General features: G+C 26.5%; 4 protein-coding genes, 3 non-coding genes and 2 pseudogenes across 7 annotated transcripts; 6 read left to right on the forward strand and 3 right to left on the reverse strand.

The window, feature by feature from the left end:
* Positions 1-11,003: 11,003 nt before the first annotated feature.
* On the forward strand, positions 11,004-11,378 carry LOC145843331 (histone H2A-like). The gene has a single exon (XM_082950793.1). It carries the CDS (start codon positions 11,004-11,006, stop codon positions 11,376-11,378), a length of 375 nt encoding a protein of 124 aa, XP_082806919.1.
* Positions 11,379-12,069: 691 nt separating this feature from the next.
* Positions 12,070-12,426, forward strand: LOC145842793 (histone H2B 7-like). The gene has a single exon (XM_082950275.1). It carries the CDS (start codon positions 12,070-12,072, stop codon positions 12,424-12,426), a length of 357 nt encoding a protein of 118 aa, XP_082806401.1.
* Positions 12,427-23,228: 10,802 nt separating this feature from the next.
* Positions 23,229-24,545, forward strand: LOC145842865 (kelch-like protein 26). Its single transcript, XM_082950343.1, has one exon. It carries the CDS (start codon positions 23,229-23,231, stop codon positions 24,543-24,545), a length of 1,317 nt encoding a protein of 438 aa, XP_082806469.1.
* A 3,408-nt stretch (positions 24,546-27,953) lies between these two features.
* Positions 27,954-28,237, reverse strand: LOC145842108 (histone H4-like; annotated as a pseudogene).
* A 5,639-nt stretch (positions 28,238-33,876) lies between these two features.
* Positions 33,877-34,287, reverse strand: LOC145842588 (histone H3-like). Its single transcript, XM_082950057.1, has one exon. It carries the CDS (start codon positions 34,285-34,287, stop codon positions 33,877-33,879), a length of 411 nt encoding a protein of 136 aa, XP_082806183.1.
* Positions 34,288-35,280: 993 nt separating this feature from the next.
* LOC145842867 (histone H2B 7-like) lies at positions 35,281-35,637 on the reverse strand (annotated as a pseudogene).
* Positions 35,638-47,174: 11,537 nt separating this feature from the next.
* On the forward strand, positions 47,175-47,338 carry LOC145843459 (U1 spliceosomal RNA). The gene has a single exon (XR_014370245.1). It is a non-coding gene; the product is annotated as a U1 spliceosomal RNA (small nuclear RNA).
* Positions 47,339-63,628: 16,290 nt separating this feature from the next.
* Positions 63,629-63,792, forward strand: LOC145843461 (U1 spliceosomal RNA). Its single transcript, XR_014370247.1, has one exon. It is a non-coding gene; the product is annotated as a U1 spliceosomal RNA (small nuclear RNA).
* Positions 63,793-64,756: 964 nt separating this feature from the next.
* LOC145843457 (U1 spliceosomal RNA) lies at positions 64,757-64,920 on the forward strand. The gene has a single exon (XR_014370243.1). It is a non-coding gene; the product is annotated as a U1 spliceosomal RNA (small nuclear RNA).
* The last annotated feature ends 7,169 nt before the right edge of the window (positions 64,921-72,089 follow it).

A 72,089-nucleotide genomic window follows, 5' to 3' on the forward strand; every position in this document is an offset into this window, starting at 1 on the left:
TTCTTCAGTAATATAACTTTTAATTGTAAAATTTTGATAGTAATTAATTAAACAAAAGATTTATTATACTTTTTCCAAACTATAGTAGCTTGATACATTTGAAACTATATATGTTACATTGCTTTAAAATTTAAGTCATAGTATAAAAACATAAATTTCTTAAGTTTGTTTTTTACGTTTCACGACTTTTCATATTTATGTAATGAATAAAATTTAGTATTTTTTTTGTCAAGTTTAATTAATTATTATCAGGAATTGTTTAAAAAAATAACTAAGATTTAAATTAATACAGAGTTATTTCGTAGTAAGAATAAGTCATGCGTGTTTTAACTGTAGTTTTTAAAAATACAGAGTTAAGCTGCTTTTGTAGTAACTAGCCATTTATATTAAATATGTATATATATTTATATTTAACAAAAGTTAATAAGTTAGGATGTTTATTTAAAATTCTTATTGAAAATATATAATAAACTTGTCTGAAAGCAAATAATTAAAATAAACGGACCTGGAGCCTAAATTTATGAAAAAGTTAAAAATAGTATTATGAACAGTTGAGAGAAAATTAAGAGTCTGATGCAACCATTCAAGCGCGTTTATATACTTATCACTTTTAAAAAAAAATCACTAGAAGAGGTTATACATACAACATTGCTGCTGCAGCCTTCTAATTAAAGCTGCAGCCATTCTATTAAAGTTAATACTTTAAGTCTTTTCTATTTTTACAAAACTTTTTAGTCTAAAATATAAAAAAATAAACTTAGAGTATGACAGATATTATAGTATTTTATTGCATATAAGGATTTAATTGCATTTATATTTAATACAAAATCAGTAAATAAAATTCATAATGATACAGTAAAAGCAGATTTTAATTTGCGTGTAAAACATTTCTTCTACTTTATATTCTTGAGTTTTATTACAAAGTTTTAAAAAACTCGGTTTTGTCTTAACTCTGTTATGAAAATAATATTTAATTTTCTATCTTTAATCTTGCAACCTATTAAGTCGCCAAAATAGCGCAAGTATTAATTTTTTTAAGCATGAAAACGTAAAATAAGAACCGCATTAGAATTTAGAATTACAACAGCAGAAAAGTTGCTTTCGATAACGTCTGAGTTTTAGTTTATAAAACAAATTTTTCTCTGTATTTACATCTACTAGTTTATTGTTTTGATGTACTGAATGATTGATCTAAAATGAAGATTGTATTTTTTAAATCAGAATGTTGCTGAAGTTTAAATAATATGTTTATATGAGTTTTTATCTTTTTAGTCGTAAATTGGCAAGTCATTTTCTAATTTTTATTACTCGTTTCAAGTTCTAGTACTAACTGTGTTTAAGATTTTGCATTCGAAATTAATCAAAAATAAATTTTCGTTAATTTTGGCAGTCGTATTTTGTTAAACAAATTGCTGCTTTTGCATCTTTGTGAACGTTGTTTGGTATAAACAACTAGTTGTTGTTTATTAAGCACAGCTTTTAAGCACACCTAACACCTTGCTATTGCTTAAAAACGAACATGTTTTTTATAAGTACGACGATGAGAATAGAAGGTTTAAACATTACGTGTTTCACTTTATTTTATGAAGTCACGATCAAAAATTCCTGCGGTCTTTGTTTTTAAAGTTAATCAATGTGATTGTTGCTGATTCTACAAAACCGGTTAGAAGACAGGAAACCGAAAAGTTTCCTAGAAAAATAAGATCGTTGTCCATACCAATGAAGATTGAAGTTTCACAACAAATCGTTCCCTCCCTTATTAACCACCGTGTCATTTTGTCGCTGTGCTAACGTTACCCTCCGTGTCATTTTGTCACTGCTCCAAAGTGACGCACCATGCCATTTTGTCGCTGTGCCAAAGTGACGCACCGTGTCGTTTTGTCGCTGTGCCAAAGTGACGCACCGTGTCATTTTGTCGCCGTGCCAAAGTGACCCTCTGTGCCAAAGTGACGCACAGTGTCATTTTGTCGCCGTGCCAAAGTGACCCTCTGTGCCAAAGTGACGCACCGTGCCGCCAAGGTGACGCACCGTGTCATTTTGTCGCTGTGCCAAAGTGACGCACCGTGTCATCTTGTCGCCGTGCCAAAGTGACCCTCTGTGCTAAAGTGACGCACCGTGTCATTTTGTCGCCGTGCCAAAGTAACCCTCCGTGCCAAACTGACGCACTGTGCCAAAGTGAAGCACCGTGTCATTTTGTCGCTGTGTCATTCTGACCCGCTCCCCTGCCATCAAGCACATAAGATCTGTTCAAGGGAATTATTGATGACGAAATAAAACAGATAAAATTGCTATTAAATAAGAATAGCTTTTCACAAAAAACTTGTTAATAAAATTAATAAAAACAAGTTATACAGTAACCTTTCTTTATTCTACCAACATATGTTTCTGTGTGTCAACGAATCAACACACTTCAACTGGGTTCTGTAAAAAAATAATTACTGTAATGAGAGAATGGAAGCATAGAATAAAGTAGGTGTATACATGTTTTCATTAAAATAAGATATTTTCTACAGATAATGTTTACTAATAGGTAAAATACTTAAAAATTAAATCCGACTGTTATAAAACTATTTAATATTTGTGATTATTAAGTCTAAAATAAGTAAAGTAAGATAAATTACACAACAAAACAACAAATTATAATATAAACAAACAACTCACGTTAATTTTTTTGTGTAATTTAGCTTACTTTACTTATTTTAGACTTAATAATCACAAATATTATATAGTTTTATAACAGTCGGATTTAATATCTATTATCTGTAGAAAATATCTTATTTCAATGAAAACATGTATACACCTACTTTATTCTATGCTTCTATTCTCTCATTACAGTAATTATTTTTATATAGAACACAGTTGAAATGTGTTGATTCGTTGAAACACAGAAACATATGTTGGTAGAATAAAGGAAAATTACTGTATAATTTGTTTTAATTTATATTCCAGTGAACTAACTTCACTAGGATCTTTTGTTAGCAAACAATCAAAACTATATTTTGAACAGTTAATAAAATTATAAATTTACATCTTAATAGTTTGAACAAAATAAAGCCAGCAGGGCCGGAGAAATGCTTGATTTCTTTTAGTATTGCCTTATGTCAATAAAAACTCAGGAGTTTTAGAAAGAGAGATTTGTCAATAAGTAAGTAGGACTTATCATTCGGCAAAGCCGATTGTTATTTTCGTATCCAAACCAATGTTCAGATCTGGAGGAAAAGATCCGATACATAGTATGGTAGTTTACTAGTTTAACTGCTTCTGTGAAGCTAGTTATATCGGGATGACCTCAAGACAATTTGGCAAAAGAATAAAGGAACATATTCTAAAAAGTATCGATGAACTTTGTAAGAGTAATAAGAAAACTAAATCTATTAGAGTAATAAATGCTCCAAAAAGATCTGCTATTGCTAAACACTTAGTAAATAACCTTGATTGTGCTAGTAATTATAATCTAAAAAGATTTAGAACTGTTGAAAATTGTTTTCACATTTCGGATTTAATTAAACTTGAGGCTATTTGTATTTTGTTAAGAAAACCTTAGTTATGTAAACATAAAGATTTTGATTATACTGTTTCGTTGTTTTCTTAAATTGTTTTATGAGTTGTTGCTCTGTTTTATTATTTTTTCAGTTGCATTGTAATTAGAAGTACATATGTATTGTTAATTACTCTTTGCTTTATCATTATTAATTACGTTGATTGCATTTTCACTATATAAGTTAGATTTGAAATTTTATTTTCTTTGCTTAGTAAACAACTGATGAAAGAAGCATGAAGTATATTTTGTTCTGAATAATAAATTATAAAATGCAATTGTTAACTTATTTTAAATAATTAAACAAAACTTTTGCATTTACTTCTACGTTAAAATATACAAGTAAAAATGTTTAAAATAAGTTTAGTTAGAAAAGTACAATATAACTATACTACTTAATTTATGTTCTTTCTATAAAAATATAGCATAAAAAGTTTGGGTTTTTAAAATTTAAGTTACTATTACACAAATGTCTTTTTATTTAGCGTAAATAATATTTATAAATATATTTTTGGGTTGTCTCAACAAAGGGGTGCCATGGGAAATAGGTAAAATAAGGTAGTAGGGTATAGAAACATTAAGAATAATCAAAAAGCAAATTATGACTTATACAGTATTTAAAAACTGAAAAACAGAAGGATAAATGCACACAGCAACACTATACCAAAACTAATAACAATATAAATGAACACAATAATACAAAAACGATTCAAATATGCACGAAGACACTTTTGCACGAAGGGTCAACTATGCACGTAGACAATTTTGCACGAAAGGTCAAATATGCATGAAGATACACTTTTGCACAAAGACTTTTTTGCACGAAGAAAATTTTACACGAAGACACTTTTGCACAGAGAGTCAATTTTCCTAGTTTATAAAGTTTATATGCTAGTATGTAACTAAAAAAACTTTAAACTCAAAAATTTGATGATAAATGTTTTTTACCTAATATTTCATAGTTATAATTAAAAATATCGCTTATTTTTTTACCTGCTTGAACTATAAATCATTTCAACTGAAAAATATCTGAGTTTTTATCATAAAAATTATTTGAATGTTAATTTCTAAAAATATTTTATTTTATTCTGTAATTTTAAGAAGCTTAAAACCTAAGATGACTTGCTATTATACGATTTCCACTAGATAATTTTTCTTTTAAAACACTTGATTATAGGTGCTTTAAAAAAAATTTCACACTAAAAATTTTATAATGACCATTATTTATATATTTTAAAATTTTTGCATATAAAGTTTTCAATAGTTTTTCTAAGTTTTAAAAAGCACAATTTACTGTTTTTTTTTATACAAAGTTTAACTGAATAAATAAAAATTATATTAAAAGTTCTTTAACTAAAACAGTTTAACTTATTAGATATTAATAAAAACAAACTAACTTAAGTTTATGTTTTGTTAAACGTGTTTAAACAGTTTTTTATTTCATTACGTTATTTTATTAGTGTTTAAGTTTTAGGTGGCTCTTAAAAGAGCCGAGATGTTTGATTCAAATAGCCTCCGATTCCGTGCAAAGTACGTCCTTGACGCTTCAATGCGTATACAACATCCAAAGCGGTGGCAGTTTTACGCATGCTCGGTGTAAGTGACTGCTTCACGAACAACGTTTTTCAGAGTACTACGAGTTTATTCACCACGAGTTTATTCGTAGATCAAGACTGAAAGACGCTTGAAACCACCTGAACGAGCTAATCTGCGAATAGAAGGCTTAGTGATACCTTGGATGTTATCACGAAAGACTTTGCGATGACGTTTGGCGCCTCCTTTTTCCAAACCTTTTCTTCCTTTACCACGACTAGACATGGTAGATGAATGAAATACTCCGACAGCTGTGACGACATGCACAAGCAGACGTTACGAACCGAACATAATCAACCTAGTGTTTAGTTTACTTACATGTATGAGATAATCTGGAAATTCTGTTTAATCATTTCTTCTCAAGACGACCGTTAAACACCTAACAAGATGAGAGAAAATTTATAAATATAATATGAGTATGTGTTACGTTAAAAGTTTCGAAGTATAAATTTAGCGAAAGTGTTCTGTAATTTTCTCAAACTTTCAATAGCTTTTACAGTTATTAACTAGTTGAAACAATACCAACAGCTTTAAATTACTAACTTTAATCAATTTAAGTATTTTTTAGCTCATAATACTTGTTGCAAACTTAAATAGTTTATAGGTTGTTTTTGTAATTTGTCTGTTCCTGCTCTTAAAATGTTAGGCATTGAAACTTTTTGCTGTGACAAAAACGTAGTTGTAAATGCTGTATACATATGCTTAATTATTTAGCTAAAAAAAATTAAGTTTATAACGAAATATTTTCAACAAAAAATAACAAAAAAAGTTATTTTTCTGAAATTAAATTTTACCTATTTTGTATAGCTATAGAAATAAAATGATAAAACTCAGTTCAAGCCTGCACCAAAATCTCTTATCTGTATTTTTTTTCTAATATATTTTTTAGACTTATAAGTTTATAAGATATATACAGTAGTTTCATGAAACAAATTGTTCAAAAAAGTTATCATAGTAAATATTATTACACTAAAAGATAAACTATTCCATAACTTCGCAAATAAAATATATTCCGACTTAGCATTGTCTTTGTAAACTATCTAAACGACTTCAAAAATAGTCTGACTAATATTGAAGTATTACTAGTTTTTTGACAAATAGTTTTTTTAAGTTTTAATAGAAAAAGTTTATTAAACTTGATTACTAGTTTTATAATTGGAATTTTTTAACGAAACTAACCGTAATTTAAAAATCAAAAAATTAAAAACTTATACTTAATCGTTTAATATAATTTCAAAAACTTTTCTACTAATTTCTCAAAAACATCTTAATGGTAAAAATACTGCAAACTAATTTGGTAGAAACAAACTTTAGAAAACATTGTTTTTTTTTAACATTATTTTTTTTTCTAAAATAATATCTAAAAAAAATAATTTAAACTCAAAAAGTAATTAGTTATATGGGAATATTTTATAAAAAAAAATCATGTCGATTATATGTTGTATTGGACTAATTAATATTAAAAGTGTTTTAATTTAAGTTTAATTAGAAATATTTTTTAGTTGTATAACTAGTTATATAGCATTAATTTTATTTCATGAACTGTACATTTCACCCTCGTTTAATTGAATAAAGTTTTAGTATATAAAAAATTAAATCGAACAATGTACAAATGATTGTTTTCATAATTACAAAATTATAATTAAAAATTAAAAATAGCAACAGTCAACACTACTTATACTCAAAAAAGTAAGATTTTCAGTCTTTCTTTAGATGTAATTACGACCGTCGTTTTAAGCGAAAACTGGTAACACAACTTAAAACAACTGTACACAGTTAACGCTTGTGCATAAAACAAAGTGAGATACAATAAGAATTACAAATTGGTTAGACCAGTCAAGCTTTATCTTAATAGTTTTAAGTTATAAAACAAGTTACCTAAAACTTCATAAATTATTTTACTGTTACGTTCTACAAAAAATGCAGAAGTAAGTTTTTATACATGAAACTATAGGATTTTGAAACAAATTAAATATTGAAAAATAATTTTCAAAACTATACAGTTATTTTTTTTAAAGACTTTGTAATTTAACTGCATCCAATATTTTAAAATTTTTAGAATACTAGCCTGACGCTTTATTTTAAGCATTTTTGTAAAAAAATATTTAGTTTATTTTAACTTAATTAATTTTTCAAACCCTTCGATTAATTAAATTTGGTCAGCTTTATCTTAAAAGTGTATAAAAACAACTTTGAGCTGTTTTTTATTATTCATATTTTTAAATACATATTTGTTATTAAATTTTTTTAAACAAACTATTTTATAATAAACAAAAAAGAAAGACATTAAACCACAAACTTAAAAGCACTATAACGTTATTAAACTAATCAGTTCTAAAGTAAACTTAAATATAAGTTTTTAATTATTCTAGTAACAGTTAGATGAATCTTTAAAACAATCGAAAACATTTTGTTTATTTGATGTTAAACTTTATTTAAATTTGACAATTCATTTTTTCCTATAAAGAGTACAGAAGGACTTTCAGGTAATTTTTTGTCGATGCTTAAATTTCCTTGTTGCTATTAAACTCTATATTTATATGTTTTAAATTTTCACTATTATTCGAAAAAGTATATTGTTTAAAACAATTCTGAATTTAAATTCAATTCTTAAGCGTTTACTTAAAAGCTGATTTGTTTAATACCGAAATAGTGCTTACATATTTCTAGTTATACATCTGTACGCCTCGTTTTCATGACTAACGAAACCGTCTTTTTATTTTCAGAAAAGTTTTATCTAAAATATTAACTGGTACCGTTAACTTTTTCTAATTTCAAAACTTAATGATAACAAGTACTAGGTTATTTATTGAACGACAAAAAAGCGCTTAATTATTTTGGTCTTCAGACCTGGTACACGTAAAAAACTTTTCAGTTATCGAGCCATCACTATTGATATAATTTGATGAATTGTCCAGGACGATTTATATATATATATATATATATATATATAGAAGTTGTAAGTTAAGAACGGTAGAACTTTTTAGAATGTGAAGTTGAAAACAATTCATTTTTATAAAACAAGTAATACGTTTAAAGGTGAACAGAGCATATAAAAAGTTATGCTCAAAACCATTAAGCGTTTTTTGGAGCGTTTAATTTCAAATAAACATAATTTTGTGAAAAAAATTAAAGGGATACAAAAAGTATAAATCCTTTGACAACAAAATCATTGAAACGCAATATGGTTTATTTTTCAATAAAAACGCCGTTCACAAGAAAATTTTAATTGAACTTTTGAATAAAATGTAGCTAAAAACACTGTTAAATATTTTCATTTAGGAATACTTAAGAAATTTATAAAATCATCAAGCGTTAGATGGTGTTGTAAGCTTTAAAGATAAAGAGCGCTTTTATTTCTCTTAATGATGAATAATAAGATATCTGACAAATGCTTTTGGGAAAGCAAATTATAGAAACAAGATAAAAATTCGTTTGTTTGTAATTTTGCCGCCTTTTTTATTTCAATCTGCTTTGAATTCTATATATCTAGGAAAATGACTTTTGAAGTAAAAGTTATTTATGTTTTTATTAATTTAATAAAAACTGAATATAAGTTGTATTGTTTTTACTGTTTGATAATAATTTTTATTGGATGCTCCTAATATATAATATATATAGTTTGAGTAAAAAATTTTTACTTACAAATAATAATGAACAAACAAAAATATTAAATTTTAAACATTTTTTAAACTTCTGTAAGAGTACTAAAACTATTTAAAACTGTTTAACTAATTATAGGTTATGAAAAACCTTTATTTATTACATACATCTTTTTCACGTTTTAAACAACTAAACAGCAATCATTAATAACTTTTATATCTGTTATTAATTTTTTGCTGTTTTAATATTAACAAACTAACAAAAATAAAAAAATAAATAAGCTTTATTATATTTTTTAAAATGTTTTATACTTTACTTTTACAATTAGATATACCATATATCTATACTTAGATATAAATATACCAGATCAATCTTCAACCGCTGCAATATTTCTTATACGTCTTACCTTAATAGACTAAAAAAATTCCATATTAAATCCTTAGAATACAGGAGACTTGAGTTTGACCTCATTACTTTTTTCAAACTAGTTAACGGTGAAAATACAATTAATATACAATCAATTTTAAATTAATTACTTACTGAAAGGAAATAGCAAAATAATAACATGCAAACATCATTTCGATAATGAGGATTGGCATAACTGTTATTTTATCGGTCAGTTGAAATGTAGAACAAACTTCCAAATGAATTCGTTTCTTGCAAGAACTTTTAAAAATTTCATTTAAAGTTAAAAAAATCGATGTTACTATTTATGTTTACAAATTGTGTTAAAAAAAATAACTTAAATAGATTTAATAAAAACAATTTTACTAAACTAATTATTTTTATTTAAATTTAAAAATATCCATATTTTTCATTTTTTTAGTTATATGATTTTATTTTTACATCATTAGTTTTTAGATTGAAATACTTTTTGGCGTGTATAAATAACTCCTTAAAAAATAAGTGAGTATAATGAAAGGTTATAGTTGTATTATATACTGAAAAGTTGTTACAAAAAAAAAATAATACTTTAATAAAGTCTTCTAAAGTTATAAAACTAAGTTTTTCTCTACTAAAAGTGTTATATTCAACTAACGTTTTAAACAGTTTATCATTTTCTAGTAACAAATATAAGTGACCAATATCTTTAACTTTTTCAAACACTTATGTATACTATGTATAAATTACAGTGATAAGTGTAAAAATAACTTTTGGCTAGTTTTTTAAATGAGAAACTTTTGTTCTTGAAAATATGTAAGTTACCATTAATAATTTTTTTAAATTAGAAAGAGCGCTATCAATTTCATCTACACAGAGCGATTCAACAGCTTATAAATAAGCTGTAGAAAAACAAGTTATTGAATAAACATTCGTAATTTTTTTTTTCGGAAAATGGTACCTTTTTAAATACAAACTATTAAATTTCTAAAAGACTTGCTAAAACCCTATCTAGAACTTATATTTTAAACTGAATTTGAAAACAAGCTTTGTTGTACATTGAAGTAGATGATAGATACATAAAAGCTTTATAAAGACCGTACAAAAGTATATTTTACTGACAGCTATTTAAAAATTTTAAAAATTTGTAAACCAACTTTTATACATAGAGTTTCATTATTAAGGTAAAAAAAAGTTGTTCTTAATAATAAAAATTTTCTAAAACAAATGTTCTTGTAAATGTAACGTATGATTTTGGCTTTTAGCCGAACTTAAATATTATAAAAGCAAACTTAAGTAACAACAGATAAATTTATATTTTTTTATAATAACATATATTTACAAGTTGTGTTAAAACTGTAAAAAAATTAACATCTTTAACTTAAACATGTTCAATATGCTTTTTATCAGAACTAATTTGAGTAGTTTTTTAATATTTTTAGAGATTGACGATCATAACTTTTTCACTTTTATATCATAAATTTATAAAATATTTTTTTTACGTTATTTCTCTCTTTGAAACCTTAATTTACAACTAAGTTTAAAGTAAAGTAATTATCATAAACTACTCCATAACTTTTAGCTTTTAAAGTGTTAAGTCTTGCTTAATTAAGAATGTAGAAAATTGTTTTTATACTTAATATAAAAATTTTTTAAAACTTTTTATTGTGATGTATTGTGATAGCAAAAAAACACTGTTTAACTTTTTGCCTGTCGAGAATATCGTTTGTCACTTTTTTTCTTTTTCAAAATAAGAAAGAGAATAGAAAATTTAAAAAAGTTTTGATAAAGTTCACTAGTGGGCGATCTTATACTTTATTAGCCGAGGTTCGTAACAACTATTATATTTAATGGAACTTGAAGAAATTCTATCATTCATCAAAGCATCATGTCAGGACGTGGAAAAGGAGCAAAATCTAAATCCAAGCCAAAGAGCCGTTCATCACGCGCTGGACTTCAGTTTCCAGTCGGTCGTATTCACCGTCTGCTGAGAAACGGTAACTACAGCGAACGTGTTGGTGCCGGAGCACCAGTCTACTTGGCTGCAGTGTTGGAATACTTGAGCGCTGAAGTACTCGAGTTAGCTGGAAATGCTGCTCGTGACAACAAGAAGTCTCGTATCATTCCCCGTCACCTTCAACTTGCCATCCGCAACGACGAAGAGTTGAACAAGCTGTTGGGAGGGGTTACCATCGCTCAAGGAGGTGTATTGCCAAATATCCAGTCTGTTCTCTTGCCAAAGAAGACCGCAAAGAAAGCATAAATTATCAATGACAATAGGTCCTTATAAGGGCCACCTTTATAATTACGTAGTGTAAAAATTAATGTTTTATATTCCTATATAATAATACTATTTACATATTATGTCACGCGAGCAGTACAGGATTTTAAATTAAGTTAAAGTTTGTTAACTATTTTGTTTGATATTTTTCTTAAATGTTTATAAATGTATTGTACAATTATAACTGTTTGTAAATTACGTATAAACAGTTTTAACAGTTATAATTAAATATTTATTGTCACAGCCTAACACGCATACATATTTATTTAAACGTCGAAATGAAACAATAGCAAACATAGATTTTATAAATTAATAAACATAACAGAACGATTAATTGGAATAAGTCTGCTCAGAAGATAAAAGTTTGTAAGTATATAGTTTCTTAAGTTTCACGTTAATTTTAAAAGTCTAACAAACTACAACAATTCTTCTAAAAATTATATACTATGAATTTTTTTTTCTGTTCTGCAAATTTATTAATTCATAACAATAATTTAAAATGGTTTTATTTCCATTCAACGCTTTGTTAAAATTTAATTTGGAAAAATTGTGTTGCAGTGAAAGCTCTCTCGGATTTTTTTTCTTTTGTGCTTTTTAGCGCCACCTATTGTTCGAAAATACTATCGACTTTTGCATAAATACTGCTGCTCTGTGCTTACTTTACTCATTCACAATGGCAGCATCAAAAGGTAGCAAGAAAGCAGTAAAGAACGTCCCAGCTGACGGCAAGAAGAAGCGCAGGGCTCGTCGCAAGGAAAGCTTCAGCATCTACGTGTACAAAGTGCTCAAGCAAGTACACCCCGATACTGGAATTTCCAGCAAGGCCATGAGCATCATGAACTCTTTCGTCAATGACATCTTCGAGCGCATTGCCGCTGAAGCTTCACGTTTGGCTCACTACAACAAGCGTTCAACCATCAGCAGTCGCGAAATTCAAACTGCTGTTCGTCTGTTGTTGCCCGGTGAGTTGGCTAAACACGCCGTCTCTGAAGGTACCAAAGCAGTCACCAAGTACACCAGCTCCAAATAAATGGTTTATCGCAACCAGGCTCTTTTAAGAGCCACCAATTTTTTTAGCTTAATTTATTTTAATATATTTGTTTCGTTTTAGACATTTATTGATATAGATAGACATATTTTCATTATTATTTTTACTTATTTAAATTAGATAGAACAGTGTTGATAATTATTAACTAAAACGTGAGAAAAAAATTGTTAAGTTCAAGTTGGAGCGGCGAAACTTGACTTGCTCTATGCAATTCTAATTTTTAAACGTTGTAAGTTTTGGCTTAAAAACATAAATTCTTAACTGATTATCTCTTTAAATGGTTTTTGAAACAATTTTTAAACTTATATCAGTTTATAGTTTTAAAAGAATCTAAATTCATAAAACTATATATTAAAATACTATTAATGTTATCATTGAATAAAACATAGAAAACTTATAATTATTTTTATTTTGACGCATACAAAAGTTTAACTTGACTACTTTCTTAGAAACTTATTTATTTTCAAATTTGTTTCTCAGACAATATTTTTCTATTTTAGAAAAATAATATTTAATCACAATCTACTAATTAAACTTCTTAAGTCTGAGATTTTGTTTAGTACTTTAAACCTTTTCATAAGTTAGCCAGAAATATTTAAAATTATGATTTTTTTTTGTATTTCGTCGACATAGTTTAATTTAATTGCTCAGACTTTTATTTTGTTTTTTTGCTCTGTTTTCATTTTTAAAACTTTGCACTGTTTGTTTAATTACAAAGTGGTTTTTATGATTTATTCAATCAATCTTAAAGTTTTGTAGTAAATTTAATATCTAAATTAAATTAAAAACCACAAATTTGCAAACAAAACTAATTTAATTTTTTGAAAGGTCAAAGTAAGTTTTTACAAATTTTTCTATTTAAGAAATTTTTGATACAACAAACAAACAAAAAAACATGCAGTGAACTTCAATTTCTAATTTTTGTTTTCTTTTAAGGTTTTTTGAATAGAAGCGTTGGACGAGCGACACAGTTTAACGCCAAATGTTACAACGTTAGAATTTTTTTATGAGAAAAATTAAGAATAAAGTTTGATCTTTTAGGTTAATTTTTTCCGCAAAAACTTACAGAATTAGACTGTTTTGTTAATTATTAAATTCTTGTGTTTAGCAGTTGTAATTATTTTAAATCAGGTTATAAAAACTACATTATAAAGAGCTTTTGTTCTTGCTGAAAAAAATATGTTAAACTTGAAATTTTATTATACTTTATTTATATACCTTGCGATTTTTTTTTTATTATCATAAAAACATTAATCAACAACAAAAAAATACAGTTATTATTACAAAGTTCATTTAGTTTTATAATTTACTCAGTTTAAAATATTTTGTATTAAGTTTCTTATAATTCAGATATGCAATATTCAAAATATTTTTAGTTAAAAGTAGTTAATTTTGGTAATGGTAAAAAAATACATACTTAGTAAATTAGTGATCTACCGGATTCAAGATCCGGATCCGGCCGGATCCTAATTAGTGGTAGATGACTAGTCATGATTTAATTTGTATTAACTTTCTAAATGTTTTTCTGTGTGTTCCGTCTTTTCGAAAAATCAATCATTGTTTGACCAATGTATAGTACTGTGCACTTTTTGCTTATATTCTTTATTCTGATATACTATATATTGATCAGCCTTAAATTACAGTCCATTATTAAACCCTTTTACATTTGAAAAGTATTTTTTATTAGTTTTGAATTTAATTTCTTATCAAACCTATTTAAAATAACATTTTACTATAATTCTCTATGAGTAAGTATTTTTTCAGCAGATTTGTAAATTTAAAATAAACGAACGATCTCTTGCTAAGTCTTTTTGTTTGAATGATACAGACAGTTTTTAATTGATTTTAAAGAATTTTAATGTTATTTGATGATTTTAATGAATAAATTCCGACAATTGTATTTACTACAAACTTTTTTACAGCCATTTGTTTTTTATTGACCTTTATATAGTTTTAAAACATGCATGTAAATATTTTAATGTCATTTCCTTTTATTAACTTCAGTTTCGATTTACTTACTTACGCTTAAAAAATTCTTGTTTATTTAATTTGGGGGTAACTGCGGCCACTGAACAGTAAATCAGCGGCCCGCGAGCATTTTTTATTTTTAATGCTATATAATTTTTTGGTTTTAATTTTAGTCAGTTTATTATTTTAAGTGACTTTTAGCTACACATAAAACGCTTATTTAAATTATACATATTTACCGAAATAAAATTGACATTGGCGAATATACTTAATTCTTAACAAACTACGTACTGTCTTAAAGACTAAATAAGTTTAAGTTAATTTTTTTTTATTTTACCTATAATCTATTTCTCTATGAAAAATAGGTCATATTTTGGAAGTTGTCTGCATGCTTTTTGTTTTAATATTTTCAACATATTTTAAACTTTGAATTATTAAGTTTACGTTGTTATGGTTCACTAAATACTAACCATAACAGTTTAATTTTAGTGACTATAGTGACTTAACAACATCTTGTTTTAACTAACTGAAAACTAATTTTGGTTTATTTTTAAAGGTACTCTAATAACACCAATTCTAAATTCATTAAACTTCATCATAGTTACAAATAAATTTTTAAGTTATAATAATAAAATTAACACAAAATTTTAAACTTAAATAACTTTATTAACTAGTAAAATTTTTGCCTAGAAGAAATCAAAATTTCTAGTTAGTAAAACTGTTTGAATAGTGACTAAACTAGTGTCAATTATTTTTTTCAAATGTTTTAATGATTTCATTAGTTTTTAGTAAACTTAAATTAAGTTAACTAAATATGTTATAAAAATATATTTAACTTAGTTATAGTTTATAAAGTGAAGTTTCAAAACTAAAATAACGATGAATAATATTCTTAGATTACTTTTTTCAATACAGTTAGCACTTACTTAATTTTATGAAGTATTAAATTAGAAACTAGAAATACTCTTTTTACAAAACAACTGAAGACTGAGCTACCATGTTTAAGAATCCCACAGCCGTAACTGTATTAAATATACCTATTTAAAGATAGATAACTTAAAATGATTGAGTTATATTAAAACAAAATAGTTTATGCATACAATATAGTATACTTTTGGACTGCTAACAAACATAAAAACTTAATAAGTTCCAAGTCCTGTCAAACCGTTTATAAAACCAAATGTCTTCTAGAAATTAATAGAATCAATGTTGTTCTTAGTTACCAAAAGTTAGAATATTTAATTACTTGTTTTACTGTGATCAATATTTGATGTTAGCTAAGCTTACACAGCAACTTTTGCACTTCAAAAAAAATATAGATAACTAATAAAAAATTACAGTTATTTAAACTATAATTAAAATACTTTTTAATCTTGTATACTAAACAAATCTAAGTATTATTGTTGTAATCCAACGAACTTGGTTCGTTAAGATCTCGATTAAAAAGCATTATACAAAACTGACAGTATTTATCAAAAATGTTTATCGAAACAAAAAAAAAGCACTCAAAAGGATGGTCTAAGGACCTGGTTACGAAATAGTCTGTCGGTTATCGAGTATACACCACAGATACAGTTTAATGTCTTGACCAGGACTAGCTTCCAGCACAGTTTACTTTATTTAAGTATCTTTTAAGTAAATCTAACACTTTGTTTCAAAAAAAGTTTTAAAACAAAAAACCTATATATTTTTTTAGCTGAAACGAGTTTTGAGTCAAAAGTATTTGAGCTTCCTTAAAAAACTTATTGTAAATTACGGGCATGTCAACACTTTTCTCATACTTAGCACAATTTTTTGTTAATGTAACCTGCCATCTAGGTACGCATTTATTAGGCTCGCCCTACGAACTGCCAGTTAACACACTTTTAAGCCGAAAAAGGCTGTGTTCAATTAAAAGCATATTCATAGATGTTAGTAATATAAAAGTACTAATAATTTTAGAATAGTTTGTAATGCAGTAAATTTAAAATAAAAAACCATAAAAAAGTTATGAAGCTACCGATTGTATATAAAATCTATTAAATCAAAATAATGTTATATGTCTTAGAATATTACTAAGATTTAGAATAAGATAAAATAAGATTTATCTAAGCACTGACGAGTTTGACCAAAATTTAGTTTGTAAAACAAATTCTTGAAAAAATAAATTCATTAAATTAAAATAACTAAAACTGTAATAAAATTTTACAGAAATTAAATCATTAATTTAAAAGTTTTAAATGTACTTGGATGATTTTCGTTTAAATTTTTTTCTTATTTTGACTTAAATAACTTTTGTAATAAAATTAATTGTGTTTTGTAATTTAATTTTTAAAATTTGAAATGCTACTGGAAAAAAATATTAGATAAACTTATACTATATCATAAAAGTATATTTAAATGATATTAAATGCGTAGCATGATTGTTTAAGAGTCCTAATGATAATTTTAAAAACTTTCTTCTTTAAATGTTTTGAAATCTAAACCTTGTGGTTAAACGTGTATAAAAAAAGACTTAAGTATTAATTTTTAAATACCATCAAATGATAATTATATGCGTTGCTTGATGGGGATGATACAGGGGCCTAAGGTTGAATATTGCAAAATTCAAACCCAGTAGTTGAAACATATACACATGAAAAGACTCTAAGTTAAATAAAGTTTTAAATAAAACATTGGAATTTCAATTTATTAATGCCGTGGTCAAGTTGTTAAAATGAAATAATCAGTTTTTAGTGAGCATATTATAATTTTACTTCAGTTGGTTTCAAGAGATGCCAAGCTAAGCAGGAAATTTTCTAGTTGCAATTTTTCTATGTAATTAATTCAACGTTCTTTTTTTTTAATTTAGCAAATGAGCAAAACCATATAAATAAATCGTTCTATTAAATAATCTAAGCCTCTTTTCTTTCTTTTTTCTTCTTTTATTTTCAGGTGGTGCTCAGGAAACCAGTCAAAACACGCCCCTATTAAGAACAATGCTAAACATAAATTTAAAACTGTTTCTTAAACTTCACCTCATACAGAATCTAGTTGTTTTTTTAACTAAAAAACATAACTTAGCTGTTTGCAACAACTAAAACTACATGAAAATTTTTAATACTATCAATATCCAAATATTATACTCTCATCTGTTTTAGAATAAGAACTTTCAATTTCTTTTGTCAAATAAATGTTGATAAAAAATATATATATATATCTGAAAAAAAAAAATAATTGTAATAAAAAACGTTGAAAAATTTACATAGGAATAAGAAAGTCATAGATTTATTAGCACTTGTTCAAAAAGTCAAATTTTATATTTAGAATTAATATGCGATTTAAGAATAAAACATTTTTGTTTTGAAAACGATCTATCAGTTTTTATAAAAAAGTTTTAATTTTATTAACTAAAATTTAAAAGTTATACAATAACGATAAAAAAACATTTTGGTCATTAAAAGATAATTATTGAATGCGTGTACTTTTTTTTTCTGAAAATTATGAGTTTTTTTTAAAGATGTTTAAGTATGTTTAGTAGTACTTTAATATTATTTTTTATGCTTAAACTTTATTTGGGCTTGCTATTTTTTGTGATATTTTTTTTTTTGTAACAACTCACTTCTTGTTAATAATCTAGCGACTAAATTGGACTTTTATCAAAATGGCTTTTGTAAAAAACTTTTTAATATTATAAACTGAGTCAAGTAAAACTGTAATAATTTATTAATTTTTCAAAAGTTTCAATTACAGTTTTTTTCAATAACAGTTTAGTTGTTATATATTTAAGACTGTGTTGTAATCTTAATTTATTTTATAGCTAGTATTACAGATCTAACCAGTTTTATTGAAAAGGTTTATTTTTGCAACATATATATTTTTAATGATCAAATAATGTAAAAACGATAACTTAATACCAATAGTTACATTACTTATACCTTCACTTTAATAACTTAAAAAATCATACACCTTTAATTTTTTGTTAAAGTTTTTAAAATTCTCTAAACTTAAGTTAAGACAATATAGTGTATAATTTTAGTTGTATGATCTAAGATATCTTTAAAAACATTTCAATAAAAAGTTATGTAAACTTAAAGAATTTATAATTTTATCTAACAATCTTACTATAATTTAGAATTAAATATTATTATTTTTTGATTTGTTGTAAAATTGACAACAAATAAGATATTTCATGTATCTAAACATTGTTTTAAATTCAATTTTTTAATTTGTTTAAAGGTAATAAGCTTTACTTGGCCATATTTTTATTTTTAGTTATGGTATTCTATTAAATATATATAATAGATATTCACTTTAGTTTTTGGTAATTTTTTTTTACTATGTACGATTACCATGTATAAAGGGTAACTATCTTCAGTATAATTTGTAGGCTTAAAGACTTAAGGGATTACAGGGTTGCCAAAAGTCAGGCTACGTGATTTAAAAAAAAAATGGAAAAAGTCAGGCTAAGTGTTTTTTTTTTTTGGGTTTAAACTGGCCAAAAGTCAATTTTTGTTAGGTCAAAATTACAAAAAAAACAGTTTTTAGGTCGGATGGAAAAAAAATCGAAATTTGTCTGTTCTATTTTAGAAAATTCCAAAGTTTTCAAAGCCTTGAAATGGTAAAACATGAAAAAAACTTCTATAAATTCTGACTAAAATTTCAAAGTTTTCATAGAAATTTACTTAACAGTCTTTTAACAAAAAACTGGTTTTAAAACTATATATATTTTTTACACAAGTTTACTAGCTTTACTAGAATGTTATCAATATATAACAAATGACTGAAAATCAAGTTTACGTGGTCAAAAACAGACAACCTAATTTATAGAGCTGCTTTACATAGTAAGCAAAGTACTTTTGTTAATACTATAAGAAAAATATGTTGTTAAAATTATTCTCGAAAGTTTTTTCACTACAATAGAAAAGTCATTTATTGACAAAACAAGACTACCGCTTATTAAATAGCACACTATACGGAAGTTGTATTGTTAAATGTCTTATTTGCACTGTGCACCAGAATTAAAGTTTCCAGAAAAAAATCTGAATACTTAACACTTAATATTAATTTATTTGTTTCGACTTAGAATGTTTTATCGCAATTTCTAAGTTTATTTTCAAAGAGCCTTTTTAAATAAAACTATCTTAAATCTAGTAGCTTACTTGTTTTTTTAACTTTTGTGCTTAATTATTTGTTAATTTACGCATGGATTAATAGAGTAAAAAAAACAACAATCACGAGATTACGGTTTCCTAAATTGGGCCAAGTGACCACTAAGTGACCATTAAAGAAACTTGGTGGCTATAAGCAGCAAAAGGGCCAAAGGGAGCCATTAGGTCATGATATGAAACTTACACTAGATATTCTAGAGTTGATGAGGAAGAGCCATTGAAAATATTAGGCGTTTTAAATGGTAGTTTTTGGAGAAATCTTGCTGGAGAAGGTTATTGCATTTTTCATTTATTTAAAGAAGCCCTTTTGTACTAAAGTTTGGAAAACCCTGCACTAGATTAACAAAGTTAAAACTACGACATTCCTGCTATGCAGTATGCAGCATATTGGCTTTTATAATATTATTTTCGATTTGTAGTTAAGTTACTTTTTAGAAATTAGGCGAGTATAAGGGGGTTTTAGTAAATTTAGTAGCTTTTACAACTCTATTTTTTCCTCTTTCTATGTCATAACAACTAAAAGGGAAAAAGGATTGCATTAAGAAAAGCGTGTTGATTCTGAAAGCTAAAACTTCTCCGGGGTACAGTTTTTTTTTTTTAATTCTAACCGTAGCATTTGTCTGAGAGATAAAACAGTAGATAAATATTGTTTCAAATAACAATTTTTACAAATATGTCGCTTCTCAATTTTAAAAACTGTTCACTTTTTCAATTGAAAGAGCTTAAAAACATCATAAGCATTTAAGTGTGCTAAATTTTATAACAGCAAAAAATATTTGAGCATAGATTTCATTTACGTTTTATTTGAAAACTGTTCTATCATAAGCATAGCTTTACTTTGACAAGTTATTTTCAGTAACGTGTAAAATCAAAACTGTTTTTATACATTAATTGAAAACTTTAATTTATTAAAAGTGATCAGTTTTCTTTTTATTTTTTTTAAGTTGTAACAAAAATAAGCTTTTAAACATAGTTTATGAAATTCTTTAGTCAGTAAGCCAGATTTAGAAATCTTTTGTATTTATAAAGTCGAATATAATGACATTGTTTTACGGTGACAAATCATTTTTGTAATTTTTTACCTAAAAGAGTGTTTGCTATAAAATCGAATTAAAACAAAGTTTTTTTTTTAACAATTTATTTTATGTAGTAGTTTTTTTTTCTAGTAAAGTATGTTTCAACTTAATTGTTTGTTAAACTTTTTTAAACTAAAAAGTATGTCGAGACTCAGGTAAATTTCTTTTGACGAGCCGAGTGTTGTCTACCCAAGAATGAACTATTTATTGCATGGATATTTATTTTCTTAGGTCGTCTGAACAAACTAAAAGCTGTTCTTAATATGGGTACAAGTGCCGTATAGGCACGCAACCAGAAATGCGAACCAAAAAAAAAAATTGGCTTATAAATAGCATGTTTGTTTAATTGCAATAACATATTTACGATTTTTTGAAATAAGAATCGCACTTTTCCAATCAATCCCGCGAAGTTGTTGTTGATCATCTGGGTCGTCTGACTAAAAAAATGCATTACCACTACTTTTCTAAAGTGTATCAATTAAAAAACTTTTTTAAACTTTAAAAGATAAGTGACTTAAACTTAAAAGATAAGTAAAATTGATTGAAAAATAAAAATCCTTTTTACTGCTAGGAAAAGATATAAAGAAAATAAAATTCATGTGTTTAAAACCAATTTCAGACTAACTCATACATAAAAAAAATAAAAGGTTATAAATACATAAAAACAATCAACTCAGTATAAACTGAAACGTAGTAATTAAAAAAAAAAGAGAAAAACTACAATTGTAATTTAAAACTGTAGTGTAGAAAGTTTACAGTAAATGGATATTGTTGCAATTTAAAGTTTGATTAAGGTCAGTTTTAGGTTAAACTTAATTAATTTACAAATTGAATAATATTTAAAGCAAACCTTTAAACTGTTTACCTTTTAAAAGATTAACATTAACAAAAACTTTTTGTTTTGAGCGATGATAACAAAAGTAAACTTACTTATGACGTTTGATATAACTATCATTTAAATACAAAAATGATCAAGTAGATATATAATTTTTAAAGTTTATAGTTTTCAAACTTATGAAGAAACTTCTCAAGTCTGTTAAGATGACTCAAGAAATAAAATATTGTTTAGTATTTAAACATGTATTAGTAATTTAAAAGCGTATTTTTAAGTACTTGGTAAATTTTTTTAGAAAAAATGTCAAAGCCAGTTGTCACTTTTTGTTTACATCGTGATACTTTTAAACGCAGCTCTATTTTACTGCTTAGTTTCATACTTTTTGTCACTTTACTTGTCACCCCTTAAACTTTATCATTTGATAACCACCATGTAAATGTAATATTGACATAATCTGAATTGTTGTTTGTCATTATATTGATACTTTTTTAATTCTGACTGGTTTTTATGAATATTATTGATAGTATATATCTTAAATGCTAATTTTTTTATTAGCTATAAACAGTTTTTTTTTTAATTGTAAATGTATATATTTTTAGAACAACAATTTCAAGACAATTTTTATGTAAATTAACAGCATTTTTTATAATGTTTACTTAAGGTGTGAAGGTCTTAGAGCAGCTAAAAATTATAAACTTTTCTAAAGCAATTGCTGAATTGAACCTAATTAAAATTTTTAGTTATTATTAGTTGATTTTCTGCTTCTTTTTAATCGACAAATGTATATTTTTTTTGTTCTCTAAGTCTAATGTTAAAAAAAATAAATTCAGTTTAGGCATAATTTTTAAATACTATTCGAATTTTTACAAATTTTCCAAGTATTTACTATTTTTTATCCTACTTAAACTAAATTTATTTTGTTTTCAAGTTTTAAAATGTTCTTAAATAAACTAAAACGTAAAAACAAGCATGCTAAAAATTCGATTAGTTTAAAATGTGCAAAGACCCAAAGAAGTTCCTACATAGCTAAAAAATTTCAGAAGAAACTTAATAAACTTTCAGCTGGGAAAGACAAGAAAGTATTAAAAGCATTTAATGATTATGCCACTAGAACAATTGATGAAAAAGTGTTGAAGAAAACGATTAGTTTTTGTAAAAATGGTAAGTATGAATATCTTTATATAGTTAATAAAAAATCAATAAGGTGCTCAAAAATTTAAGTTTTTACAATTTTTTTTTCTTTTGAATTTTGATAGTTTTGAGTTATTGCTAATTATGTCTTTTAATAAGCTTACATTCTTTACTTTTTTATTAAAATCTTAAAAAGCATTTTTTTATAACTCAGACATTTTTTAGATATTACTTGATTTATTTTTAATTGTCACTGAAGTATGGCAGCTTTTAGTGTTTATAATTTTATCTTTGTAGCAAACAATGTTTTCTATTTTTTTTACCTACTATCTTATCACTGATACCTTCAGATATTTTTATTGATTTGTTTAGAAATTAAACATTTATTTTTTTAGATCTGGCACTTTAAGTTTTTTATAATAGTTTGAGTTTTTGTAAACTGAAATATACAATTGATCTAACAAACTAAAACAATCTAAGGTTTTAAAAGTTTTATACTTTCAATTCATTAAAACTTTAAAGAAAAAACTTTGAGTGATCTATTTAAATTAGCGTGTTTATTCAAGCATTATCTTCTGCAGTTAATACAGAAATAACAGTATGAATAAAACTACCGCAGGTTCTAAAAACTTTACCAATAAAAACATGTTAAAAATTTCTGAAGTCGGAAAAATATTCAACTTGAGTGACGTAAACGAAAGACTTGAAAGATTGTTGACAGACAAAATAAATTTAGATAATGTTTGTTTTTATTATGAATTTTGTAACCACTACGGTGGTAAAAATAACAAAGACTTTATTTTGGACTACTTAAAAAAATGGTTTTGCCTCGCAACAGAAAACAACCGACATGTAGACTTGAGTTTTGACTCCATTAGAAAGTTGTTGTCGGATTCTGGGCTAAAAATTTCTTCAGAGCTTGAAATTTTGAGCGCTGCCGATTGTTGGATAAGACAAAACACAAACGAAAGAAGTAAGTTCGCGATGGAGTTGTTGAAAACAGTGCGTTTGTGTTTGCTGTCGTCAGATGCCATAGACAGATTTCTACATGATAAAAACTTTTTTTCACAGTCTGCTCAATGTAAAGAGTTTGTTCGCAAGTCGATGAATGACAAAACAGAGAGTTGTGCTCGCCAAGATCGATACTACGTTCGAAAAACATTTCACGCCGTTAATACAAATCAACTAGGTAGCTACCGAATTTACAACTTAAAGGAAAGAAACGTGTTTACTCGGCTCAAGCTAATAAAACCAAAAAGTATTATTTCTAAAATTTTGTTCAGCAATGAAGTATTTTACCTTTTTACACCAGACAAAATTATGACTTACTCTGTTGAGACAAAGCTTTTAAAGAAACTCGCACATTTCTCCGAAATTTGTTTATCTTATGTAACATGTATTTTTATGGGAAAAATTTATATTTTTGGAGGGGGATATTATAAACCATATATCCCCAGCGTTGTTTATGATCCGAAAACCAACGAGTTAAACGAAATAGAAGAAATGAACTATGCCAAGTCTCTCGCCGCCGCTGCAATCTTTGGAGGGAGGATCGTGGTTTCCGGAGGGATAGCCGAAAACGGGTGGAAATCGAAAACAGTGGACGCTTACGACCCTTCTGTGGACCGGTGGTCGTGGATGCCCGAGTTAACAGAGGAAAGAATGTTGCACGGCTCGGTCGGAGTCAGGAGCAAGTTGTACGTGGTAGGCGGATGTTCGAACAACTGCGAGGTTTTCGACAGCATCAGCCGAAAGTTTGCTTGTATCAAGCAAAGCCACTCGCCGCTTGACTGCTTCAACGGCAATCAAACTATGTTGGTGGCGGTGGGCAACAAAATTAAAATTTTTAATAAATGGTCTTTCAAGGTAGCAGTTTTTGACGTCGAAAAAGAAGAATGGTCTGAAGAAGAAATATTCATGTTTGATAAAAATCCTCCAAATCTGCTTATTCCGAAATACTGAGTCTGTCAGCTGAGCGTAATTTACTACTGATTGATAGTTTTTTTTTTCACGTAATTGTAGTTTAATGATTGTATAAAATGTGTTTGTTTTGTGAATACAATGCTATTGTAGTTCAAAAATATTAGTATGCACAAAATTATGTTTAACAAAATGTCTATTAAAATTGTGTAATAAATACATTATTAATTTTTTCAAACTTTTCTTTTAGAATATATTAAATTTAAGGAGTTTGAAGATAATTGAAAAAATTCAACTTTTTTGTACAACCAAAAACATAAATTTTTGTCGTTCGTAACAAAAACTAAAACATTTATGTCAGGTTTAATTATTTTTTAAAATATAAGTAAAACATAATAAATTTAGTAATAATATATTTGTTCCAAAGATACAATAAATCTACACAATTCGCATAAAAAGCTTAAGTTAATTATAATATTTGTGTCTTTTTGTTGTCCTTTATTTTAAAGTGAGTATAATGACTAAAACTGAAAAAAAATTTTAAAGTATATAACTTTTTTCTTACTCAGAGAAAAAAAAGTAGTAAATTTGAGCTAGTATAAATAGCTCATTTGTTAAATAAAATAAATTGGTTTATTTAACTGATAATAGATTAAAAATATTATGAAAACTTTTAAAGTTTGTAATATTTTTAATCTATTATCAGTTAAATAGGTGTTTTAATAATTTCATTTGTCTGTTTAATTTTAACCTTCATTTTGGGATTTAATAAACTTATTTCATCTAGTGTTTACTAAAGTTAGCTTTTTTATTTTATTAAGCTACGAAAACTGTTTGTAAGAAAATAATATACGAAATAAGGTTGTTCTGTAAGAATAATTTCTATGAATAGCATAAAATAGTGAAACTTAAGAATCAAGTTAATCATTCGAAATACTTTAATTATAATTACAATAGTTCTTTTAAATCTTAATAATTAGTTGTTATTACCTAACTATCTTCATTAGTTAAGCTAGTCAAAGTTACCTTAAATCAATAACAGATTTGTTACTTGTTATAAATTTTACTTTTGTTAGTTTCTAATCATACTGAAACTCAAATAACATTGAATCAAAAAAAAACTAAAGTTAACATATAATAATAAATTAAAGGAGTTCATAGAAAATAAATCTGAAAAATTAAAATAAAGACATATTTAAGAGGTATTTTTCATTACATTTTTTTAATAGTCATCTTAAGTTTTTGCAGCCAAATTTTTAATTGTTTATAATTTACACACAAAGTCTTAGTTTTAATTTGCTGAAAAGGGATTTTTTTTGGTGTTTCGATAGATAATTTATGTTTAGTTTTCAAAAGTCCAATTAAAATTTTAAATTCAATAGCTTAAGAACGACCAAGAAAGATGAAATTTCAATATTTTTTTAATATTAGATGAAAATGTTTTATTAATGTTGTACATAACTGACTAGTTATCAAAAGTTAATAAAGTATTTATTTCCATATAATGGTAGTTATAGACTAAACTTTGTTTATTTTAGTAAAAGCTATAAACAGTTGGTAAAAAAATATCATATTAGAAAATAATTTTATTCTTTTTTTTTAATGATAAAAGCTTTTATATGTTTATACTTCAAACCACTCTATATGGTATGGATCAGCAAACTACGGCCCGCGAAATATCCTTTTTGAAAAATAACATGTGCTAAATAATCTGACCTAATTTACTTGTTTTTTAGTAAAAAAAAAAACTGTTTTTAATTATGTTTACTCATAATCTAATCCTTCACTTAAAAAAGTGATCCGTGCTACTGTATGTTCTTAATGTTTTATAAAAATCAATAACCAAAAAATCTAAGAACAAGCTTTAAAAGTTCAGAACTAAGTTTAATTCTACAGTATTTAAAGATATGGTGACAATAAAAAATGAACCTAAATTGCATTGAACTGGTAGTAAAGAGTGGAATTTCGTATAAAATATGTATTTGTACTTTTTTTGAAATACTCTTCTTTTACTGTAGACAAGGGTTTTCCAAATTGGGCGGTAACGCCTCCTTGGTGCGATTTTAGTAAGTTGGGAAATTTAAAAATGTTGAAACTTACACTAGATATTCTTGAGTTGAAGATGAAAAGCGCAAAAATAAGGTCTTACGTGTCTTAAATGGTAGTCTTGTTTATAGGGCTTCGGCCTTTTTAATTTCTTCAAAGGTGGCAAATTGAAAAAAATAGTTTAGTAAACTCTGACGTAGACCAGTAGTATATAACTTTAATTTTCTAAATGTAATTTTAAAAAATTCTATTTAAATAGTTAAAGTAGGAGCTTCCTAAATTGTTTTCAGTTTGTGATTTAAAATTTGTTTTGAACTTTAAAATGAGAAAGGTTAAACTTTGTTTAAATTGAGTGTTTTTATAAGTATACACTTTTAAGATTTAGTATATATCAAATATAACGTTTTGATAAAGAAAAAAAGATTTTTTTTACGGAAATTATCACTAAAGGTTAAAAAGAAACTCTGTTGAGTATTCAAAAATAAATCAATAGATAAATATAAAATAATTTATATCGATTTGTTGTTCAGTCATTCGTTTAGCCATATGTTGATATTAAACATGAGTTATAAATTATACAAAATGTATCAAAGTAAAATAAGTTACGCCAAAACAATATCAAAACAAAAATAAAAACAAAGATAACTAAAAATAACTTAATAAAATAGAATTTTACACTTTTATTTGTACAAAACAATTGATATTTCAATACTTTCAAATTATTTGTGTTTTTTTACTTTACTGCTAAAAAAAATACAAGTAATTTTCCTAAAATGAAACTGAATAAAAAACAACATAGTATAATTGCCATTTTATTTTAAACTAATTTAAATAACTATAAGAAGTTGAAAAAACTTACTTGATTGGATGTTGACTTCTTGTTGTAAGCTGAATTTTTGTTCGTATAATAAGCGGTTATGATTTAGCTAAATAATTTTTGTACAGACACAAAAAATACTTAATTTTGGTCATGTTTAATTTGTATTTTGTAATAAATTTTGTTGAGACCGCAACAACTCAATTTCTGTGACTTTTAAATTGTTTAAGTTTAACAAGGTTTATTAAGAAAAAAATCTATTTAGGTATAGATAAATTCAGTGGCTCTAAAAAGAGCCTGGTTTGTTTTAAACCATTTATCTTGTGCTGGTGTACTTGGTGACTGCTTTGGTACCTTCAGAGACAGCGTGTTTAGCCAACTCACCGGGCAACAACAGACGAACAGCAGTTTGTATAGTATTATGTTGTTTTTAATTTAGCTTGAAAAATCAGCTTGAACTTATAATTTCCGTAAAAATTTATCTAGTAGCAAATAAATCTTAAGGTACATATAAATGTTTGATTGAGTGGCTCTTAAAAGAGCCGAGGTGTATGATTTAATTAACCTCCGAATCCGTACAAAGTACGTCATTGACGCTTCAATGCGTATACAACATCCAAAGCGGTGACAGTCTTACGCTTGGCATGCTCAGTGTAAGTAACTGCATCACGAACAACGTTTCCAAGAATACTTTCAGCACACCACGAGTTTCTTCGTAGATCAAGCCTGAAATACGCTTGACACCGCCTCGACGAGCCAATCGGCGAATGGCGGGCTTAGTGATACCCTGGATGTTATCACGAAGGACTTTGCGATGACGTTTGGCGCCTCCTTTTCCCAAACCTTTTCCTCCTTTACCACGACCAGACATGATGAATGAATATTGTGCTAAGAAAATTTTTTTATATACAGTACTGAGCGTTACGAACCTCTTAGATGAGCCACCTAGTGCTTAATTTACAGAGAGTTGCGAGAGAATTTGTAAAAAGATACCTCTCTCAAAAACACGACCGTTAAACAATTTAGTGAGAAAATGCAAGAGTAAAAGAGGAGAAACTTCCGCTCAATTCGATTTGCAAGAAAATTCTATGTTTTATAAATATTTCTGTTATTTTTTAAAACTTATCTGTTTATACTGTCGCTATCAACGAAAGATTCTACTTATACACTTTTGGGGCCTGGTTTATAACGCAACGTGCGCTCTAACTAGTATAGTAGAAATCCCCAAGATAACGCTTAAATTATAGTTGACTTAAATAAACTAATATGAATTACTTACCATTTACTAAATGTTTAATAAATCAGTTACTTAATTTAAACTGAGTTCGAATTTGTGATCATGAATATATTTATAATGAACTTGCGAAACGAAAAGATGATAAAAAACTGCACAACATTACACTAGAATAACAGAAACTAAACACTACATGTTTAAACCAAACTCAAAAAACATTCTAAAATCGAAATCACTTCAACAAGATTGAAACCATTAAAACTTAAGTGCAGCAAAAAGCTGCACTGAGTTCAGACCATTCAATGAAGTAGCAACTAGAAAAACTGAACCGTACTGAACTCACTATTAATCGAGACTATCGACTTTATATCGCTTGAGAAAAAAGAAGAAAGTAAAAAAGAGACAATTGCCACTAGAGTGGCACATTTTCTCCTCTTACCTTCGTACTTTAAAAATTTTTTCTTGGTTTTCCGAAAAAGAAACATTAATTTTTATTCCTTAACACTTGTAAGAATGCTTAAAACTCCCTATATAGAAAAATAAACGAAAAAACGACCGCCGACTTTTACCTTTTTAGTTTAAAAAGTATTACTTTACTTAATTCTATAAATTCTATAAACCGGTTTAAAAAACCAAAAATGATAAAAGTATAGTACAGTTTTTCAAAATAACAGAAAAATGTAGAAAGTTCAAAAAATCTCCTCGCCGCCGGAACTCGCTCCGCCCCTGCACATCTCCACGTTGTCTGACCGGTCCACGCCGATCCGTCTCCTCGCCTCACCCAACGGTCTCTTGGCGCCACGGAACCGTCTCCTTGCCTCAACCAGCGGTCTCTTGGCCCTACGGAACCGTCTCCTTGCCTCAACCAGCGGTCTCTTGGCCCTACGGAACCGTCTCCTTGCCTCACCCAGCGGTCTCTTGGCGCTACGGAATCCTCTGATCCGTCTCTCCGTACATCTCCTCGTTCCTCTCCTCGCACATAAAGCTCGGTCGCCTCGTACCGCTCCTCGCCGATTCGTTTCTCGGGCCGTTCGTGCGAAAGTCCAAATAGAAATACGTAACACTACTTTATATCACTTTTAAAAACAAGTTAAAACATAAAAAAAAGTAACAAGTTACATGCTTTTAGTTAGCAATAACATTTCATTAGTCAATTAGTCTATTTATTTTTATCTTAAAAGTCTTGTATGTTTTAAAATAATTGAAAAGCATTTATGGCTCCAAATAGTACGAAGTAATTCTCTACAAGATTTAACATAAAAAATATTTCACATTTTACACGAGTTAGTCGACAAAACAAGCACTTACGTGCGTCTCAAAAGTTTAAACTTGTTTTTGTAAAAATACAAAGCTAGTAAACTTGTACTGATTTTAAAAACTTTCATATTCAAACAAATTTTAAACTAAAGTTTTTTTTAATTTTCAGATTTTAAATACCGGATAAGACATTTAATAGCTCGAATGACCTCGTTAACAATGTGTTTTTTTTTAAGTACGGTTAAATCTAAAACAACAAAAAACATGCCAATATAGTTTGTTACAAGCAATTAACAAGGTCATTGTCAAAAAAAAAACTGTAAATATTATAATTTAAAATTTGAACATAACATTGTTGCTAAATATAAAACTAAATTAAGCTTCATAAATTTAAGAAATTTCACTTTAATAACCGATTATGCACTCGAAAACAAGTTTTAATAACCTCATACAACTATTTTTACAAGGACGAACGAAAAACAACAATGTTTTTTACATGCAGTTTAAAAAGTTTATTACCCGTTATAGTTCAAATTAAACCGATTGTTTGAAAACAAAACAATTAAACTTTACAGTTGCTAACTTTTATAGACGTTTAAAACTCTTTTTGTTATAAGAAAGTTTTATTATTATAAGCCTTTAGTTTCATTTTAATTTTTAATAAAATGTTTAAAACGATTGAACGATATTTAATTAATTTGACAAAACGCGGAACAACTTGAAAACAAGACTAACTTTTGTTTAAACTTGCTCGTACAAGTTTAAAACTCATTTTGAAAAACGCTTCAACAATGAATTGCAATAATATCTACACAGCAAATACATTTTAGTTCTAACACATGTCCATTAGCTTTTCCCAAACCACTTTAACATAAAATTCAACACAATAAAGCTAATTACTTTTTGCAAAAAACAACACAAATCTCTCACAAACTCGAACTACTTAGTTGTTTTTCCAACTAGAAATTTTAAACTCATTTTAAAAATTTACAGACCAGATGACTGGGTTAAATAAATGCCCTTAAGTTTATCGAATTTATAATATTATTAAATAAGGTTTATTTTACTCTGTTTTCAAGTCACCATCTACAAAACGTATAAATTTTTAATGAAGGTATCTGTGTTCAATTCCAGCTATAACTAACTGCCCGTCCGGGTCATCATGTCGCTATCAACGTAAGATAACGCTTAAATTATAATTGCTTAAATATACTAATATGAATTACTTACCATTTACTAAATGTTTAATAAATCAGTTACTTAATTTAAACTGAGTTCGAATTTGTGATCATGAATATATTTACAATGAACTTGCGAAACGAAAAGATGATAAAAAACTGCACAACATTACACTAGAATAACAGAAACTAAACACTACATGTTTAAACCAAACTAAAAAAACATTCTAAAATCGAAATCACTTCAACAAGATTGAAACCATTAAAACTTAAGTGCAGCAAAAAGCTGCACTGAGTTCAGACCATTCAATGAAGTAGCAACTAGAAAAACTGAACCGTACTGAACCCACTATTAATCGAGACTATCGACTTTATATCGCTTGAGAAAAAAGAAGAAAGTAAAAAAGAGACAATTGCCACTAGAGTGGCACAATACCTATAGTTTTAATAAAACGGTCATTAAAGAAATTTTTAGTGTTGTTAAATATATTTTTCCTAGCAGTTATCTAATACAAATTTTCTCTAAAGTTAAACTAGAGCAAATATAAATGTCTTGTAAATTTTCAGTCAGTTAAGTTATAACTTATACCAGTTAATACAAGCGTAACTTAATTAAAATTGTTAACTTATTTTATAGTTTTTAATTCTTTGGTTTTTTATTTGATGATTTAAAATAATTATTGATAAAAAGTTAATACCAGTATTAGTAAACCGCTTTAAAGAGCTTTATGAGTTTTCAAAGCTTAAAGAAAAGTTTATAATAAATTAAAAATATCTAAAGTAACTCTAAAATTTAAGATTTCTTAGGGTAAAGTGTTGTTTAAGAATAAAATTATTTTTAAAACAGTTTTACTCAGAAAAAATTCAAAAATTTTTACATTAATTAAAAGAAAGCACTATACAAATTAATAATACCTTCATAAGAAAATAAAATCCTTTAGGGATGTAGAGCGTGATAAACAGATAAAAAAAGAATATTTTAAACTTTTAAAACTTCCTGTTTATATTATATGCGATTACTTGTACTATTCGTAAATTTATTGTCAGCTTTTGATTTTAAACTTTTTAGCATGTAAATTCATGGTCATTTATTAATCTTTATTACATCTTTAGTTAGGCAATAACAACCGTAAATTTTATTTAAGCAACGAAAGCTGGTTTTTCACTTGATAGCATACAGTTACTAATACTGACTATATGAATCGGCTAACATTGTACGAATTATGCGTGACAAGTTTATCAAGAAAAAAAACGTCTTAATGAAAAACAAAAGTCAACCATTCTTTTTTTAATAAGAAGTTTATAAAGAATTAATTTTTTTTAACTAAATTTGCCGTAAAGCTTTGTACATGAAAAATGTCTTATAATGTTTTACGTCTAACATAGTACAAAAATAAGCATAAGTAACGTTAAGTATTAACCTAAAATGTGCTCACAATTAATTCCATTTATTGTACATTAAACCTCCAACTAAGAGAAAATTTTACTATAAAGTGTGATTAAATACATTTATGGTAATACTTATTAGCTTTACAATGTTTAAGTTAAAAGCGTTTTGTACATAAGAATATAATTATAGTTTACGATAATATTAAAAAACAAATCAAGAAATTGAACAATTTAAAAAATCTTATTTAATTAAATATATTCAACATACGCTTATTTTACAGGTAATTTTTTATAATAAAAATAATATTCTTTCAGAAAGATTTTTTTTAAAGTAACATGCAAAGTTAGTACTAATATGATAAAAAGTTTTACGTATTAAAATTTTCAAATAAATGGTTTAATTTTGCAAAAGAAAACTGTCTAAAATTTGTTTGAAACAATTTATTTTATAGAAACTATTGTATAACTTATAATTAACGAAAAATATTGTTATTTTTAAGAAAACCTTAATAAAAATTACAAACGCTTGTAAACCCTTCTGAGCGGGAAATTTTAAAACGTTTATAATAGTCATGTTTCACTCTTAAATATCTCTCACTTTTTCTGCCTTAAGCGGTTTTCTTAATAAGCGAAATTTACAAAAAAAGACTTAAAGAGCTTTTAAATAACTTTAAAAAAAATTTTATTAAAAAAGCAGTTAAAAAATCTGATAACTGTAAAAAACAAAGTCGTTATAAAAGTTATAAAAGTGAAGATATGCATAAACGATAGTTTTAAACTTCTCGCTCAAATTTGTTTGCAAGCTTTTTTTTCAGCTACAAAAAAATGTAGATGAGAGTGGTTAGCCGCGCTTTTTATAATTTTGGTTAGCCGCGCTAAAAGCCTAAGAAATTAGAGTAAAAGAGGAGTTTTTTTACGCGTTAAAATTTCCCGCTTATGAAGTCAGTTGTAATTTTGTTAACTTTTGGTACTAGCTGTTTTATAAAAGTACCTTTGCTTTTACATTTAATCCAGTAACTATTGACCTAAACTTTTCATTTTTTTTATAGACTAGCTGAATTTGCCACACAATGATCTATAATTTATCATCTGTAATTAAGTTATTATATTTTAATAAATTGTATTTACTTATATTAGCTTGTTATAAAATAGTAACTCAACTTGCTTAAAGTTTTTGGTAATTTTTATAATTCTTTTAATGCATCTTCATTTTTATTCGTAGCATTTTGATAACAAAATTTAATATAAAGGTCTTATATAAAAATTTTTAAATGTAATTAGAAAGTAAATTACTAATTAACAATAATACTTAATAATTGGTACAGAACTTCACCAATGTTATTAAATCTGAGCTTATAGACTAACACTTCACACAAAGTATAGATATAAATAAAAAACTATCTCTTTTAAATGTTTAGGTGGCTCTTAAAAGAGCCTGTTCTGTTAGAACAATTAAGCACGTTCACCACGAATACGACGGGCAAGTTGGATGTCTTTAGGCATGATAGTTACTCTCTTTGAGTGGATGGCGCATAAGTTAGTGTCTTCGAAAAGTCCGACCAAGTAAGCTTCAGCAGCTTCTTGAAGTGCCATGACTGCACTGCTTTGGAAACGCAAGTCAGTCTTGAAATCTTGAGCAATTTCGCGCACAAGACGTTGGAATGGCAGCTTGCGGATCAAAAGCTCAGTTGACTTTTGGTAACGACGGATCTCACGAAGAGCAACGGTACCTGGGCGGTAACGATGAGGTTTCTTGACACCTCCAGTTGCTGGTGCACTTTTGCGTGCAGCCTTGGTGGCAAGTTGCTTGCGGGGAGCTTTTCCTCCAGTTGATTTGCGGGCGGTTTGTTTAGTGCGAGCCATGTTGAAGTGATAGAATGAAAAGCAATATAGGCAATTTATACTGTAGTTTTAGGCGTTACATACCTTAACGAAGTGTATCAGTTCACTAAGGGCAGTAGAGAGCTATGTAATTTAAAAGTTTTTTGTCAGAAACATCTTACCAGCGTTTTTCTTAAATACTAACTGTATACAAACTTTTTAAGTTTTTTCTTAGATTTTTTTAATGATTAAAAACTCGAAAATGATGTATTTAGCTAAAAAATAAAGTACTTTTACTTTTTTAACCCTACTGTCGTTAGTTTATTCATTTAAACGACAAACATAACTATAAATAGCTAGAGATAAGTAACTTTGCTAGACAATAAAAAAGTATGCACAAAAAATGCTGATATTTTTGCTTTAAATTATTCGATTTAAGCAGAAAAATTAAAATAATTAAGAAAATATAGTATGTTAAGCTGTATTGAGTTATCCAGAAAGTTTAAATCTAACAATGTTTCAGTTTTTAGTAAATTTCACAATAGTATGTAAAGTTTAAATTTTTTTATTTGCATTGTTATGAATAAAATGTATTCTTGTAGGAGCTTTCATTAATTTGTTAACAGTGTTAGACTTTAAGTTTCGAGTTTCATGAACGTTTATTTATAACATGGTGTTACTAAGTAAGAAAAAACAAACCAATAAAAAAGTTTCAACTAATTTTTTGTCGGAAGTTACAGTTTGTTTGTTATGTTGTTGTTAAACATTAAAAGTAGTTAAAATTTTAAACACAAACTTATCCGATAGAACTTTTATACTTTTTAGGAAGAATCAACTTTGAAATCAAATATAACAAGTGCTATTAAAAATAAGCTAAAATTAGAATTTATAACTAACAATTTTATAAAACACTCTTCAGCTAATTAAAGCTTTATAAAATAAAATACCAGTAAGGTTATAAATAAATTTAGTATTTAGTTTAATGTAAAAGAAATTTGGTGGCTCTTATAAGAGCCTGGTTTTAATTCAAAACATTTATTTGGAGCTGGTGTACTTGGTGACTGCTTTGGTACCTTCAGAGACAGCGTGTTTAGCCAACTCACCGGGCAACAACAGACGTACAGCAGTTTGAATTTCGCGACTGCTGATGGTTGAACGCTTGTTGTAGTGAGCCAAACGTGAAGCTTCAGCGGCAATGCGCTCGAAGATGTCGTTGACGAAAGAGTTCATGATGCTCATGGCCTTGCTGGAAATTCCAGTATCGGGGTGTACTTGCTTGAGAACTTTGTACACTTAGATGCTGAAGCTTTCCTTGCGACGAGCCCTGCGCTTCTTTTTGCCGTCAGCTGGGACGTTCTTTACTGCTTTCTTGCTACCTTTGGATGCTGCCATTGTGAATGAATAAAGTGAGTGCAGAGCAGCAGTATTTATGCAAAAAACGATAGTATTTTTGAACAATGGGTGGCGCTACAAAGCTTAACAGAAAAAATACGAGAGAGCTTTCAGTGCTACACGATCATTAAAGAGAGCCTACCAAATAATAAATGGTTTAATTAAAAAATTTAATAAAGTATTGACTATACTTTGCTACTAATTAAGTTTTCTCGAAAATAGTCGACAGAAACTTTTAAACACAAGTATTTTGTTTTTAGTTTGAAATCGTATTACTTATAGTTTGTTTGCATCTTTAAAATTTATTAAAACTATAAAAAATTCAATATTTATATGAATTACAGTGTTATAGATTTGAAAAGCTATTAAGTGAAATTTAATGCTAACAATTTAACTATTTTAAACTAAATAAGTCCATAAAAAATGACAACAAATGTTTATTTTGTTAGAAATCTTAAAGTTTATTGCTAAAACTGTTTTTATTATGTCATAAAATATTTTACTTTATTTTAATAAAAAGTTTTATGAACTATTACATATTAAGGCTCAAAAAAAAAAAGAACATTTATTATTTAATAACTAATAATATTTATTTCTAATATTAAGTATTAAGATATGCTATTGTAAGCAATTAATAAAGTTTATTGAACAATGCTAACTAAAAAGTAAGCACTCAAAAGTTATAGTCAAAAGACCTGGCGTACGAAAAAACCTTTTGGTTATCGAGTGATACGCCAGGTTACAATTTTGTGAGGACAAGACTAGATAGTTTGCTGTAAATACGGTTAAAAGTGTGTTTAAAGCTTTTCGATGTTTGTTTTACAACACTTTTGTTTATGGTTTTATTTTACTGCTTTATAGATTGTTTAACAAAAAGAACATACAATTTTCATTTCCAAGTATTATATTAAATAAGTCTAACAAAAGCTGTTACAAATTTATATAGAAGTTAGTAAAAATATGTTTACTTTCTCTTTAAAAACTATTTAACTCTACTGCATTCTAAAAGGTGCACGACAATTCAAATTCCTACAATTCAAATTCTCTAAAAAATCTAAAAAGCAACAAATCAAAAAGTTAAATATTTTTAAACAAAACAATAAATATATATATAGTGTAGGTCTAATTTATACCCAAAGACTTTTTTCTTTGAGAAATTTTAAAATATTTTGGAGATATAACTGAAACTTGTTTAAAAGTATAGTATTTTTAGTATTTTAAAGAAATCTGCTGAAATAATTATTTTTTTCAGTTTTTATTTTACTAATATAAGTTTATTAAACAGATCTACCACAACTTTTATTTATTTATTTATTTTAAATTCATATTAGTGTTTTAAACATGGCTGTACAAATATTTTTTTAAGAATTTGAACTGTTGGAATTAGAACTGTCATGTAAACAATTCTACTACATTCTATAATTTAGCTTGTTTTATTGCTGTCTATAATACTTTAAACATGTTTATAGAAAATTTGTTGTTTTACCCTTTAAAAAATATATTACTGTACTATATAAAAGATATATTTTTGGTAAGTAAATGGAACACAGATATAAGTTGAAAAGCCGACAAAACTTTGATCGAACGTATGTTAACTCGTATTTTCACACTTGTAAACTGAAAAACACTAGAGAGAGTATAAAAGCGCTTATTGTCGTTTTAAGGCTTACTTTAAAGTAGTTTACGTCTTTTCTATGTAAAATAATATCTATTACATTAATAAAACAAAATGATAGATAATTTAACTTTTTATGAAAATATTTATAGTTTTTAATGGAAAGCTTAAAAACTCACGTATACTTGAAATTTAAAACCATCAACTAAAATGTTCATAACATTCAAGAATAAATGAGGAGGGCTTACTACACCTTCATGATTACTCTGTATAAGTTTTACTGATTTAAAATTTTCAACTTTTTAAATAAGGTCTGTTTTATTTTTATTTTTAAGCTTCCGCGTAAAAACTTTTTTGACGCATCAGCTGACTTTATGAAAAAAAAAAACTCTTGTATGGGTAATGAAAGTGGTTTTTGTAGTCCAATCGACAAATTAAACTTAATTATACCTTTTTTATTTATTCTTACATCTCATTTTTACTGATCGTAACTTTTTGCACATTTTTTAAATTTTAATTAATTTGCTCTTTTGTTAATACTCACTTTTTTATTTTGAACAATGATGAAGACAATATAAAAAAAAATTATTTACTATTCTAAAAAAGTGTTTCCCTAAGCGTGAATGTAAATTAGTTTGTTGTGCGCATAATACATTTTCTTAAAAGGGTTATTTACAGTTTTTAAAATCCTACTTTCGATAGATTTTATCATGTTTTTATAAGTTGTGTAAAATTAAAGACCACTTGGCCACAACAATAGTAGATTACAATATTAAGTAACAAGTACATGCTGACATTGTATTTTACTTTTAACCGATTTCTTCTTTATAGACTAAACTTTTGCAATTTTTGAAAATAATATACATATCTCAAGGAATAACAAAAACATATTGCTTTAAAACTTTTATTCAACTTTTAAACTAACAATTAAATTTATAAAAAAAGCTAGAAAACTTTAAAGTTGATAATAACTATTGATGACATTACTGACTTTTACAGTATTATTTCGATTCTGTTTAATATGTTTTGCTTTAATTTATTTTAGCACATTTTTTGTATCAAGCTAATTCTATTACCATTAATGACTTCTAGTTGTTTAACGTTGGTATAAAATTTAAAAAACTTACCTTAAGCAGAGGTTTTTTGAATAACTCTGTACTTCACACTATACTTTTAAGTATACACAGTTTTTTTTTTAAATAGCAGTTGTATATTGTGATAATAAAAAAGAAGATGTTTTTTTAACCCTGATAGAAAACTTAACACCAGACTTGTTTTTTTGAAATAAACTATTTAAACTTTTTTTTCCTCTTTTTTTTTCTTAAACTAACTAATTACTACACAAAGAATTAGAAAATTTTAATACTTTTAGTAATAAATGAAATAAAAACTTTTTTTATAAATACATATTAGAAATTTTTTTTTCAAGTTATTTTAAGTTTTTTTTTTATTTTAATTAACTGTTACTAACTAAAACTACAAATAAAACTACTGTGAATTACTGACTTAAAATAAAACTAAACTGTGTGATGATTAGACAGGTCCAACAGCAATAGTATACAGTACGTTTTAGTCTTTAATCAGTTTACAAAACTAGTCTTTAATTGTTCTGCTTTTAGTCTAAAAGTATGACGATTTTAATAAAGTAAACAATATCATTAACTTCTTATATTTACAAGATTAACATTTAATCATTTTTAAAACTATTACTGTTTTATGTATGCTTATGAAATTTCTTTTCTTTTTAGACACGTGAAAAATCTGAGCATTATTAAAAGTTAATTTAATCACTTTTACATATATGATTTATGATCAACTACTACTAACTTTTTGAAATAAGATGTTTTAAATCTTGAAAATTTTTCTTCATCTGTTTGTACTGAAATAATTCTAGTTATGGTTTAAAAGGGTAGACTACCTTAAAGTATCAACTTATCTTTCATTCTACTTAAATTCAATTAATTTATGTCAATATTGAGTTTCTAAATAAAATTTTAAAACAACAATTTGAATAAAAATGTTTGTTAATACAAAAAGATTTGTTTTTTAAATAACAATAAATAGCATGCACTATTTAAATCAAAGTCTTTCTTTTTTTGTTAAAAGGAGCCTTTACAAAAATACTTTCACTGAAATTCAAACAAAAAGTTTTCTAAAAAGACAATAGTAAACTATTACTCATGCATAAACAAACCCACAAAGTAATTACTTTTACAAGTTAAACAAGATTTATAAACAAACGCTTTATGAACGTTTACCCTCGTTGCTATAGAAGTTACAAAAATGAATACTGAAACAAAAATTAATTAACTTGCAAATTTTGGTATTTATAAGTTTTACTAGTAATAACAAAACTAAAAACTTGCCCGCTCTCAGCCAAAATTTGCTATGATAGTTGTGCTGAAAATCCTAATAAAATAATAAAATTATAAAACAATTGGAAACACATTAATATAACAAAATAATTAAAAAAGTTAAACTAATAGAACCAAAAAAATAATTAATTAATAATTAGAACCAAATAGTATCGTACACTAGGTCTTAAGACCAAATATTTCGAGCGTTTTTTTCGTCGTTTGATAAACTACGTTATTGTTATTACTATTTAAAATTTAGGAAACAAAGAATTCCCCGGTATAAAAACAACTTAAATATAATTTTTTTGAATTTGATATCAATATCAAGTTATATAAATAATATTAACAGGGGATTTTACCTAACCTGAAACCCACTGACCTTTAGGTTCATTTTCCATTAAAGCACCATAAGTGTTAAACAATACTGCGTATAAGCGTTATACATTTATTACAATTGTTCTAAATTTATATTAGTATATTTTTTATTATCATTAATAATATATCTTTTCCTGGACAAGACATTAAACTATATCCATGGTGCATGAATCGATAACCATAATTTTTTTCATACACCAGTTCCTTGAACTAAACTCTTGAGAGTTAATTTTTTGTCGTTCAATAAATAGTTATAAAACTAAAATTTCACTTGTTGTAGCAGTGCTAATGATGTTTAAGATTAATAAAATTTGGCTTATATTTTAAAACAATACACCTATATAGTTAAAGAGAAACTATAGAGAAGAAATTCGAACTTTGTTTTTCAGCACACCCCTTGTAAAAATATAGGAGGTAATGAACTAGTAAAATATTTTTTTTGTATTTATTTTTAGTACTTTAAGTTTAAAGTTCTTAACTACTAAAAAGCATAATTTGTAAATCTTTTTTTTTTAATATCCACGTACACTACTAACTTTACTATCACATTCCTTTTTTAATGTTTTTTTTTGCTAACAATATGTTATTTACTCAAACATTTAATCCTTTTTGCTTCAGGTTGTTTTTATTTTTTTTAAATTCGTCTCCTTGCAAAACACATAAATACACATTTTTTTGTTCAAGCGATTTTCCTATCTTACAAGCACTGTATTTAAATGTTATATTTAAATACTTTTACAAATACTAAAAATGAACTAAATTTATTTAATTTAATACTATTTTATGTGACGAAGTTCTTTATTCCCACCGGAGTTGTTTTTCAATTAGTTATTTCCCAATAAAAATCTTAATTTTTACTACTGCTCAAAAAATCAGATGGTTTTAACTAACTCAATTATGAACTTCATTTATTAAAAAATCAAGTAAAAAATGACTTATTAAAATGAGTTTAAATATTTAATTTGTTTAATTAGTTTTAAACATTTTAAAAAAATTATTTAGTTCAATAGATTTTTTCTTAAGATTTTTAGTGGATTACCAAAGTGTACGGTACGGATTAACCGTGCTCATGGCCTTTAAAACTTTAAGGATTAACTTTAAAACTATATGAAATTTGAACATTTTTTTTTAACTGCATTTCATTAAGTTTATTTCTTTATGACTTAGTAACCCATATTGATTCACAAATTTCAGTATCATAGGCACTGCTTTTTACAAGCCATGAACTACTCTACTTGAACAAGCAGTTTTTGTAAGCTTTTTAGTGTTGATGATCTGTGGCAAGGACACTTCCGTAGTGAAACTGTAATATATACACAAAAGTTTATCGTGCAGAATTTTAGAATCAAAGTGTTTTTTGATTAAGTAAATAATCAAGTTCTTTATGTTTGAGCACTAAGCTTAGTATTTTATGTAACAAGTTTATTTGTATACTTTACCTCTCTATAATTTTTTCAAAGTTGTGTTAATAAGAAAAAAAAAAGTAAAAGCAGATTATGTTATCAACTTGTAATGAATCTATTGCAACTTACTTGATGTTTCATTTGTTTTGAACTTTGAATATGTAGAGAAAGACAACAATGACCATATATGGAAGTGAACTCTTAAAGCACCCAAATGAATTAGAAAATTAAAATAGGTTTAAACTAAGAGTTTGATTTAAAAAAAGGCAGGAAAATTTTTGTAAAAAGTCAGGAAAAGTCAAGAATTTTTTCTCAGCTTGATCTGTGGCAACCCTGCTACCGTGATAGTCATATTTGAATGTTTTAAAATAATACACTGTAAGTTAAAATTAAAAATCATCTCAGTCTCACTATGCAAGGCAATCAAATAACACCTAGTCAATGTTGATTACTAATTACTAACATTACTAAATACTAAATTATTGAAACTAACTACTTTTTTACAACTAATTTTAAGCTGTAAGTTGCTTTTTAAAGCTTTATGATAAATAAACTGTTTTTTGAGATATAGTTATTTAAAGTGGACAAATACAGAAGGTTCCCGTTGCAAACTAAAAACTGTTGTTACAGACTAAAAAAAGATAAAGACTAATTTTATGACCAAGAAATAAAAACACTTTTTTGTTTATTGAAATTAAAAAACTAGTTAAAATATAAATACTTCTTAAAAATATTGATCTGACATTTACTGAAAACTTGAAGTATTTAATTCAAAAAGTGAAGGAAATGAATTTTAGTAGTCTTTATTTATTTGCCATTTTTATTTACTCATCCCTCAAAGAGCATATTTTACACTCAGGTTGTATCTTTAAAACTAGTTAGAATGTTTAAAAACATTTAGGAAGCAACTTATTATTTAGTATATATTAAATGAACTAAAAGAAAAAGACGTTTAAAATCTTAAGATTTGGTGCCAAAAAGATTTTTTATTTTCGAGTCGCACAGCACTGATACCTTTTAACGTCTTGTCCAGGACGTTGATAGTCTACAAATTAAGATAGTTGTAAAAATAGGTCGACAACTTACCCCTCCCATATGGCCATAAAAGGTTTTGAGGTGTTAAAAAACTTTATCTAATTAATATATACTTGTAGATCTTAAAGTAGTTTTTTTAGTGATTTTAAGTCAATATTTTCCTAAATTGTTCTATTTTTGAAACTTATTAACATCATTTTAAAATCTATGGTACCTATTAAAAACTAACAAATTTGTGTTAAAACATCTTCTTACTTTTTTTTTTGTAAAAAACAAGATCAATATTAACCATATGTTTTAAACTACTATAGTATATATTTTTTTAAGTAGAAAAAGTAATATAAAGTAAGTTTAAAAGTTTTAGGTAGAGTTTATTATACTATAATTTATTTAAGCCTGTGTCCATTTGACGTTTTGATAAATATGTATCTCTATTAAAGTTATTATCTTAACAACTAAATCAATCAACGAAAATATCGGAAAAAATTCTACAGAGCCTACTGGACTACTGGACTTTCGTATGCCGTGAGACAAGCTCAAGTTAAGATAAAGGATTGATCATAACAAGTTGATTATCAGACCATAAGGCTTCGGTAAATTGAGATTGAGACTTGTCAGTTAGCGGCAATAAAAAAACTTGCAGAGTCAATCTATTATTAACAGTTTATAAAGTTTTACAATAAAGTAATGGTTTACTGGTATGGAGCACACCATTTGTCTTGCCCCTATGGACAACATATTAAAAATTGCACAGCAAAAGACCATGGATTTTTTTTTAAGTTGTAAATCACTTTGTTGTTTTTATTAAAAAAGATGTTTTAAATAATTGTTTTAGATAAATTTTAAAACTTTTAAAATAAGTATTTTAAAAATACATTTATTGAAAACGTTTTTTAAGCCGGTTATACCAGTTATCTGATAAACTCTTACATTCAAACTGCATTCTTGAAGATAGTTTTTAAAAGTTTTACTTTAATATGTTTGAAAGTGAAAAATTTTTTAAGTTTAAACAACTAAGTATATTTCAAATTTATTATCATAAACCCAAGAATCTTTAAAATTATTTTGGTTATAAATTCTAAAAATGTAGAAATATATTCATACGAAGAATTTTAATAATTTGATATGCTTTAAATGGAAAAGAAACTAGAAATATAACTGAATAAAACGATTTATTTTCTTAACATAATTTATGATTTCTAAAGATAAGCAAAAAATTATTTTTTAGTATCTAATGTTTTAATAAAACTTTAAAATCTATGAACAAAAGGTTTATTAATATTTTTTACAGCGTATAAAATATCATCAATACTTAACATCATCATGGTATCAGATCGCTATCAAAACAAAAATATTCACTCACTAAAAATATAGTTTATAGTTACACTATTTTTTACTATTTTTTCAAGGTAACAAAAAGAAAGATGAAAGCACACAAGTTTATAATTTAAAGTTTTCAATTTTTTTAATGGATAACAATAGTTATATTATGAACTAAGTTATTGAAGAAAAATTGCAATCCAAAAATGTTGCATCCCTTCACCAACTTGAAAATCTTTTTTAATCAAGTGTACATAATAAAACGTTTAGCTATTTAGTACGCTGCTTTTTAACTTTAGCGCTTACTCAAGACTTTTTAGACTTAAATTATGCTTGTATTTAAAAAATACTAGCAAGTTCCGGCCTCAAAATTACTTAAGAAGTTGAAGTTTATAATGTTTTCAAACGATGGTTAGAATACAATAATGAAGAACGTAGCAAGCACGCTAAAGATCTTCTTTCAAGAGTTCGCTTTAATTTAGTGTCCGAGGAAGCTATACGACTACTTTTACTATAAATGCGTAGATTATTTAAATAATGTTTTAGATTGCATAGAAAAAAAATGTTCTGATAAATATAAATCTCGTTTTTCATGCAGGTATAGTGATCAGAAAAACTTCAACTTCTTGTTTTGCGGAAGTCGTAGCAGATAGTTTTTTGGTAGGGAAGCAAATGATTTTTAATCTGTTAAATCTAGAGCAAACGATCTTCAAGTCTTGCCATGCTCGCTGCATGAACTCACTCCAAAACAGTTTGCGTGAAAGATGACGTTTAAGTTTTTGGCGGCCGTGTAAAAAACTCAAGATAAGTTAAGTGGGTTGAAAAATATTCGCCTGCTGACAGTTCGTGGAGAAGTGAAGCTTTCCTAAACGATCATCTCGATTGTTATTGCACATGTGCTTTTATGGACAAATTTATCATAATTAGAGGACTTAATCTAAGAGGTAGATCTGACATGATACAATTTGATACAGCTAGCTGCAGATGGAAAGAAAAGGCAAGATTAAGCAAGGAAGTACAACAAGCAGCTCGCAGGAAAATAAGTTGTTTCTTGTGGGTTAAACTGGCAACTTGTTAAACACAGTCATGTAATATTATGGTTCTACCTAATAGATAGTCGCCAATACCAAGTATGAACTTTGCTAAATGCGACCACAGTTTAGTTGTGATCCAAAACAAGTTGTTTGCAGTTTCTTTCGGAACTTGCAAAGTATTTGACGACGTTTTTAAAAAGTCTGTGAATTTGAAATTTTGCATCGAGATATTTTTCTAATGCTGTTAATTTCGGAAACAAATTGTTTGTTTTTCACAATAACCAGCCAAAACTTATTTGTTTCGATGCTGATGAGAACAAATAGTCAGAAGAAAATTTCAAAGTTACAAATAATCTCGCAAATTTTTCTTGTGTGAAAATACCTTGTAACTTTGTTTCCAATAGTTAGCTATCATTTTAAAAGAGTTTTATTGGACTAATTATTAATTTGTAGAAGTTAAAGTGCTTTTATTTTAATAAAACCATAGTGAGTTGCTTTACATTAAATTTATTCACACTAAAACGCTTAAAAATTTTTCACAAAAACTAATAAATAGCAAAATTGAACATAACTGTTTTTTTGAGTCTTTCAAAGTTTTCTTTTAAATACTTTTTATTGTTGTTCAATTAAGTTTAAAGTTTTTAAAACAAAAATAGGAACCACATTGCTGAATAGTTACAGTTTATTTAACGATAAAAAAAGACGCTCAAAATATTTGGTCCTAGGACCTGGTGCACGAAGAACCTTACGGTTATTTATAGATACACTTATATATAGAAAACAAAGTAATTAAATAAACTTAAACTGTTTCCACAGAGGCAACTTAAAGAGCTTTTAAATAACTTTTTATAAAAGACGATTAAAAAAAAACAGAACACACGTTCTATAAAAACAATGAAATTGTTTTTAATCTTAAGCTAGTACAGTTTGATATGAATAAGACTTTGCTATGATACAAAAGTAAAAATAAAACATTATGACGTAAGTATTAAATGTTGTACAGTAAAAGTACTTGGTGCAAAAATTGATCTTCCATCCGAACAAACAATTAAAATTTACAAAACTACAATTAAGCTACTATTAAATATTTAAAAACTTATTGTGTTTTTAGAGAAGCTTTAACATATGTCGACAAGACAATATGAACTCACTCCTCTTTTTTAAGCATTCCTCTTTTTTCAATGCATACACAACGGCTGTTGATTCTTCTTAGCACAGCCTACATATGGTGTTATTACCATCTGCTATTGGCTGACAGATATATTATTATATATGTATATAATTTATTAGAAAAATAAGATTTCAAAAATGCTGGTACACATGTTTCATAAGACTAGACGCCTTAATCTTCAGCCAGCTAAATTTAAAATAAAAAGCACTTTGCTAAACATAGAAGCAAAAGTTATACAAAAAAACATTTTGTTTAATTGTTTAATTTTTTTAAATGTACATTTTGATAAATTATTTAAAAGCCCTTCAAGTGGGCTCAGTAGAAGGTGTTCAAGTTTGAATATTAACCTTATTTTATATATATATATATATATATATATTCTTAGAGCTTTTTGAGACTCTGTAGATCTGTTCTTAATTTTATTTGAGAGCAGTGAAACGCCGTTAGTCGGAATAAAGTTTTAACACAAGAAAATCTGTGGTATATATTCCGATAAGCTTAGCTTATCAGGATCTCCAGGATTTAACGCCTTTTAACGTTACATCTTATATACATATATACATATATTAAATATATTATAACATATATATTATATATGATATAAGGTGATTGTTTAAATTTAAACACTTTGCACTGAGCCCACTTGAAGGGCCTTTAAATAACTTATTATAAAAGTACGATTTTAAAAATTCTAGAACATATGTTTCATAAAGACAAAAACAGATTGACTTTATGAAACATATGTTCTGGAATTTCAAAATCGTATCTTCATAAAAAATTATATATTTTACAATATATTTGTACCAACTTTTTTATAAGTTTAGACTATGGACCAGGAGCCGGCAAACTGTGGCTACTAGGTGCACGAAGTTTATTTGAAATGCAGGAAGATTTTAGGGGGTACAAAACTCTTTTAGGGGTGCACAAAGTTCATTTTGAATCTAAATAGACATTTAGGAGTTTATGATGAAGAGCAAGAAGTTTAGATAAAAGGTTTCCGGCTTATTTTTGGGGAGTTTTGAGTTTGAGGGCATAGATGTTTTAAATTCTATTTTAGTGTGCTAAAATTTCACTTACCAAGAAGACTATTGGTAAGTTGACAAAATATTCTAAATTTATATTTTTCAGCGTCACTGAGATTCTCTTATATTGTGACGTCACTTTATTAAAGAAGTAAATGATAGTAAACAACATACAATATTGTGAAAAGTTTATATCTTTGTGATTAAACTTACTTGGCGATGGCTCAACTGTGATCAGGCAGACAGTTAGTCCAGTGAGAGGCTTCACCATTGCACATCGGTAAAGCTGAATTCTGCGATTGTTCAAAATTGAACAATTCGGTCGTACAATTTCTGACAGTGGGTTGGCTGCGTTCGTGCGCCTCCCTTATATTCATATTAAAGGGATAGCTGTTAAATTTGCATGAGCGTGCAAAATTGCACGAGGACACTTTTGCAAGAGCAGACATTTTTGCACACGTCGATCTTTTTTAATTTAGTTTTGTTTTTACTTCAACTGTTAACCCTTACCCTCGGTCGGCAACCTTTTATTTTTTAATTATTTTTAAAAGTTAATTTTACTATCACTGTTACCCCTTACTCTCGGTCGGTAGCTTTTTTTTATTTATTTTTTTATAAATTTTTTTAAATTCATTTAATTATTTTTACTATCACTGTTACCCGAAACCCTTACCCTTGGTTAGTGACTTTTTTTTTTTTTGTTTGCTTATTAATTTGTTTTTAGTTTTTTTTTTACTCTCGTGCAAAATTATTTTCGTGTTATTTTGTGCATCCGTGCAATTTTTTTCTCGTGCAGTTTAGTCCCCTAGTGCAGTTTAGTAACCTCGTGAAATTTTGTCTTCGTGCAATTTTGACCGGTTCCCATATCAAACTACTTTAAATTTTTTCAGATCACGGGTCGGCAAAGTGCGACCCGCGAGATTTTCAAAAAATAAACTTTTTGAAAACAAAAACTACATAATAGCATTTTGCGTTTCTAATGTCATAGATAAAAAAGTAAGTAATAAAGAAATGCTAGTTTTGTTAATAAAACTATGTAGGTTTCAAGTAGTGATGTACCGGAATCACTATCCGGGTCCGGGTCCGGCCGGATATTGCCATTTTTGTCTGATATCCGGATCCGGCCAGATTATAATTTGAAAAAAAGTCCGGATCCGGTTCCGCCCGATTCGAGTTTGAAAAAAAGTCCGGATCCGTCTCCGGCCGGATTTTAATTTGAAAAAAAAGTCTGGATCCGGTTCCGGCCGGATTCTAATTTAAAAAAAAAGTCCGGATCTTGGTCCGGTACATCACTAATTACAACTTAAATCTGAACTGCGTTAATCTACTGCAGTGTAACAAATTAATTTTAATACAGTACAAATAATTATTGACAAGTATTACGTACTTGTAATTACGTATTACGTTATTAACTACTTTAAAGTGTGAAGGTATAGTATTTTTTAACGAAATCAAGCTTTTGTAAAAGTTTTATAATAGATTCCTAGTAAATACTTTGTCAATAAATTTATTCGTTGCATAATTATCTAAAATTTTGCTACATTTCACTTGTTAAGCATTTCATATAACTTGTTATCAAGTTAATCAAGTTTTTGATTTCTAGAACTTACTTTTTTGCATAAAAAGCAATATTATAATTTCATTAAATTAATAAAACTCAGTAAAATTGTTGTAGTAAAACAGTATATTTAAACATACACAACAGTTATATTAATAAAATAATATAGAATAAATTTCTATAACTGTTCTCCGTAAACTGATAGCAATTTTTAAATATTTAGAATTTTTTACATTAGCAAGTAATAACTTAGTAAATCAGTTCAAACGCATACATTTATTATTAGATTAAGTTACTTTTATAAGTTGAGTTAATTATCTATTTTTTTATATATTTCTACTTACTTTTTAATAATATTTTATCAATGGTCACTAAAAAATTAGACATTTTTTTTAACTGTATTTAGATTTGAAACTGTTTTTAAAAGAATTAAACTAGCTATAAACTTTTAAGTATTTGTTTTTTTTTTTATGTGTCTTAAAAGATCGATGAAAAAGTAAAGTTTTATAGCAAACACTTTTATGAGCGTTTTGTTTATGAACATGATTCTTAAGCGTTAATAGCTTGATGACACTAAAACAAATAAAAGTTAATACTTAATTGAGCATCAGAAATCAAGTTTTAAATCAATTTACTATATTGTGAATATGTTTTGTTTATTATATGAAACCTTGTATAAGTTGCTTACAGAAAAAGGCAGTTATTTTATTGAGCTCACTTTTGTTAATATGTATTATAAAGTATATTTAGTTTAGTTTATGTTCATTCGTTTTTTGAGAGAAAAAAACTTTATAGGTTATATTTCAATAACTTTGTTTTTTTACAATTTTAAAGAAAAAACTAATAGTTTTACACAGAAGTAGAAATATGTGGAATTTTTTATTTATTACGTGATATTTAGATTCCTGTTTATTATTTCGTTAAAAAAAAACATTTTTCATGAAGATTTTGTTAGATTTTATAATGTAAAATGCAAATGTCTTAAAGGATAAAAGTAATGAAAAATTAACTTACTATCAATATAAAAGAAATTTTAAAAGTATAAAGAGTCATTACTAAAAACAAAATTTTTAGGTCTCATCTATATTTATACCTAATACGTTTGTTGTAGTACTCTTATTTATTTTAAATATAAACAAATTTGTTGTAATATTGTAAGTTTTTAAATAACTTTTTGTTTAAAATATAAACAGTTAATTTATTTAAGTAAATTTATTTTTGTTTTTTTTTTAATTGGTTTTTCATTTAATCATTAAAAACAAAAAAAATGTTGCAAAAAGAGCACAAGTAGTTTGAAATTAAGTTTTTTAAAAACTTTTATGGGTTTTAAATGAACTATAAACTGTTAAAATAATACTTTTTTTCTTCTTTTTTGAGTAAAACTTCTGTAAAAGTCAACAAACTCAAGTTTAAAAAAAAACTTATGAGCGTTTTTAGTCACATAACTTTAAGCTCTCTTTGCTTGCTGAAACTAAAACAAATAATGACACAAAATCAATTATATGTGAACAATCAAGTTTAACTATGGTTCCTAATTCTTTAAGCATACTAAATTGGAATTTCGCACAGTTTAATTGCAGCAAACTTATCAACTGATTTTTTTTTTGACTTTATGAATTAGTTCAAAGTTGTTTAATAGATATATATTTGTTTACACTCATTAAAAACAACTTTTTTAGAATTTTCTACTTTTTTTAGCTTGTGAAATATGTTTTTATTAAGTCGTTAGGCTCTATTTGATTGCTTTAAACTTTATTATTTTTATATATTAGTATTTTTATTAATATACTAGTTTTATACTAGTATATTTAAATATTACAAGCAACTCGAGCTGATTCAATTAAAATACTAAGATTTACAAAATTTTTAGTTACTTTTAATATAGCCTTTATAATGATTTAACAGTGTGTTTTATTGGTTTTTTAACCTTTAAAATTGCAGTAACTGTTTAATTCTTAAATAAAATTTAATTTTTTTATAAATTTACTAGTTCGTGATAAAATATAGTTTTTTAATTGCTTTGTTATATTTTGTAATGTGTTCGGAACACTTATCATTAAAGTTATTTGTTTCTTAAATAATTAATAACTTGAAAATTAGTTTTTTACACAAAAACAATACATTTGTTGCTTCGGTACATAAAGTTCAAGAATGAAATAACATTTTTAAAGAAGCTAGACAAATGTTTAAAAGTTTGATTTTTACCATATAGATGCAATAATAGTAATTTATTAAAAGTTGAATTTTTATAGTCAGATAAAAAAACACAAGAATAATAGTTTTATTTTTATGTCAATCAATAGTAAACTGGATAAAAAACAAAAAAAAAACTTTAAAGCTCGCAAAAGTTTTGATTTCTTACTCAGTGTGTTGTAGAACTCAGTATCTATATTACAGAACATAAAAGAAAAGTAATGCAAACATTAATTTAGAGGAAATCAATTTTATGAATGTGCTATTGCAACAAAAAATATAGATAAAAATGTTTATGTTTAGATAAAAAAAACTTAAAAAAATATAATTTAAACTTCAACAACTATGTCGAAACTTATTTTTACATTTATAAAAAATATAAGTTTTTTTATAACTTTATTTAATGAACACAGTTTAAAGTTAGAGCTAACTAACAACTTAGTTGAATTCTAAACAAAATGGTTAGTAAATAAGTTTGAAATATTATTGATAGTAATCAAATTAGAGACTAGTTTGTTAATTTATAGTTATGTGATACTTAAGTTTTAAACCATGAAGTTCTATTATGCGATATAATAATTTAGTGCATCTATGGAAAATTAGAAGTGACAAATTTAGAAATAAAAGTTTATTTACAATTTTTTTTTCTTTTTTGTACCTTTAAAGGTAAATTTGAATTGATTGTTTTAAAAATTTTGATTTTTTTCGTAAATTTATTTACTTTTTTAATTTTATGTAAGTACCTTTATAATATAACTTCAAAATTTAAGAGAATACTTTTTTAAACTTAGTAACTGTAAGATTGTCAAATTAGAAAATTAAAGTTTATATTTATTAAAAGTGAAACTTTGTTTGTAAAACATTTTCTAGAAAAACTAAAAAGTTGTTAGCGTAACAAAGTTAAAAAAATAAATAATTTTACACATATGTCGACAAAATTAAAAAATAATTTACAATATATGAATTTTTTATGCTTGGTATTTAGTTTTTATACTTAATTTTTAATTTGTTTTGATTCTCCTTTTTTTTTTTTTGGATAGCAGTTGATAAAATATTTCTAAGTTTTTTCTTTACTTAGAATAATTACCATATATTCATAAAAGATTGATATAAGTTTTTAGAAAATTTAAAAAAATCTATTATCCATAGCATTAACTGAATATTTTTTGTAAACAAATACATTTATGTCATTTAAACTAACATGTAAGTACTATTGCTAGACAGTTACAAATAATAAGCAAATACTTGTTTGGCTTGTAAAAACGATAATTTTTTTTAAGTATAAACCAAAGTAGTTTTTATTTTTTTGTTTAACAACAATATCTTAACTTTATTTTAGATTTTATTTTTGACAGCTATAACTATAAAAATGTTATATTAAACCTCATTGTCGTTTTCTATACAATAAAATGGAAGGTAATTATTACTTTTTAAGTTCATGTGAAAAAATTAACAATTTTAGTATACATTCAAATTTCAAAAAATTTAGTTTAGTTGTTTAAAAATTAATAATCTAAATTTTACAACATTTTAACTTCGAACAATAAATGTACTGCAAAAAGCATTCAAAAAGTATTTTAACTTTTCTTTTTTTTAAGATGATTCAAATCAACCTTCAACATCAAAGAAAGTAAAACTTGATCCAAAAACTCAATCTGAAATAAGGTTTGTTAGAAAAACTATTTGTTTTATTGTTGAATATAATATATTTAAGACTGTTTCCTCTTAGTGAAAATACTTGTTTAAATAGTTTTGAAAAGACTTATTTGAAAACTATGACTTATATTGAGAACGTTTTTCTTGTTGTATCTTTGTCAACTATGAAACTTTTTTAAATTAACAGCCAAGCCAAAACAGTTATTTATACTGACACATTTAACTACGGCAATGTAGTTCAGAGTGACAGCAGTACAGCTAAAAACATCAATATTGATTGTGGTAAGAACTTTTTTAATTATCTTTATAATTTTTTCGGTAAATTTTAGCCAAAACAGTAATGTGTATTGTATACTTCCTTCATATTTGAAACAAAGCAAAATAAAAGATTTTGATATAGTTTAAGTATTACTTTTGAAAACCTAGTTTTTTCTCAGTAACTATTATATTTAATAAAGTACTTAGTCTAATTATAAACATAAATATATAATTGAAACGTTTAATTATACACTTAAAAAAAAACTCTAAAATAATTTACGATTAAAACATATTATACAAATTTTATTACTAGAAATTATTAACGAGTAAGATTACTAAACAAATTTTAACAAGATGAAAACGGACATATGTTAAAATTCATTAAACAAGATGTAAGCCTTATGCACTATAGTTAACATTTTTAAAGCACTTAATCAGCTAAAATTTAATGAAAAATAAGTTTATATACAAAATTATATTCTTAGGTTCATCGCAAAAGCAAATCTTAGTTAAGCAAACAGTTAAAGAGTTGATAGATGATACGGTCACACGATTTAAGAAGAAAATAACTAAATTGTTTGAGAAATTAACAGAATCAGAAAAAATTCTGAAAGAGACTGAAAACAAACACAAAATGTCAGATAGAAAACTAAATTCAGTTGAAATGAAGATAACGAATTACAAACAGAAAATAAAGAGTCTTCGAGAGGAAATATATAAAAATGAAGAAAAGATAACAGCTATGAAAGAACTGAATAGAGTCATAATTGAAACTTTTGAAAAAATTAATTCGGAAGTTAATGACTACATTAAAAAAGTTTCAGACTTAGAAAAAGAAATAAATGATGTCAAATTACAAAACAAAGTCTTAACAAAAGAGAATGAGAATCTTAGATTAAAGTTAGATGAAAGAGACAGTCATATAAAAACAATAATGACAGAAAATGAAAACACTGAAAGAAAAAATGAAGAATTACAACAACAATTAGATACGGTTCTAGACGAACTTAAAAGAAAAGGTCTTTTAACGGTGCTAACAGGAGAATCGCAACTTGACAACAACGAATCTCTCATAAAATTGATAACAATACAAAAAGAAAAAACAGATAGTGAATTAGAAGATTTGCAAAAAGAACTACAACTCACTAAAGCAGAACTAAGAAGACAAAATTTGTCAAGGTTACCTAAACGAGAATTCAAATTTGACGTAAAAGACATTCCAAGCTGTTCAAGCTCAATCAAAGCGGAATTTGAACTTAAAAACACTAAAAATCAAGGTTAGTTTTGAAGAAATTAGCAGTTTAATAATGCTAAATAATTCTATAATACTCCTAATGAATGAATACTATTATTCTTTTAACTATAAACTTTAAAAACGTTTAACAACTTTAAAATTTTAAATTTGTTAACACAAAGCTTTACTTATAGTTTGTATGATTTATTAAGCTTCAAATAAAAACCTAAACTATTTTTATTGTAAAAAGAATTCATAAGATTAAGCGCTTTCTAAAAACTTTGATTACTTATGTTTTTAGTCAAGAAGAAATATGTCTATTTTTACATGTATGTAACTATAAATATAAACTAAACTAATTTTAACTAACTTGTCTTTTTTTTTTAATCTTATGCAACTTAAAGCTTTAACTGTGTAATTTGTATTCAAAGTAGTAAACAAAACCTAGAAAGCAGTAAAATGTAAATAAACGACTTTCTAAGAAAAAATCAACAAAACGGAATTAAATAAATAATTTAATTTAAGTGATGTTTTTGTAAGCTAAAACTGTGGTTAAAGGTTTTGTTCTTTTTATGATTATAGTATTTTATAATAATTGAACAAAACGTTAAGATAGAGTTATAAATCAATAACTATTGTTTTTTTTAATTTTGCTATACGTTACATTTTTTTTTGTTATCTTTAGACTAAGAAAAAATTATTTATACTTTAAATATATTTTTCAAATTTATCGTTTTTGTAACTTTTTTTTATAAAAGTTCAATACAAGACTAATAATTATTAACTTAATAACTTCTTATCTAGTTCATATTTTCGCTTCTTTAAAAAAAAGCCTTAAAATTTTATTTTTGCTTTATTAAAGAAAACTTAGGTTTTAAAATTGTGTACACTAATAAGAAACTTAGTTTAAAATTGTAACTTAAAACATATTTATAATTAACTAGAGCTCAATATTATATTACATTTTAAAAAGAGTTTTTTACTTTAAATAGTTCTTCACAACTTAAAACTGATCTTTTTTTTTTTGTCTTCTTCTACCAAATAATTTAACAAATAAAACTAAAAAGTATATTTTAACAGCAATTCTTTAATTATAATTTTATTATGTTTGACTTCAAAAAATTCGATTTTCTTAGTTTTATTTATGTTTTAGCATACATTATAAATATAAAAATTTAAATTAAAAATTTAGATTTAAATTTCAACAATGATATTAATTTTATTATCTATAAACAGTGTTTTGTTTTGCTTCGTTTGTTTACTTTTGGTCTTTTTGTTAAACATATATGTTGGTTTTATACATTAGTACTTCAGCAATAGTACTAAGTACTGCTCTACCACTTGTACCAAACAAATTAGTAAAATTATGAGTTATCTGCAAACATGTTTGAGTTTAAATTAAAATTACTTTTTTAAGATGACAAAAATAGTACATTGTATTACTTACTTAAATTGTATAAAAATTTTACATTTACAGATATCTTGTTGTTTGGAGGTATATACAAGCCTAAAACTTTTTGGTCATTCTCACTTATCAATCAAAAATTTACAAGGATGAGAGATATGCCAAGTGAAAGATATTGGCACGGTTCTGTTACAATCGGTCAGAATGCTTTTATTGTAGGCGGGTTAAATAACAATACTATTGATAGATACGATAAAATCACAAACACTTTTCAAACTGTTAACTTAATGAACAAACTTCGTTATTTATTTGGAATTTGTACAGTCAAGGGGGATATTCTAATATCAGGAGGATATAAAGTTAGTGTGCTACAAAAATCTTGCACTTTGTACAATCCAGATTCAAACATATTCAAACCAATAGCAAGTATGAATGTTGAAAAAAGAGGTCATGCTCTGGTGAACATGAACGACAATTTTGTCTATTCCATAGGAGGTTACAATAAACAAAATGGTTATCTGAACAGCATTGAAAAGTATGATCCTGAAACTGATGTGTGGACAATCATTGATCAGAAACTAAATATTGCGAGAGATGGTCACCAAGCTGTTGCATATAAGCATTACATCTTTATTATAGGGGGAATGACTAAAAACTTAAATGCATTAGACAGTATTGAAAAAATGAATATCAAAACTGGAAAAATAATTCTTCTCGATCTAAAATTGACAGTTCCGATGTCAAATTTTGCCTTAGCTAAGATAAACAGTAAGGCTTTTATTATGGGCGGAAAAGTTCGCTCAGGTTGTACCGACAGAGTAGAAGTACTGAACATGCAAGATGAAACAATAACTGATGGAATAAATATTCCATTTGCTAATAGTGATTTCTCTGCTTGCGTTTTGTAAAAACTATACCTTGTTTACTGGACTTCAATATTTTTGTTCTTAAAAATATAATCTTTAGAAAATAATTTTTGTGTTAATGAATCATTACATACTAGCTTTTAAAAATTTTAATTTTGCGAACATAAAAAGAGCTTAAAAAAGGTTTTTGAAGTTTAAAGAGTTTAGAAAAATTTGTTTCAATAAACCTATCTTACTATTGTAACGTACTTTTGCTTACAGTTTGCTTACATTTTTTTCTTGATTACTGAATATAACTTTTGCCTTTGTCCGAAGCATTACTGCTGTACTTAAAAGTAATAAAAAAACTATGTGCAAAATTTTTTACAATCTAAAACTTTTTAGGTAAAAAAAAATATTTAAAATAGTTTTTTTTTTTCTTTAATATATAAAAATTTGTAGGGTAATGCATTTCTGTTCTTAAAAAACATCTTGTAAGTCATTTAATTTCTTAAATTTGTATTTAGACGTATTATATTTATGTTGTCTTACTATTATAATGCTTTAAAAATATTAATTGTGTTCGATTTTTTTATTACTTTTTTTCGTATTGTGCTAAGATTATATTATTATTTATTTTTGTTTTTAAGCATTTGTAGATAGACATACAACTTTGTTTCATTATTTATATGATCACTCAATTGTACTTTGATTCAAAAAATAAACCAAATAGTTAAATAGTAAAAATATTGTCTTACATTTTAATAAATAAAAAAAACAGCAGTTTCAATTACTTTAAATGACAGCTTATCTAATCTTGCACACAACTTCTGTTAAAATCAATTTAAACAAAAAGTACTTTAGAACAATTAAAAACTGATTCTTAAAGATAGAGTTGATAAGAAATTTGACGTTTCTTTTCAAATGTAACAACATTTGATTTTAAATCCTTCAAAAAATAAAACTTAACAGACTAAAATATAATTAAACAACACTAAAAGCTAGTTTATGCGAATGAACTTGAAAAACAGGTCCAATATTTGCAAATTTTACATTAGAGCTTTGCGCTTCCCTGAGATAATTTACAAAAGCTTTATTTTTCAAGTAAAATAATATAAATTTATATCTCTGGTTCTACCTAGCGGATAAAATTCTTACTACAGTTTATCTTACTAAACCTATAATACATTGAAACAAGTATACAATTGAAAAAATGTCTAAAAATATATCTTCACTTCAGTTAAACTAATTATAATTAAAATTAAAATTAATTATATTTTTTTATTGAAACTCATTTTAAACTTGATTTTAATTAATTATTTTAAGTGTTTTTTTTTTGTAAATAACAAGCCCTTATAGGTGCTATAGTTTTCAAGTTTAGTAACTATTACGAAATATAGAATCAATCAAAATACCAATTTTTTTAAATTATATATACTTAATCCCCTCTTTATTACGGTTAGTGCTTACAGTTAAATACGAACACACTCCTTTTAATTGCCCAATTCTAAGTTAGCGGTAAGACTTTAAAAAAACTAACTATATTAAAATAAATAAATTTAAAGAAATGGGTTGGTATTGTTCGCAGAAGAATATTGAGTAAACCTTTTTGAATAAATGTATATTTTTTGTGTAATCAGTTAGTTTAATCGAGTGAATAAGATAATAAATAGTGAAAAGATTAATAGAAATTAGTTAAAAAAACATTTAATATAAAGATTTATTTGATATTGATTATTGAATTATAAGAAAGCGCTCAAAGTAAGTGGTCCTAGGATCTGGTGTATGAAAAACTTTTTGGTTATCGAACCGTCCACCATTTGGATACAGTTTGACGTCATGTCCTAGACATTTGTAAGCTGCAATGTCTTTGTCTTATACATTTAATTAAACTTTAGGAGTTAAAGTAAAAAAACTTGACTATTTGTTTTCAAAACGAACAGCTTTATTTAAAGCAGCTTCTAAACCCATAATGCATAAATACTATTCTGCTTGGGAATAGTTTTTCTGTTTTATATTAAACAGAAATACACATTCATCTGTAAAAAGACTGTAAAAGATTCAAGTTTTAACTACAATGTTTTATGTATAATTTGCATACAATTTAAAAAAAAAACTCCTAACTAAACCTTATATGTACCTTTTCTATACGTTTGAAATACTAGTCAGTGGGAGGTTAATTTAATTATTTCTATCAAATAGCACACTGCGTAGCAGACAGGAACGGTTAAGGAAAGCCAATACAACTGAATTGGCTGTGAATCAGATTGTTGATGAGTTGATAAGCTGGTGAAAAAAAAAGGTATTAATTCTACTTTTCTAAACTTCTTAAAAGCATTAAATATTGTTAGTCATGATATACCTTTGTTAGACTTAGAAAAATGTAATATAAAAAACTCGATATAAAAATTTTCTTGAGACTATCTTACAGAAGTTAGAAGTCAATCTACATTAGTAAATAATGCTGTTTCTGAGCGTAAAATTGTGGACATCAAAACACCTCAGGGTTCTTTTTTGGATACATAGTTGTTTCTTCTGCATTTTGATGATACATTTTCTGTTACAGATGATTTAAACGGAGATTTTCAACATAGCGATTCTGAACATGTTAATAGTGCCATTAAAAAAAAGACTTGAGTAATTTCCATAACTGGTTGAGTGATAACAAGATTGTTGTCACCTGTCCAAAGATAAAACATTTGGTCTTTTATACAACTTTAAACAAATTTGACTTTAGTGTGATGATATGATTAATTGTTTTGTTATTAAACAGAATGACATAATTTGTAGAACTTCGATGACAAAACTTCGGACGACAAAATAAACTCGTCGTCTCATTTATCAGATCTTTATTTCAAAAGTTTTTAAACGGTTTCTCGGATTCGTTTTGTTTTCTTAAGTTACTACTTGGATATGAATACATTAAAAACAGTGTATATTTTTTTCTTTCTACGCTTATAAGGTATTGTAGATCTTTTTGGGTGGTTCTGTTATGTTATTTGAAACCAAAAACAAAAGCTGTAAGATTTGTTTGTCGTGTGCTTGCTTTTACTATAACAATCTTCTTCTTTATAAAAACTATTCTGCTAAAATTTAATAAGGTGTTTGAATGGTTTTATCTGTTGATGAAATTTAATGTGAGTGGAGTAGTTTAGCCTTGCTTGTTTTCATTCATTCTAAAAGTTTCCATAACAGAAACTCCAACAAATTCAATTATCGACTAAAAAGACCAAAACAAGTCTTGGTCAAAATTAATCTAGGTATTAAGGGCCCCAGGTTTTTGTCTAGTAATGCAGATAATTAATATGTATGTTTGTGCATATAGATTTATAAGTTCTTATAAAAAAAATTTAAGATAGTTTTAAAGTGTAAAGTATGATAATCATCTTACTTTTTTCTGTTTCAATTGTTTTCCTAATAATGCTGTGTAAAGCATATTGGTTTGAATACTTGGTTTCATTACTTTATAAAGCAGTAAACACTGTGCATACTATGGCTGTGTTAAATCTAATATGGGTATTTTCTATATTTTTGTATTATATGTGGTATTTTTTCACCAAGTTTCAAAAGAAAGAACGACGGTCAAACTTCATTTAATTAATAGATTTCAGTTTAGCTTGTGTTTAAGTGTGATGTTTTTATTCTAAAATACGTATCTTTTCGTTGGACTTGTTTGAAAAATTCTTAAGGGGCATCGTTTTATTGAAAGATTTTATTTAAAAAACACTTTTTGGAACTAAACTGTTGAAAAAAAATATCTAACACGCACTTACTGTGAAATAAAACTTAAGGTTCGAAACATTAGTCATAGAAAAATTAACTTTATTTGATTTCCACTAGTTGTTTTCAACTTAGAAAGCACTTTAGGGTCAGATATTTTTATAAAAGGTAAAGTTATAGGAGACTTAATAGAGTTAAAATAATTTTTATATATTAAACGTTTATAGTTGATATTTGTTGTAACACTTTTTGCAGATCGAATTTTTTTCTATATTATTGTACCTTACAAAAACAGCATTTTTTAAATGAAGATCTGTTTAAAAGGTATTTAAAGACCTTTTTTCATTTAACTTTCAAAAACAATTAATATATGCAGTTGATAATAAGTTTTAAGTATTTTTTTTACCACTACTAAAATGGTTACTGGTTTGCGAGAAATTTATTTTAGGGTTTTAAAAGTACATTCAAGTTTTCCTGACTCTTAAATGAAAAAAATAAAGTTTAAGGTCAAAAATGAATTCAATAGTAAAAAATTACTGATTGTTACTGTATAAGTATTTGCATAGCTTTTATTATGTGTCGTTCTACAGATTTTATTATTCTTATAATTATTTCGTGTTTAAACTCTACCAAGAAAGATAAATATTTAATTAATTTGACGTGCTTAATAGTAAACAAAATTTTAATAAGTTTATACAGGGCTGCCAAATGTTTTCGACAAATCTCACCAGATTTTTAAAAGTTAACACTTTTGGGTCTATTTTTAATTTAAAGCTAAGTTTAAGATCAAAAACAGTTTTAAATAGTATACAAAACATTGAGAAGATACTGTATTGTAAGGCTACTTTAAATGCGTTTTTTAATAAAAAAAGGATTGATGATGACAATATTTATTATCTTATGATCGAATTTTGTGTCATATCTAAATTTTACTACTGAACATCTTAAAACTGTTAAGAATTCCAAGTATTTTTTGTTATTTTTGTTCAAAGTCCAGGTTTATTTAGCCTAAATTGTCAAATTCCAAATTTTTCAAGGTTTCTTGGCAACCCTGTGTATATATTTTTGTGTGTAATAGTTGTTTCTTACTAGTTTAAATTTAAATGTACCAATTGTTCAAAATTTCAGGATTTCAGGTTAAATAACCACCCGTAATGCAAAAGAAATTTCACATGTTTTATAAACTGGTAAACATAAATTATTTCACCGATAAATAAATTTTATTAGAAAAATTCAAACGTAATAAAAATAAAAAGAGAGAGTAAATAATAATTTCATGCACGCTTAAAAATATTAAAAATAGTTTTCATATAATGCTTTACAGTAACCTCTCGCTTATTTACGCACATTGTGTCCACAGAAAAAGTGCGTAAAGATATGAGAGATCGTAAAGAAACGAGAGGTAGCAAATATACTCACTATAATGGCTGTTATTTAATGTTGCAAATCCCACTTTTAAACTACTTGTTCACTTTATTTATAAATATGAAAACAACAGATAAAACTATACATATATTTAAAAAAGGATTTGAATTTCTATAAAATAATAATACGAGTAGAAATAATTTTACTATTTTAATAATAAGTAGAAATTATCTTTATTTATATGTGACATTTGTATTCTATTCTACTTAGCGAATTCATTTTATAATTAAGCATTTCTTTACAATCATAAAATGGTGTTTATTAATATATAGGGCAAGACTGCTGTATTATTTCTTTGTGTTTTAAACTCTCATTGTTTCATTATACTTTCATTTTTATTTCAGATTTTTCATTAAATCTCTTATTGTTAACAAAATTTCTAATATACTTAGGTACAACTAAATGTTTATCAATTAGTCAAGGAACATAAATCTATAAAGTCTATAGATATAGAGAGGTGTGTTAGCATTCAAAAACATATTTTAGTTTAAAAATATACATTAAACCTAATTTGTGCAATATTAAAAAAAAAAAAAAAATTATTTTCTGAATTTTATAGAATTCTGAAATGCGTAACTAAACGAGAGTGCGTAACGTTACGAGTGCGTAAACATCCGAGAGGTTACTGTACTTAGGATTTTTCAATAGATATCTAAAAGCCCTTCAAGTGGGCTCAGTAGAAGGTGTTCAAGTTTGAATAATAACCTTATTTTATATATATATATACATATACATATACATATATACATATATATATATTCTTAGAGCTTTTTAAGACTCCGTAGATCTGTTCTTAAATTTATTTGAGAGCAGTGAAACGCCGTTAGTCGGAATAAAGTTTTAACACAAGAACATCTGTGGTATATATTCCGATAAGCTTAGCTTATCAGGATCTTCAGGATTTAACGCCTTTTAACGTTACATCTTATATACATATATACAAATATTAAATATATTATAACATATAATTATATAGAATTTAAAGTGATTGTTTAAATTTAAACACTTTCCACTGAGCCCACTTGAAGGGCTTTGAAATAATTTATTATAAAAGTACGATTTTGAAATTCTAGAACATATGTTTCATTAAGACAAAAACAGATTGACTTTACGAAACATAAGTTCTGGAATTTAAAAATTGTATCTTCATAACAAATTATATATTTTACAAATATATTTGTACCAATTTTTTTTAAGTTTAGACTATGGACCAGGAGCCGGCAAATTGTGACTACTAGGTGCACGAAGTTTATTTGAAATGCAGGATTTTTTTAGAGTGCAAAAAACTCTTTTATGGGTGCACAAAGTTATATAGATTTTTAGGAGTTTATGATGAAGAGCAAGAAGTTAGATAAAAAGTCTCCGGCTTATTTTTGGGGAGTTTGAGTTTAGGGACACAGATGTTTTAAATTCTATTTTAGTGTGCTAAAATTTCACTTACCAAGAAGACTATTGGTAAGTTGACAAAATATTCTAAATTTATATTTTTCAGCGTCACTGAGATTCTCTTATATTGTGACGTCACTTTATTAAAGAAGTAAATGATAGTAAACAACATACAATATTGTGAAAAGTTTATATCTTAGTACAGTAACCTCTCGCTTATTTACGCACATTGTGTCTACAGAAAAAGTGCGTAAAGATATGAAAGATCGTAAAGAAACGAGAGGTACCAAATATACTCACTATAATGGCTGTTTTTTAATATTGCTGCTAGCTGAAAGCAGACTGGGCACTTTCCCACTTTTAATTATTTGTTTAATTTATTTATAAATATGAAAACAACAGATAAAACTATACATATAATAAAAAAAAAAGATTTGAATTTGTATAAAATAATAATACGAGTAAAACAATTTTACTATTTTAATAATAAGCAGAAATTATCTTTATTTATATGTGACATTTATATTCTATTCTACTTAGCAAATTCAATTTATAATTAAGCATTTCTTTACAATTATAAAATGGTGTTTATTAATATATAGGGCAAGACTGCTGTATTATTTCTTTGTGTTTTAAACTCTCATTATTTCATAATACTTTCATTATTAAACACAGTCATGTTTATTTCAGAATTTTGATTTAATCTTTATTGTTAACAAAATTTCTGATATACTGAGGTAGAACTAAATGTTTATCAATTAGTCAAGGAACATTAATTTACAAAGTCTAAAGATATAGAGAGGTGTGTTAACATTCAAAAACATATTTTAATTTAAAAATATACATTAAACCTAGTTTGTGCAATATTAAAAAAAATTAAAATTTTTATTTTCTGAATTTTATAGAATTCTGAAATGCGTAACTAAACGAGAGTGCGTAACGTCACGAGTGCGTAAAGATCCGAGAGGTTACTGTAATTAAACTTACTTGGCGATAGCTCAACTGTGATCAGGCAGACAGTTAGTCCAGAGCGAGGCTTCACCATTGCACATTGGTAAAGCTGAATTCTGCGATTGTTCAAAGTTGAACAATTCGGTCGTACGATTTCTGACAGTGGGTTGGCTGCGTTCGCGCGCCTCCCGCATATTCATATTAAAGGGGTATCTGTCAAATTTGCATGAGCGTGCAAAATTGCACGAGGACATTTTTGCAAGAGCAGACATTTTTGCACGCGTCGATCTTTTTTAATTTAGTTTTGTTTTTACTTCAACTGTTAACCCTTACCCTCGGTCGGCAACCCTTTATTTTTTAATTATTTTTAAAAGTTAATTTTACTATCACTGTTACCCCTTACCCTCGGTCGGTAGCTTTTTTTTATAGATTTTTTTAAATTTATTTTATTATTTTTACTATCACTGTTACCCCTAACCCTTACCCTCGGTTTGTGACTTTTTTTTTGCTTTTTTTAATAATTTGTCTTTTAGTTTTTTTTACTCTCGTGCAAAATTATTTTCGTGTTATTTTGTGCATTCGTGCAATTTTGTTCTCGTACAGTTTAGTCCCCTAGTGCAATTTAGTAACTTCGTGAAATTTTGTCTTCGTGCAATTTTGACCGGTTCCTGTATTAAACTACTTTAAATTTTTTCAAACCACGGGTCGGCAAAGTGCGACCCGCGAGATAGCTAAAATAAACTTTTTGAAAACAAAAACTACATAATATCATTTTGCGTTTCTAATGTCATAGATAAAAAAGTAAGTAATAAAGAAATGCTAGTTTTGTTAATAAGACTATGTAGGTTTTAAGTTATTTTTTTAGTAAAACTTTATTTTCGTAAAACTATTTTGCTGCTAAAACGTTTCGTAAAAAAAACTTAATCTTATTAAATTTTGAATGTTTAATAAATATATGTTGAAAAATATTTAAATGGTAATAAAAGTTTCCTATTATAAAATAATATAGTTAGTTAAATCGATTAAACGCAACAAACTGATTTTTATTCATAATCTCTCATTTCAGCTATTTTTCTCGTATTATGACGTCACAATAGAAACCGCAAACTAGCGTTTTTTGTTTTATGGTTGGGTAGAGGCTGATTTTCAAAGAGTTAAACTTACCTGACGGGAGCCTTAACAGCGATCAGGCAGGCTGTTGACTCAGGGCGAGGTTTTATCATTGCACTTTGGTAAAACTGACCTCTGCGATTGTTCCAAATGTGAACAACTCGGCCGTACAATTTCTCACACGGGGAACATGCGTTCGCGCAGTCCCCTTTTAAATACTTTCATGATTACTACTTCTTAATTTATTGCAACTTATTATAGAATTTTTATAATTATTTACATAAAAACTACATGTATGTATTCAAAATTTTAATCAATTAGTCAGTTGATACAGATCCTAGAAAAAACAAGTTCGCTAGAATACATTACAAGGTATGGATATTAGTATACTTAATTTATTGGAACTACTAGGCATAATTATATACTATCTTTAATTACTATAGCTACTTTAATCGACTTTCTACAAATAAGATAGTACAAACTGAGGTAATGAATCTGTTCTAAAAACTAACCACTGTAAAAATACATAACCACTATACTTCAAAACTTACTTTTTAGATTCACTTGGAAAAAGTGCAAACTTAATGATAAGAAAAAGTTTAATGCAGTAAACTATAAAACACTTAAATAACTATTAAATATTTAACTTTAGCTTAAAAATCTTAAAACAAAAAATGTAATTTGAATAGTACGTTTTTACTTGAACAGTTATAGAAAATAAACATACAAATAACACAGTTCTGTTACAACACTACCAGTAGGAATCTTAACACAGCATAAACTAATGATAAACTGAGTTTAAAAGGAGTCTTGTGATGTTTGACTGCACTTCCATATATGGATATCTTAATAATTATTTCTATATACAGTTATTTTGTTATCTGACTCTACATATTCAAAATTCAAGCTAATGAAAAATGCAAGTAAATGCAGCAATTGTTTACAACGTAATACCAAACTAGAAATGTAATTGAGCATCCTTTACAACGCCAACAGTAATATCGATGGAGCGAGTAAGATCTGCCAAAAATGCAACCTCAAATGTATGGCAATAGCAGCCGAAAATAGTAAATAAATACCAAACAAAAGACATGATATTTCACACAACTGTGTTAACAACCGACGGTTTAGCGCTTTTTCACCATTTACTTTTTGTTTTCACATGTACACATTCTTTAAATATATTAATATAATTCTTTGAATACCCTAAGTTAATGCATAATTGTTTCTATATATTTAGTTTTTAAACATTTTATCTTCTATTCTCATGTATTTTATACCACTATGTTATTTTTTCATATCTTTTATGTGTTTGCTTCCAACTATAATTTGAAGCGTGAAATAAAATCACAGATAAAAGATCAGCAAAAAGTTTATTTTACTAAAGGGTATACTTAGCACATAACTATCTTGTCATTTTGTATTTATTTTTTTACATAAATTCTAATGGATAATTCTGCATTAGAAAAAATTCTAAAAACTCTATTTAATTGTAAATTTCTGACCGATATTTTAAACACAAATTGCATTACCTCACTTATAATTTATTATTATTTAAACACATTATTCAGGAGTAATTATCATTCTAAATTTTTATTAAATAACAACAACTTTAGTTTTATAATCAAATTACTTTTCGATCTTAACGTGAGTATTTTGTGTTTTATTCTGTCATTTATTTCAAATTAGATTTAATCGTTACTAACGTTTTTAGCTTTAATCTTGTAAAAAAAAAAGTAATAGCAATTTCATTAAAACTTTTCAGACACATATCAGATGACACTTCTGACGACGAAAAAGCCAAACAAGTCAGGAAAAGAAACAAAGGAAGAGTTCATATTCACAATGTGGCTTATTTTGACGATTTAAATCCTGCAGATTATGAATTTATGCAGCGCACATCAGCGGAAAACAACGGAATTGATATAAGAATATTCGATAAACTTAATGATGAAGAATCTGTAAGTTTTTTATAACGATGAGAGTACACATTGTTAGTAAGTGTATAATATCAATGAGTCATTTCTAGATCAAAGACTTTTGGTTCGAAGAAACAAACGTAGTGATGACTGATGTGAATATTGACTATGAAAATTCAACAGTTTCTATGCTGAGTAACGTCAATTTTCCATACATTAGCAAAGGCAAAGAAATTGTTGTCAGTGGAAAATTGAAGAATTTTTCAGTTGATATTGATCAAGAAGCTGGTGTTACGGATGCGAAATACAACATAAAAGGAAAGTTTTTTTTACCATCTATTGTACTTAAAGAAATTACTTAGAAAATATTTTAAGCTTTTAGTTTAAAACATCCTCCAGAATTTTACAAAGAACTTTGACACATTTTAGACCTGTTAATTTGAAGATAAACAAGCGACTAAGTCTAGCTTAAGTAAAAGTTTAAAGTGTTATTTTTTATTTCACTATTCTATTACCTATAATGCGTAAAAGAAATAAAAATAATTTTTAAATGTTTTACGCCATAACTTAAAATACATATTTCAAACAAAAAAATTTAAATTTAAGTTAAAAAAATATTAAAAAACTTTACTTCAAAGCATAATTGGCAGTCTTTTGGCTAGAAATAATAAAAAAAGGGTTTTTACTAAAGTTTATAAAATTACACTAAACAATTTAAAAAACTTTTAAAAAGCACAAAAAAATTAACTATTACTTGATAACTAATACTGTTCAACAAAAATCAGCTTGAAAGCGCACACGAGATCATTTAATATGAAAAAGCTCTATTTTGGTGGTTTTGCATAAGTTGATTTTAATCTAAAATTTGTAAGGCGGACCGTAGTTTGCCGACCCCTGTTTTTTTAGAATCAATTAAAGTCAGTAAATTATTATTTTTTTGTTTAACTTTGAAACTGTTTATTTAATAAAAAATCATCATTATTTAGGACTTTATCAGTTTTTTTTAACAACGGAAGAAATTCTTAAATGCTATACATTTTTTATTTAGTAATTAAATAAATATATCTTTCTTGGTTGAGTTTATTCACAAACTAATTACAAGAATGATAAAGTCTGTAATACAAAACATAATTAAAACTAGGTAATACAAAAAAGCTAAACTAATAGCCCTTAAATAGCTGTCTAATTGAAACAATAACCAGAACACTTTAGTTGCAAAGCTTTCGTCCTTTATTAGACATTTTCAATGCAAAAATACGGCTGTAAAAACATATTGTAATAAATTACAAGGATTATATTTCATTAATTACAAAAGCTCTAGATGAAAACTACGTGGAACTGCCTTACAATGAGAAAGAAATTTTGATAAAAATGACAAAATTAAAAGAAAATATTAGTCAAATTTTAGTTGATATGTGGAAAGAGAATTATTTAGACGATAACCTGCTATTTATCACAACTGGTATGAAAAAAACTAAAACTGGTATTTTAAGAAAAGTCGCTGGACCATCTGCGAAATACTTTACTAATAATAACTACGGGTATATATATCCTTTATGGAAAACCCATAAATTAAATCCAGATATTCTCAAAACTTGCAGTATTAAAGATATACCAACTAGAATAGTCCAAGCCGCTGGTAATACATATCTTAGTAGGTTGACAGCTGTACTCAACCTAATATTGGAACCGATTAGTGTTATTTATTGCAAAAAGGGAATAAATGAATACTGTAAAGATTCAAAAAGTTATTTAGAAGACTTGGAAACTTGGAAAAAGTCATATGATGATAAAAACTGTATTTTAAGTACAGTTGATGTCGTAAATTTGTACCCATCATTATCAATAGATTTAGTGAACAAAGCTCTTGTGGAAGCATTAGAATTGTGCTCAGATTTTGAGACACCGATGATCAAATACTTAGTAATGCTATCAGAAATAGCGTTACGCAACAACTTTATAGTATTCCAGGAAAAATATTTTAAACAGAAGAAAGGTATTATTACTGGTGACAACAACTCCGTTGTCATAGCTAATATTTCTTTACATTATATAATGACGAAGGCTTCTAAATTAAATAAATCACTATTTGTAAGACGTTACATTGACGATATATTATTGATATCAGAGAATATTTCAGTATCAAAAGAAATAATAAAAGATCTCAGGAAAACATTTAAAGAGTACGATCTAGATATGACATCAACAATAATGTCGGGAGAAAATGAGGTAGATAAGTTACCTTTCCTAGATATTGAGCACATTCTTACTAGAGTAAACGAAAAAAGTTTTTTCTATACCAGAAATTTTACAAAAACTACCGCTGTAAATTCTACTTTTTTGAACGGAAAATCTTTCCACCCACTGAACATCTTTAAGGGTATAATTACAGGCGAAGAAAAAAGATTGAAAAGAATAAATGAAAGAAAAGAAGATTATTATAAGAGTTTGAAAAAACTTAAAACTAAATGTTTAGCATCCAATTTCAATCCAATACTAGTAGAAGACCAATTTAAGAAAATTTATTGCAAAAATGAGAATAAGAACGTTCCAATTGAACAAAAAGACATAACTAAAAACGAAAATGTATATTGGTCTACTCAATTTAAGAAGCTTCTAAATTTCACTAAAGAGGAATCTAAACTTTTTCCTTCAGGTAAAATGTCCTTTACAAAACCAGCGAGCCTGAGAAAACTTTTAAATAATTTTAGTCAAATTGCAAAACAAAAACAAACGAGTACTAAACTAAGCAAAAAATGTGAAAAATGCGCACTATGTGGTAATCTTGGCAAACATAAAAACATGGTATTTGATAAGGAAATTTTAAACATTCAGGGTAAGACAATAAAATTGAAACCGAATCTGAACTGCAAGAGTTATGGAATTTACGCAGCTATATGCACAAAATGTAATAGCAACTATGTAGGACAAACTAAAAACAGCTTCAGTACAAGATGGACAGCACATAGATATAGTTGGAATAGATCAAAGTCAAATATTAACCCAAACGATATAACAGATGAAAATGCCTTATATAGACACTACTATGTTAAACACAAGAACGATCTACAGAAAGAGTGTTGTTTTGATGACGCGTATGAAGTTGTTTTTTTGGAAGAACCAAATTTTAAGAACCTTGACTATAAAGAATATTTTTGGATAAATAAACTGAAATCAAATATTTATTTAGCTAAAACACAATACAGTGATTTATAGGGGTAGAGTAGTTAAAGTACATATTGTTAGATGCATCTGTTTTGTATATATTTTTTTGTATTTCTTTGTGTTATTTAGTAGTTCTTAACATACATTTATATATTAATTGCATATGTAATTTTGTGGAGCAAAACTCTTTTTAATGTTGTGGGAATAAAGTAAATGTGTTTTTTATTTTTAAAAAAGGTTTTTGTTTGTTGTTAATAGATGTCAATTTATCAATTAAAAACATTTTTTTATATATATATTTTATGTTTTAATTTATGTTTTTACAGCCGTATTTTTGCATTGAAAATGTCTAATAAAGGACGAAAGCTTTGCAACTAAAGTGTTCTAGTTATTGTTTCAATTAGACAGCTATTTAAGGGCTATCAGTTTAGCTTTTTTGTATTTGAAAATTTAAGTATAGCTTTGTCTGAAACAATAGTTAATTGGAGTTGTTTTTTGACCCCGGATTACGGTTTACCTGTTTTCTTAAAACTAGGTAAATACTTATACATCTCCCCCCAGATTTTATCTACAAAGGAGATAAAACTATAGATTTACCTAGCGAAACAAAATTATGTTATACAATTTTTTGCAACTTAAACACATTTTCAGGTCGAAAATTCATCGAAACTAAACTCAAAAAGACAAAAGCATTTAAAAACTACGATTAACTTAGTTCAATATTAAATGATTTGTTAAAACAAACTGCAACTTAATTAAACAAACTGTAACAAAAAATTTGAGACTTAATCATTACTTTTCTTCACTCAGTTACTGAATACAAGCATTAAACACTGAATAAATACTGCTACACTTATTTTCTAAATACTCGATATCAACCAACAGTTCGAATTTTTGACAGTCAATCTCTGCGTACTCATCCAAGATCACTTTGAACAGATGGCTATTAGACAAGTCTGCTGCAAAGTCAACTACAAACTTTATGACGTCACAATTGGACTGAAACTCATTCATTAGACCATAAAAATTAATTCACAGTGAACATTCTAACTTGACAATAAATGAATATCAGCAACATCGGTGTCACGAAGCTTTTGAAAAGCATCATAAAGTCTTACACGGAAACGCTGCAAATAATCCGATAATTTCACACACTCATCCCGGACACATTATTGTTTGCAAGTAAACTTTGGTGGTCTGTGACAATTTTGACAACACATTGATGACAGTCCTTCACTTCCACCACCACTCCACTTTTCCCCCACTTGCTAGGAAAGTTACCTGTTTGGTTTAGTATCACGACATGATCACCGCAATTCAGTTGTGGCAACGATTTTGTGTTCTCAATTATATTTTCCAGAGACTTAACAAAACGAATACTGAGAGATTATCCTTTTTACTCAAAACGTCACGCCACATTTTTGAGATCTGCGGGTTATTGGAAGTCATAACTTTCTTTCTGACGTAAAGTAATGACTTCTTATCTTTTGGAGGTAATTGAGGATTGCTTTTGGAATTGTGCGGTTTTCGTCGCCATTCAGTGTGTAGAAATACATTTTTCTGTCCCTTTACCTCCTTTTTCTTTTTTACGTTTTTACGCTCGAACATATTTTTCCTTCGATTTCGGATGCAAAAGCTATCAGAATTTTGTGTAGACAATCCACCAACCAGAAGTGCGTTTGACTCATCAGCTTTATTTTGGTGACTTTGATAAACTTTTGTATTTGACTTTATCCAGCATTGTTTACAGGCAGAACACTTAATATATTTCATATTTTTATTGCTCCAAACAAATTTATCAGTTGACTTATTACATATGCTACAAGTTATTTTATCACTTTGTTTTTGTATAGTTTTCTTTAAGGATTTGTATACATTTGGTGTATACAATCCACCAACCAGAAGTGCATTTGACTCATCAGCATAACTTTGGTGACTTTGATAAACTTTTTTACAGGAATTTATCCAGCATTGTTTACAGGCAGAACACTCAATATACCTCATATTTTTACTGCTCCAAACAAATTTATCAGTCGATTTATTACATATGCCACAAGTTATTTTACCATTTGGTTTTTGTGTGGTTTTCTTTGAGGATTTGTATGAGAAAACTGAGGTTGTAACAGCGGGTTTTGACATTGCATCACGTGCCATCTCTTTTCTTTCAATAAAACCGATTGTCTCATTGACATTTTTCTCATCTAGATTTTCCCATCCTAGCACCTCTTTACGGATATCCTCATCGGCTAAACCTGTTACCATGACATCTTTTAGGATTATGTCTGTAAAATCTAT

This window comes from Thalia democratica, chromosome 8, assembly GCF_965202585.1.
Source record: "Thalia democratica chromosome 8, ktThaDemo2.hap1.1, whole genome shotgun sequence".
In the NCBI taxonomy this organism is placed as follows: Eukaryota; Metazoa; Chordata; class Thaliacea; order Salpida; family Salpidae; genus Thalia; species Thalia democratica.

Coding starts and splice junctions, on each gene's coding strand:
- LOC145843331 (XM_082950793.1), top strand. CDS start 11,004: ATGTCAGGACGTGGAAAAGGAGCAAAATCTAAATCCAAGCCAAAGAGC.
- LOC145842793 (XM_082950275.1), top strand. CDS start 12,070: ATGGCAGCATCAAAAGGTAGCAAGAAAGCAGTAAAGAACGTCCCAGCT.
- LOC145842865 (XM_082950343.1), top strand. CDS start 23,229: ATGTTAAAAATTTCTGAAGTCGGAAAAATATTCAACTTGAGTGACGTA.
- LOC145842588 (XM_082950057.1), bottom strand. CDS start 34,287: ATGGCTCGCACTAAACAAACCGCCCGCAAATCAACTGGAGGAAAAGCT.